We start from the raw sequence: 72089 nt of genomic DNA, 5'->3' as shown, positions 1-72089 counted from the left end.
TAGGAGGTTCCATGTGAACCTGAGCAAGAACTATTTCACTGTGAGGGTGACAGAGCACTGGAACCAGTTGCCCAGTGAGGTTGTGGAGTCTCCCTCTCCGGAGATAGTCAAGAACTGTCTGGATGCATTCCAGTGTGATCTGCTCTGAGTGATCCTGCTCTGGCAAAGGGGCTGGACTAGTGATCTTTCAAGGTTCCTTCCAGCCCCTGACATTCTATGATTCTATGATTCTAGATCAGGTCAGTCAGAGCCCCATTGAGCCTCACCTTGAATATCAGCGGGGATAGGGCCTTGTGGTGAAGAGTCCCAAAGGGCACAAAATGGGCTTGAACATCTCCTATCTTGTCCAGACATATTTACCTGTCTGCCTGCATTGCAGCCAGAGGCAGGAAAACAGGACAAAGAAACCCAGACAGCCCAGTCTGGTTTAGTTGCCTGAGAGGGGCTCCATAAGGCCCATGCCCCTGTTGCGTGCAAGGCGAATGCGCCCCCATTTTTGGAAGACAACAGCCTGTGAGTTCTGCCATTTCTGGGTCTACTTGGCTGATTGCCAGAGGTGATTGGGTGATTGTGTGGCCAATGAGACCATCAGCCTCGGCCATTGTCCTATAAAGGGGGTGAACAGGTGAATAAGCTGCTTGCCTGCTCCTTTGTTCCTCACTCACCTGCCACTCGCCTACCACTTCAGCCACCTCAAGCTGCCTCAAGCCACCTCAGCCAGCAGCTGATTGCACTTTGCAGCCCACGTGGAATTTACCACAGGACTTCTGTTGAATATTTTCCTGCCTATGTTTTGGGCCACAGACATTAGCACTAGTGAGTATTCTTAACTCTTTATCCAAGTTGCCAAAGGAATTTGGTTAACCTCACAAGCGGTGACTGAAGCCGCCAGACTCTCCAGCAAAGACATTTCTAAACCCTTTCAAAGTTCCATTGTGTACAGACATTCTGTAGAATAGTTCTGCTAACCACATCCAAGAACTTGTGTGCATAGCTGTAAATAAGTTTGGGGGAATTATCTTTGTATATTAATACATTATTTAATAACTTTTGGATCGGCCTCATTGCATTTCACCCCAAACTCAGATTTCAACTAGTCCCCTTCATAACAGGCCTCAATCACCTCTCTGGGCAACCTGTTCCAGTGCACAATTACCCTCACTGCCAAGAACTTTTTCCTACCATCCAATCCAAACCTACTGTTCTCAAATTTCAAACTATTGCTCCTCATCCTGTTGCTGCTGGCCTTCATAAACAGTCCCTCTCCAGCCTTCTTGCAGGCCCCCCTTCAGGTACTGGAAAGAGGCAATTAGATCTCCTTGAAGCCTTCTCTTCTCCAGGCTGAACGACCTGGTTATTTGGATAATAACCATAAATATGTTCCAAATATTATCAGCCTTCCCCTCTCAGTCTTTTTATGTTTACACAGGTTCTAAAATATTTAATTAGTGCATAATAGGCTGACTTATTTTACAATTAAAAAAACAAAACTATAAACAAACAATAATGCCAAAGCCCTTTAAGCTTCTCTTCACTATTTTCACAGTATCACACAGTATCATCAGGGTTGGAAGAGACCTCACAGATCATCAAGTCCAACCCTTTACCACAGAGCTCAAGGCTAGATCATGGCACCAAGTGCCAATTCCAATCCTGCCTTGAACAGCTCCAGGGACGGCGACTCCACCACCTCCCCGGGCAGCCCATTCCAGTGTCCAATGACTCTCTCAGTGAAGAACTTTCTCCTCACCTCCAGCCTAAATCTCCCCTGGCACAGCCTGAGGCTATGTCCTCTTGTAGCCTGGGTAGGGTTTTTGAGAGCAAAATAGGTCTGGGTGATTGCATTAATGTTTTTAAATACATAAAGGGTGAATGCCAGGAGGGTGGGGCCAGGCCCCTCTCAATGATGTTCAATGACAGGACAAGAGGCAATGGATGGACGTTGAGGCATAGGAAGTTCCATGGAAACATGAGGGGGAAATTTTTCACTGTGAGGGTGACAGAACACTGGAATAGGCTGCCCAGGGCAGTGGTGGAGTCTCCCTCTCTGGAGATATTTAAGACTCACCTGGATGCAATCCAGTGTGATCTGCTATAGGTGATCCTGCTCTGGCAGGGAGGCTGGACCAGATGAACTTTCAAGGTCTCTTCCAGCCCCTAACGTTCTGTGATTCTATATACACTGGTTCTATACTGCCTTAGTGGCAGGCAAAAAAAAAAACAACCAAACAAAAACTGGCCATGAACTTGCTTGCAAAATAGAAGAGATGCTGGACAGGCAAAATTAGAACATGGGAAGTTTTGTCAGCAACTGAACAGAAGCAGTAGAAGAAAAAGCTTCCAGAGCCTTTTATCCTGTGTGCTAGTTTGAAGCAAGCTGGAATGTTTTGGTAACACAACTAGATAACGGGCAGTGAAATGAAAACAATTGATGTCAACTTCTCTCACAGTCTCGCTGAGAACTCTGGGAAGAAGAAAGACTTTTTCTCCATTTTGTTTCTCACTCTTGCTTTTGCCTTAGACCTGGTAACATCTCATTAACCCTGCTCCTACTAACCTTGCTCCCTAACCTCTTGGCTGCACCTCTCTTCTTCCTGAGAACTGGGGTAAGGTTGAGAGGGCCGGGGGGAGGTGTTGGGGTGGTTTGAGAGCCCCTCCTGGGGACTCAGGTTTCTGGGAGGGGAGTTGTGCTTTTGTGTTGTTTATCCTTTGTATATTTCTGTATATAATTGTATATAACTGTATATATTGTAAATAGCTGCTTGTAAATTCTGCTAGCTGTAAATAAATTGCTTCATCTATATTCCCAGGGTCCGTCTGAGTTAGCTGGGGCAAATACAAAAGTGTAGGAGGGGCGGGGTAACCCCCAAACCATCACATTTTTAATTGGCTTTCCCAACGTGGGGCTAGATATTTCAGTGAGTGGAAATTAGCTCTGGGAATTAAGATGAAGCTAATCAAGCAGCTATTGTATTTGGTTGGTGCATTGCTCTGGTCTGGTTTTGTTTTCTTGGCATTTAGTTGGTTAAAAGGTCAAATTGTTGCTTATTTCATTGATCTGGCTTATAATAAGGCTAAAGCTAAGGTTTCAGATATGTTCTGGAGCTGGGGTGATTTGATTCTTGGTTATGCTGGTTTTAATATCTCTGAGAATATTACCAAGGACATTACAGGAGCTCTGGTCAATAATGTGACAATCAATGGAAATTCTGCTTTAAATATGGCTCTAATGAGAGTTATTCAGCCTAAGACAGGAATCCCAACTGTTTGTATAGGCACATGCTCGTGTAAAACTGTTTTTCTTCTCACAGTTTTTAATATTTGCCTCATGATTTTAATATTCATATTAATTTTGGCATTATTGGTGAAAAATTCAAAACCAGCTTCTGTAAGAGCTAGGAAAAATTCTGTGTCTCAGAAGCAGTCTCTTTCACAGCAAAACAAGGGAACACAGTTATCGGCTTCCCCCTTGCCAGCCTCTGCCCCTCCTTCTCCAAGTGCTGGGAACACAGCCAGTGTTCCCGCCACTAACGTAAACAATGATAAGGATAACCAAAACAAGCCGCAGAGTTTAGCAGGAGCCTCAGGAGCACAGGCAAGTACCCAAAATCAGAATGTTCCTAGCAACAATCAAAACACCTCAGGGTTGGCAGGCATCCCAGGAGGACAGGCAAACAATCCCACTAATAATAATACTACTAGTGCTGGTAACGCTAGCCCAGTCAGTCCAAATCCTAATGACACCAGCTCAGCCAATTCGAACCCCCAGCCAGCAGACCAGAACCAAAATCCTCCTGTTAAAAGTAAGGCAGATTTGAACTCACAAGCTCCAAGTCAGACCCCTAAGGATACAAATGCTCCAAGTCAGACCTCCAATAATTCAAATGCTCCAGGTCAGACCTCCAATAATTCAAATGCTCCAGGTCAGACTCCTAAGGATTCAAACCCTTCAGGTCAGACTCCTAAAGATTCAAATCCTCCAGCAGACACATCCAAGTCTGTTGCTGCTCAGGCCCTTCTGGCACCTGCTAAGGCAAAAGCTAAGACAAAGAATGGTTGGCAGAGGAAAGGAAAGCCTATTTGGTGTGCTGATCTATGGCAGGACATTGATGCACGGCTGGAGAGAACTCCAGTGAAGGTGCGGCACGTAGATGCACACATGCCTAAGAGTAGATCAGCTGAGGAACATCAACATAACCAGAAGGCAGATCAAGCTGCTAAGATTGCTCAAGTTGACACCAACTCTGATCTTGACATCGACCTTGATTGGAAACACCGAGGTGAGCTGTTCTTAGCTCGGTGGGCCCATGACTCATCTGGACATCAAGGCAGAGATGGAACATACCGATGGGCTCGCGATAGGTCAATTGACTTGTCCATGGACGCTATCACCCAAGTCATCTATGACTGTGACATTTGTGCTGCTATTAAGCAGGCTAAGCGAATCAAGCCCTTATGGTATGGTGAAAGATGGTCAAAGTACAAGTATGATGAAGCCTGGCAGATTGACTACATCACTTTACCTCGATCTCGTTCTGGCAAGCAGTATGTGCTGACGATGGTAGAAGCCAGCACCGGATGGTTGGAAACCTATCCAGTTCCACATGCTACTGCACGTAACACCATTGTTGGTTTGGAGAGACAAATCTTGTGGAGACATGGAACTCCAGAAAGAATCGAGTCAGACAATGGTACTCATTTCAAGAACAATCTTGTGAAAAACTGGGCCAAAGAGCATGGTATTGAATGGATCTATCACATACCCTACTATGCACCAGCTTCAGGGAAGATTGAATGCTACAACAGTTTGCTGAAAACCACCCTAAAAGCCATGGGGGGTGGAACTCTGAAAAACTGGGACAAACATTTAGCAAAAGCTACCTGGTTGGTAAATAGTAGAGGTTCAGTAAACAGAGCAGGACCTGCACAATCAGATTTGGTCCAAACAGTAGACGGTGATAAAGTTCCTGTTGTACGTGAGAAGAATCTGTTAGGGAAAACTGTTTGGGTATTTTCTCCTTCGGGCGAAGGGAAACCTGTCCGAGGGGTGGTTTCTGCTGAAGGTCCTGGTCATACATACTGGGTAATGCAGGAGAATGGTGAAATCCAGTGTATTCCACAGAGAAATTTAACCTTAGCTGAGAGAGTTTAAATTCAAACTGTTAGGAGTTTTCTGTTCTAGGTAACATCGGCGCCCAACACTGAGAGAATCTATGATAGAATCTACAGTACGTGAGCACGAACCCAACATCACCTGGGAGTCCCTGTTCTGAGCTTTTGAATCACCTACATCTGATTGAAGTGTGAACTGAACTTGTATATATTGTTTTAGTGTAAATATTGGTTTAGATTAGATTGGGTAATTCTCAGCGGTACTCTGAGCGAAGTAGACAAGGGGTGGATTGTGCTAGTTTGAAGCAAGCTGGAATGTTTTGGTAACACAACTAGATAACGGGCAGTGAAATGAAAACAATTGATGTCAACTTCTCTCACAGTCTCGCTGAGAACTCTGGGAAGAAGAAAGACTTTTTCTCCATTTTGTTTCTCACTCTTGCTTTTGCCTTAGACCTGGTAACATCTCATTAACCCTGCTCCTACTAACCTTGCTCCCTAACCTCTTGGCTGCACCTCTCTTCTTCCTGAGAACTGGGGTAAGGTTGAGAGGGCCGGGGGGAGGTGTTGGGGTGGTTTGAGAGCCCCTCCTGGGGACTCAGGTTTCTGGGAGGGGAGTTGTGCTTTTGTATTGTTTATCCTTTGTATATTTCTGTATATAATTGTATATAACTGTATATATTGTAAATAGCTGCTTGTAAATTCTGCTAGCTGTAAATAAATTGCTTCATCTATATTCCCAGGGTCCGTCTGAGTTAGCTGGGGCAAATACAAAAGTGTGGGAGGGGCGGGGTAACCCCCAAACCATCACATCCTGGAACTCAAAAATAATCTCTCTTTCTAATTATCAATCACCTTTGGACTGAAAAGATCACATGAGAATTGTTTATCAAAAATTCCAAGTACAATACACTCCAAATGACTTGCTTTCTTTTTCTAAAGGACACTCTTTAAAAGTTAAAAAACATATCCTATTTCATCTCTATCCTTATTGCAACTTTTACAAAGCATACAAGAGACACATTAAATGAAACTGTCCGCTGAGCGCATGGAAATTTGCTACCACTTGTGTGTGTTTTGGTCTGTGTTTGGAGTAACTGAATTCTATACTAGACTTTCAAACTTGTGTCAATAATGTTTCAGTTCAGCAGCTTAAGTTGAAAGAACGTAGAGTATTTACAAAGAGCGCAGGTGTAGGAAAGAGAAGGGTAACTGTTAGGGGTGAGAAAGGAGGACTGAAAGGAAACAGGGTAAAGCAGTCTTTTTGATGAGCTGTGAAATTGCTTGAGTACAAAAAATATATTGTGCTTTTTGCTCTAGAGACAGAGCTTTGATAGATCATGGCCAGGCTCCACAGTAAGAGATCTGACTGCACTTAAAACCAAATACCTCTTGCAATGTAGTATGAAAATATTCCTAATGTGTGCACCACTTTTTGTCTGTTGTACAGCACATGCTGTTCAGCAGCTGTGCTTCTCAACAAGAGGCTCTGCTTAGCAGCAGCAGATTTGACCCACCTCTATTCTCTAAACATCACTGTGAAAACATTTCTCTTCCATGGGAATAAAAAAAAGAAAACAACCCACCTGTATTTACATCAGAAATTTCCCCAGGAAAGGAAAGTTCTTACTTGTCAGGAGTGAAGGTGCTATCATTTAACAATTGTTCAGTGAGCTCTATAAAATGAGCTGGCGTTAAGAACAAAGAAATTAGGAACAGGGTGGAGGGCAGCAACCTCAAAGGACCTCAAACACAGGAAGGCAAACAATAGCTCCTCTCTATCTCAAAGTATCACAGTATCACCAAGGTTGGAAGAGACCTCACAGGTCATCAACTCAGTCGTGTTTCTCTTGAAAACTGTGAGGATGATACTTTTTCAGTACTCTGCCAGGCCTCAGACACCCTGTGGGCAGAGATTTTGCTTTGGTTATTGCATGTAAAAGAAGATAAGATCAACAAATCCATGATCAAACCTGTCAGGCCTAGATTTGAACTGGAAATGCAATTAAGAAAAGTCCTCTGACCCATTAGCATTATCTTCCTAGTATGTGACACTCCAATGAAACGTAATTGATTTTTCTGGAGGAAAAAAGTCTGATTATTAATTAATAAACAGTTTGGAACACAGCCATAGCATTTTATTTCATTTCACTGTATTCAAACAAAAACAATTAAGGCTTTACTTTCTACTCCCAGAAGTATTGTTTGAATATACAAGACAAACAACCCTGAACACAACGAGCAGTGCATGTTCTTGCCAGAGTACTTATGGCATGTTAGAGAGGTTCATTACCGTGAACACTAAATGCTAATTTTGAATTTCATTTTCCTTAAAGTGATGTTTACATATGCAAAGGCTTTGTTTAAATATTGAGAAAAGAGATTGAAGCACCAAAATCCATAACTTAGTGCAGAACAGTTAATTTAAAATACAAATACCACAGCTGGTGAGCACCTGAGCCCACCCTTCCAGATTTTAGGGGTCTGAGTGCTCATTTCATATTTCAATCACATTTCAATAATTTGAAAGGGATCTCATTTTATGCATGAATAATTCAAGCTGAACTACATTAAAATGGAAGAACAGAATACAATTAGTTGATAACTTTGGCCTCATTTAATCTACCTTTTTTGAGCCTCTGTGTGTGCTTGTGTATGTATATCATGCAGTACTTCATCTATTTCCCTTCCTTTTAACTGCATCCCTGAACACCAAAGTCAACTGCTGAATTATACATTGCAAAAGTTTCTTCTGAGAAAAAAAATGTTTCCTTAAAAAACATAGCAGTGCTTTTTTCAAACACATTTACCACTCTGAAGACCTCAATTTGCAATTGGACATCAATTAAAATTAACTGATTAACATTTTTATATGTATTTTATCAGTACACAAAACCACAAAACCATAAACTAAAACTATGTATATAGGGTTCAAAAACATGACAGAAGTCTTCCTACCTCTTGCAGTTGTGATGGTTTGGGTGTTCCCCACACCCCCACACTTTGGAAATCACCCAGACTAGATTCAGCCAGCTCTGGAAATTGAATGAAGCTTATTATTTACAGCTTAGCAGAGTATACAAGCAGATATTTACAGTATATGCAGTTATATACAGAAATATACAAGGTAAAAGGTAATATAGAAACACAACAGCCCTCCCAGAAACCTGAGTCCCCAGGAGGGGCTCCCGACTGCCCCTTCACCTTCTCTCCCCTTCTCAACCTTACCCTAGACCCAAGGAAGAATGGAGGTTTGGCCAGGGGATTAGGAAGCAAAGTGGATTAGTCAGAGACAGAGGGTGAGGTTAGAGAGATGCAGCTCGGAGCTCCCCAGCAGGAGTAGTGACTTATCTATGTTTTGATTCTTGTTCTTATGCATCTCAGCAAGCCTATGAGAGAAGTAGAAGACATCACCATTGTTTTCCTTTCATAGCCTGTAATATAGACCTTCTCACCAAAACATTCTAGCTATCTTCAAACTAGCATAGCAGTATAAGCCTTTTTATTATAAAGCAGACCTTAAAACCCAGAAGAATTGCATTTGGAAATAGACTTTTGTAGAATTTAGTTGTTTTATTCTCTCTCATAGACACACACAAAAGACTCTTTAAGCACAATTACTATTATTCGAGCGCAACAAACTTTGCATCAATAACTTTGTAACTACAGTATCCATGCAACTCTACAAGTCTTGGGCAGAGCATTCTAAGGATACTTAGTGACACTTTTTCCCTTTAAAAGAGCACAAACTCAGTTCAAGTGAAACACTGCAAAGAGCTTGAGGACTGCAGTACTGGAGGCAAAATCCCATTTGGTGGCATTCCACTTGGCACATTTCAGAAGGTGTACTGTAAGCACTGCACATGTTAGTGAAGGAACAAACTCAAGTACATCCTTCTCATCCTTGACCCCTCTGAAATTCCCAAATTATTTCCAAGACCAATTGAAGGTCTTGACATTTGAATTAAAAGGAAAACAAATCATTATTCCAGAGTTAATGAAACTACTCTATAATAGTCTTAAAGGCCAAACAACTACAGAAACACCATTCAACTACAGAAATAATTATATGAGTGTGTAAAACATATCTGCCATCAGAATTAGGATAGAACACAACTTATTTTTCAACGTTCTTTATTTTCAGTCTTAAAATCATACAATCAACCAGGTTGGAAGAGACCTCCAGGATCATCCAGTCCAACCTACCGCCCAGCCCTGTTCAATCAACTAGACCATGGCACTAAGTGCCTCATCCAGTCTTTTCTTGAAGACCTCCAGGGACGGTGCCTCCACCACCTCCCTGGGCAGCCCATTCCAATGCCAATCACTCTCTCTGCCAACAACTTCCTCCTAACATCCAGCCTATACCTACCCCGGCACAACTTGAGACTGTGTCCCCTTGTTCTACTGCTGGTTGCCTGGGAGAAGAGGCCACCCCCCACCTGGCTACAACCTCCCTTCAGGTAGTTGTAGACAGCAATGAGGTCCTCCTGAGCCTCCTCTTCTCCAGGCTAAATAACTCCAGCTCCCTCAGCCTCTCCTCATAGGGTTTGTGTTCCAGGCCTTGTCTTGGGGGCTTGTTAGTTTATTATCCTTAGCAGAGTCCAGTGACTCAAAATAAGCAGTGTTCTTTAGCACAGAGAAACCCTTTGGATGCTCTGCAAGGTATTTTTATCAAGTAGCAAAGGTTTCAAATACCTATTTCTAGAAACACATGACTTTAGCATCTCTTGATTCAGCAAAGTTAAAACAGTGGATGAAAAATTAAATCCCTGTTGTCTTTCATATTTTTTCCTGCAGATGCATAAATATCTTTTCTATAGAGCTTGATTTGTAACTGACATTGTTAAACATATTCTTATTTTCTCCATGTTGGTCTGAGGTATTCTTTTAGGCAAAAACCTAAAACTAAAAGCATCATCACACATCACCTTTCATATACAGCATATTCTCACCCATCACATATTCTCACCCATCATCTATTACATACAGACTATCATACAAAACCAAAACAAATTAAAAAGAAAAAAAAAAGCGTGGATTAAGTGTAAAAAGAAGGTTGGGTTTTTTTTTTCTTTTAGCATTTTCAAGTCTACACTAGCAGTTTCCAAAAACAGTAAGATACTGCAATTCTTTCATATTCCATTCCATCAAAACCAACTAAAGAATGCTTTTTTATCTTGCATCCAGTTAATCTTGGATCATATTCTTAACATTGGAGTCACAGAACATTAACTCCCTAAGTTGAAGCAGAGAGGTATCATATTCTAAACACATATTCTTTGCTGCTCAATATTCTCTATCTCCACGATAACGCCAACTCCCACTGTGTATCTGATGGCAGTTCCACTGGACGAGAGGCTGCACATGCTGCAGTTGTTCTGGAGCTACAGGCATGCTTGCCAGTTCACAAATACATGTTTTCTGTCTGGAATATCTTCCCAGTGCTTTCCCATCTGCAAGCACTAATGTGAATCTTTTCCACAGCTACCAGGTCTAAAAGAAACAGTAAAAACTAATTCTATATTGCTGTTCTTTAATAGAAAGTTAAGAGTGGCCTGCTACTGTAGAGCAAGGCAGAAAACTTCTTCCCTTAAGTAGATTTTCTCCCTGGGGAAAATCAGTTCACCTTTCCCGAGGAGACACTGCACCTAAATTATTCCACAGAAAAAGTTGTCCCACTCCACTGACACAAACTCCCCAAACAATCTGCTCCAGCACTTTCCTGTTTTACTATCATCAACTGTTTAATATGTAATAGGAATCATTCTTATCAGACTACTACTTCTTGTTCTAACAGATTGTGGTGTTTTGTTTGAGGGTGGTTTTTCATTTGTATTTGGGTTTGGTTTTTTTGTTTGTTTGTTTTCTCTTTTTAAACAGAATTCTGTGAGATTTAGGGATGTAACCTGTCACACTTCTTTTCTGTAGACTACACAGAATCTCACTTTTCACCTTCTCTTTGACACATTTTGTAGACTTCCAATCACTCTTAACTGCTCTGTTATAGATGCTCCACTATCCTGCTGAAGAGATAGGATCAAACTGAACCCAGTATTGCAGCCAAAGCTACATTCCAACAGAACAAAGCAGGAAGAACATCCCACATTCTCCACACAGTATTTCTGTTTTACTCTGCAGCATGGTGTTGAATTCCCTGCAGTACTTTTTGCCGTCCTTTTTGACTCCTGCTAATCTTGTTTCATACAACAATTCCTAGATCTGATTCCAAGTTAAAGCTATTTGATCAACATTTTTTTTTCACCTCCCTGTTTTCTATTTGTAGAGAATGTAGAAATAGGCAGGACTTTGTACCTTTTCTTATATTGTATGTTATTTCTTTAAATCAATTTTCCAATAGGTCAGGTTTTGAATTGCGCTCCTGTCCTCACTTGTACTTGATGTGCCACCCCCACCAATCCCAGTGTACTTGGTCTGCCAGTTTAGTCAGCATAGTTTCTCTTCCATTTCCAGATGGTTAATGAAAACATATCCCAGCAAAAGTCTATTCAATATACATGCATGTTTCCAACCTGTTTTCCATTAACCTAGGAAAGGTTCCATCAGGCCAGATTTCCATGGCTGCTAATAGGAAATATCTGTAAAACAGTATCCAAATCCTTATTAAAAACATAAAAACTCTTACATCTTATGATAAAGTTACAACATTTACTGCTTCTCTCCCATCCATGAGACCTCTTACACTATTACAGATGCAATTTAAGCTGGACTGAAACACCTTCCTCACAAATCTATTTCCATAGTTACTTTTCCTGGTTTCTTCCAGATGGTCAGTAAAATTTCATTTATTCATCACAAGTTTCTTTGGGATTTTAAGTTATACTGTCTACTCTATAGTTTCTTAACTTTTACATTTTCATCTCTTTTGAAATACATTGTATTTTCTCTTCCCTTCCCTAGACTGCAGTTTTATATCTGTGTAACTGGTGTTAATTTTCTTAGCTATCTGCCTGACATTTTATTATTCCAGTGAAAGACTGCAGAAATAAGTATTTCCAGTATTATCTGTCAGTCATCTTCTCTCTACCAAATATCAAATCAGTGCTTTCTTAGTAACCTTACTACAAGCACAAAATGATTGCTTCTTTCCTTACAACCCTTCTTAACTATTTTGGGACCTCAGCTTTCCAATTCTGTCCCAGTACACATGTGCTAATTTATATTGAAGCTCAATAATCTGATGAAGTACTCATATGATTTTAGCTTCTCTTGTTTGAAAGCACAGAAAAGTGTTCTAAATTTTGTACAATTTCTTCCAAAGAACTGAGGAGAAATTTGGGGTTTATCAATGTACATAAATGTGATGTTTTGACCTAAAGTCTTATTAATTACAAAAACTGTGCCTGTTTGATCATTGGATTTTACTTCATCACTGACCATAATTCCAATATCTGTTCCACAGAAACAAATAATGCCTCAACTCCAGAAATATCCAATGCACCTTTTGGAAAAGTTTTACAGCAAGTGAAACTTCAGAAAATGGCATTGCATTGTAATACAATAGATGTGGAAGCTTACTGAACATGGAAGCTGCAATTACCCTGCTAGTAACTAATGTAAGGAATCAAGCATAGAATGTTCTCCATGAGGGACCTGAGAGGCTGAAAATACATAAATTGGAAAAGTATATTTCAACAGGATAATGAAAATCACATTATCAAAGGTTCCCTACAACGTTAATGACCTGTGAGTGCACTTTAATTAATTTAAATGTTTAAGGCCATTCTCTAGGCACATTCTCAATCTAAGAATATTTATGGTATTGATACTGGCTTATTAAGGGCTAAGATATGTAAGCAGTTTAGCCTAATAGCCTGCTACTGTATAATTCAACTGAGTCTTGTAACAAAGGCATTAAATTCAGGAGAACATGTTCTCTCTCAGAAGAATTCCAGTTGCTTTTTGACTGTTTCAGTGATAAACTCCATACCAAAGCGACCTTAGGTTTTAAATGACGTGTCAGCTTTTACAGGATATTACAATAACACAATATATGTCTGTCCTTGAAGTAAATGTTCTAGCTCAGCTATGAGTCATATTTGCATCTACTTAAAAGCACAGGCATTTGTTAGATCACTATGTAGCTACAAGAAACAGAGAAGATTATAAATCATTTTCATCACCATAGTTTACTCCTGTGCAGCAGCATAGTTAATAAAAACATTTATTATTTTGTCTCAAGGATACAATTTCATGACAATATATTTGCTTTTTACTGAACACGATATAATCCAAATGCTTATATTTTAAAATTGGATTAACTGTTCACTCTGAACTTTTGTGAGCTTTCAGCATTTGCTTACGCTTACAGAAGAGTGCTAAATAACACTTGACAGTGATTTTTACCTAATTTTTCCATTCTTCCCTAATTTAGACTTCTCCTTCTGTCACAAATGTGCTGTTTGAGTACAGAAGTTTTAATTGCATTTAGTTCCTCTAAATATTTCTCATGTGAACTTCATGAAACCAAGTAGTTAATGTTCTAACCTCACAAACTCACAGAATTTCTTAGATTGGAAAAGACCTTCAAGACCATCGAGTCCAATCATTAGTTTCACACTGACAAGTCCCTGATCAAATCCCTCAGCACAACATCTCATCACTATGAATTGTTATGTGGAAAGGACCACCAGGATCATCCAGTCCAACCTTCATCCCAACATCCTTCATCACTAGACCAGAGCCTCAAGCACCACACCCACTCTCCTTTTAAACACGTCCAGGGATGGCAACTCCACCACCTCCCTGGGCAGCTTTTTCCAGTGCCTGACCACCTGCTCAGTAAAGAACTCCCTCCCAACATCCAACCCAAACCTCCCTTGACACAACTCGAGGCCATCTCCTCTTGTCCATTTCCTTAATGGGGAGAAGAGACCAGCTCCAGCCTCACTACAACCTTACTTTGTAGTATAAAGCGAATTTAAATGAAGTGTAATCTTGATGTGAACACCTAAAAGTCAATTTTACCCCATTCAAAACATGTAAAGTGTATTTTCATTATTGCAAATGAGAACAAGACTATTATTTCTGGTATGTTCCTCAACAGAGACACTGTAATGTTGAATCATTGAAAGCAACTAAGTTACGTAAGACATGCCATCATTAAAAGGATATTTTGATACAGGTCCAAGGATCACACAAAATGATCTAAGGAAGGCAAGCCTCCATCTTAGGGATGACTTTAAAAAGCCATCTGGATATGATCCTGGGCAGTCAGCTCTAGGTAGCCCTGCTTGAGGATGCAAGTGGGACTAGATGACCTCTGGAAGTCCCTTCCAACCTCAACCTTGTTTTGTGAAGTGATTCATTTACACCTAATCTTTTTGACTAAATTGTTGAGTAAGAATGCACTACTTTCTTAAAGTAGCTTACATTGGAATTGTAGTTCAACAAATACATTGAAGACAGAGTTCTGCAAGCATGATTTAAACAATTTAACCTCACCTCTTCACCTTCTACAAATTTATCATCCTCTCTGTCGTTTATTTCTGACAGCCTAAGAAAAAGTCCCATTCATAAGCAGTATCTAAGGCAGCATCCTGAGAAAAAACAGATTCAGGAAATGTGAAAGAAAGGTATTGTGCCATTGCTGGAAAAGATTGCCTAGTGGTGGTAAGATCTAGTGTATTCAAACATGCCCATATTTTCTGATGTCTTGTTTCTGGATCTACTCCAGTTTTCTAATTCATTGATTAAATAAAGACATCAGGGTCTCTGCTAGGACTCATTTGGGAAACATAAGATCTGCAGAAATGCAGATCGTTGCCAGAACCCTTCAGCTAGCGGTGCTCATGAATTTGAAAGAACAAGAGAGGGCCAGACAAGCACACTACCTGTGTGGAGTTCATATATTATGGGGTGAAAAATAACTCCACTCGAGTTTACTGTAAAAAAATCTCGATGACTTCAGTAGGAACCGGAACAACAAGTATGATTTCATGAGCCAAGAAATACTCATCTGTTCACAAGTCAGAATGAAAAGACAAGATATATGCCAGAGTCTGAGATGGAAGTTTCTAAACACTGAAAGAAAAACAGGAAAAGTGGAGAAGGACTGGTGGGTGCCTCAGAAATAATCAGACACTAGAGGCAGAGAGACATTGTGGAGAGTTATTTCCAGTATGTGGTGAGAAATGTTCCAGAAGGCAATGGAATATATAATTATTATTTTTTTTAATTTGGAGCCTTGGAAGAAGGAAAAGAGATAAAAACAGAAATAACATGTTTTGTTTGTCAGAGGAGAGGTGCATTGCCAGAGTCAGACAGAAAAAATGCCTTTGCAAGACCAAAACCAGTAAGTCTTGTGGATACAGGGAAAGGGAAGATTGAAGCTATTTCTGAAAACATTAACTTAAACTACTTTTTTTTTTCTTCTCCAAAAAACAGTTTAACTGTGTTTCTCAAGACAAAAATAAACCAGTTTTAAAACATAAAGAAATGTTAGATATGAGGATGTTTTGCACTGACTTGGAAAAATAGAAAGCACTGTTATATAGTCCCAAAATGCAACTCCAGTAAATAAAATAAAGAAAAACTCATCTCCATGGTTAAAAAAAGTAATTAGGGATTAATTTTTATTTCCACAACTCCAGAACTGAAACAGCCACATCCATTTGGCATTCTCAGGTTTATAAATTTCCATTGACTATCAAGAAATGACTCATTTTTTGTTCTTAGTCTCCCAGATGTTATACCTTTTAAATCCAGCTGCAACAGACACACTGAAATACTTGGAAAGGTTTTGTACACAGCATGGAATAGGTCAGGACTTGTCCGGTTACAAAAGAAAGCGAATGGAGTAACAAGTTGTCGCTCTTCCTCTGCAGGTTGATTACATCAGACTCTTGCAAAGTACTTTGCTAGCTTAAATTCATCAGTTTCCAATTATTCCCTGCAAAATTGCAACAGAAGCTCATATTAAAAATAAAAACCTTGTTCTTTACACCACAGCTTGGAAGCTGAAAGTGTACTTTAAGCAACTGGAAAGAGAACTGCATACCTTTGGGTATCTCTTGCCTATCCTCTTCCTTTCATCTTTGACTGGTGAAGAGTTTTCAGCACCAAGGATTTTATTTTTTTGCCTGGCTTCCCGAAGAGCTTTCTGGGTGGGACCCTCCAGCCCTTCCTTCATTTGACATTTGTGGCCCACTATAAAACAAACCCAACAGTATTATAACCAGAATGCATTTTTTACTCACTCTTCTGAAAGATCTTTCTTTACTTATTATTAGCTAGACTCGGAATTCTATGAGAAACACTACTTTATAAAAGAATACTCAGCTTACTGTGCCATTCATAGAAAGTATTCCAAGACCATACACAGTTCTGCACCACAAATTATTTCAGTATTACCAGTTTCAGCTTACCTAATGGTACCCTAGAATTTGCCCCAAAAATGTATCATTGATTTTGAATCTTGCAGTACAGGCGGGAGTCACAGCAAAATGGATGTACTTCTTCACTCGGAGCCAGGAGAAGCACCACCTCTCTGCACCATACCAAAGGCATTATTCCAATTTACAGCCTGGATTTTTCTTCCCTGCACTTTCTCCCACCTTTCAACCCACAGGAATTACTTTTGTATAGGTAGATCATCAAAGAAATCCTAAGTAGGTAGTACAATTGCAAACGAATAGAAAAGGCTAAAAGGAGCAGTACAGCTTGTGTGGCTATTGCACAGTGAATCTGCAATGATCTGGCAGAAAAGACACTACTCTCTGACACTGTCTTTATATTAGCAGCTCACACATCTTAAGACAAATCCCTGTAATCTCTATATTCTGTTGCAGTATGCGATTGTGTCTACAGAGAAAAAAAGAATGGAATACTGGATTCCAATATGTTTGGGGCACTCTAGTTCATTGAAAGAACATACATTATTGTGCTAGTTTGAAGCTAGCTAGAATGTTTTGGTGAGAAGGATTAGATCACAGGCTGTGAAAGAGAAACAATGGTGGTATCTACTTCACTCATAGGCTTGCTGAGATGCATAAGAACAAGAATCCAAACATAGATAAGGGGGTCGCTCGCAGTCCAGGCTGCGGGCTGCATTTCTCTCTAACCTCACCTTTCATCTCTCTGATTAATCCATTTGCTTCCTAACCCCCCTGGCCAACCCTCCATTCTTCCTTGGGGCACAAGGCAACATCTGGGGTAAGGTAGAGGGGTGGGAGAAGGTGGAAAGGCAGTTGGGAGCCCCTCCTGGGGACTCAGGTTTCTGGGAGGGCTGTTGTTTGTGTTTCTGTATTACCTTTTACCTTGTATATTTCTGTATCTAAATTTATATATTGTAAATACCTGCTTGTGTATTGTGCTAAGCTGTAAATATAAGCTTCATTCAATTTCCAGAGCTGGCTGAGTCTAGTCTGGGTAATTTCCAAATGGGGGGGGGGGGGGGGGGGGGGGGATGACAGGGAACACCCAAACCACCACAATTATACAGATAAAATCCAAACTGAAACGAATGCACTTCATACTAAGCATTTCCAAATCCTTGCACTTGTAAAATAGTTAAATCAAGATCTTGAGACCAAAGTACAAATTTTCTGGCTTAAAGCAGAAAAACGCTTCTATCCTCTCCATTCCAGAGACAAAAAAAGGCAGACCAAGTAAACACAAAACCTTCTGAACCTGATAAAAAGAACTGTCTCTGGTCTAACAAAATGTCTGTATTATCTGTGCTTTAGTAGTTAAAGCTACTGCACAGATGTCCTGAATAATAACTGTCTCCAAGGAACTGTACCCTTTGAAATTGGTTTCTATGTAAAACGCTTGCTACACACTCAGTAACTGCTACCCACTATTACCACACTCACAGAGTGTTTGGTTTCTTGGTGGTTTTGAAATACAAATACTTATAAACCAATGGTTTATGACAGTTGAAGGGCTTAAGAAGTCAGTAACCATTAAAAAAAAATGAAAGGACACATTCCAAAGAACTGTTTTGATTGCACTACGATGTCACCAGCTTGTGTTTACAGACTTGCTATTCCAAATGCACTGTAGCTGAAATGAGGACATGGATTTTTAACTGGTGCATTTTAAGATTATTTTTGTGTGACCTTCTAACAGCAATTACATTAGATCAGGAAAGGAAAAGCACAGTTTACAGGCTTAGCAATGAGTTAATTCAACCACAAGTAAAGAAACTCACCGAGTTCAACTTTTTAATATAATTGGGTAATAAATAAACAGCTGCTGGTTTTGGAAAAGACAAGAAATGTACTAAGTAACTGTCTTAGAACATTTTTAGAACCAGCTGTTACAGCAGCATTCACTTAGGTTTGCAAGCAAGCCACAATCAACAGTACTTAATTCCTCCAGGCAAAAGTGGCCTCCCTTCAGAACACTACTTAACACTGTGTCTTCAACTGCAACAACCAATAACTTCAATTAAAATCAAATAAACAGTTATTTGTCTTTGATAATTGGACCCCTCTATCTCACCAGATTTAAAACAAAAACAAAATCAGTTTTTAACACACACACACACACACCCCTTCTTACACAAAACATCCAAGCCTTGTGCCAGAGGCTGTAGCCAGGTGGGGGTTGCTCTCTTCTAACAGGCAACCAGCAATAGAACAAGGGGACACAGTCTCAAGCTGTGCCAGGGCAAGTATAGGCTGGATGTTAGGAGGAAGTTCTTGCCAGAGAGAGTGATTGGCATTGGAATGGGCTGCCCAGGGAGGTGGTGGAGGCACCATCCCTGGAGGCGTTCAAGAAAAGACTGGATGAGGCACTTGGTGTCGTGGTCTAGTTGACTGGCTAGGGCTGGGTGCTACGTTGGACTGGATGATTTTGGAGGTCTCTTCCAACCTGGTTGATTCTGTGGTTCTATGATTCTTTTTAAAAAGCAATCTGAACTCAAAAAATATTTCTCTTTCATAGCTGGCTACTGGATGAGCATAGCAGGGACAAAGAAACAGTCTAGATGATTGAGCCCTAGTCCTAACTGCTAACTAGTTCCTCTCCAACTATTAAATGTCCTTCATATAAACTTAAATCAAGCTAAGTAAATAGGAAACAAGATTTTAAACTCCTATTCATTTTTAGAACACCTACAGAAAGTTTTCCCTGGAAGGATTTATACAGGAAGCACTATTTCCAAAAATAAACAGCAGTCTGGCAGTGGGACTGCAAATAAACCCCAGCAAATAAATTACATGCTCTGTGTTGTGGTCACAGCTCACTTCAGTTGTTTGAAATGAATCAAGCTGAAAGCTGCCACATCAATAGTCTAAGTCCAGAATAATTGTCCTATAATTAACTACTGTTAAATTTTATTTCCAACTAGCCATTAGAAACAAATTCACACTGCAGAGCTCCCCTTTGTTCTCCATTATGTACTATAGGACTCAAAAAACCCCACACAATCCCAAACAAAAAATGAACCTACAATGATTGGATGTACAGGACCTCATTGCCACTAAACTTCAAACAATTTGGCAAGCACAAAACTAAGTAAAAGCCCCTCTCAGTGCTCTTCAGCATAGTCATTCTCAGTCCTTCATGCTCTGAACTGATTTTGCTGCAGACAGCTGCCAGAAAAGACATCTTACCTTGGCAAACGGTAACTTGTCAGTATGAATGTCTGTTTTCTTCTAACTAAAATGTACCAACATAGTAATACACAGAAGTCAGCCCTAAAAAGACAGCAACTGAAAAAAATGCACCTGTAGGTCTCCTTACAGCAGACATTTGCAAGTCCAACAGTACTGGTTCCTTCCCAGCTAAGAACTTAAACTTAGAGTAAACACTTCTCCAGTGTCTACACCCTGTTTGCTTCTCAAGGTTGCATTTATATTGCCTCAGGAATAAGAAATCAAGAGGCAACAGAACATGACTATCTTTCACGAAGCATCAGAAAGCATTTCAGTAAGAGACATAAATCACCCATTGAAACATCACTATAGCTTACAGAGGGCAATAAAAAATATGTAGAATAGAGAGGACAAAGCTCTAGAGATAAATGGACAGTAATACTGCATAGTTTATTACATATTTGCTATGAAGCAAATTAAGGCAGTTGGACAGGAAGGGATGGAGAGGCAGCTCCCTGGCTTGGGTTTTAGCTTGCTTGCTTCTGCTTTGCTGCTGCTTTCTACTGTGCTTTTTCTGCAGAAAAAGGCTAAGGTAATTGTGTTTGTATTATGATGATCTGATTTTGCTCAGTAAACTCTTATCTCACTCTTTTTTTGTCTCAACCCCTTGTTCTGATTTAAAACCACAACAGGGACGAAAATGAGCACTGTGCCTTTTAGTAGGGTAGAGGCTGATGCTTTTAGATGTAACAAGCTTTAAAGACTACAGCGAGCACATGTAGTTAGTACAGCCACAGAAAGATATTTTGAGGGCCTCAAACATGCCTTGCTGAGGAGACACATACTACAAACAAAACACCAAAAAAAATCACAATCCAAACCCAGAAGGATACTGTGAATGCTGAAAAGAGTAACTGCCAGTACTTCATTATTCTACCTGAATTCTGTATTTACAAAAGTTATTAGTTTAGTAGCTATTTGCTTGTATACGAAGTAAAATCATAGCTTAGGTTATACTGGGTAAGGTAAGACTACAGAACCTTTCCAAGTTCTCCCAGAACTGAAAGCATTAATTTAGAAAAGGAGTAGGGTGTGCACCAAAACTCCTCAGCAAGGTAAGCCTCCCACTGCTGCAGGGAAAGACCTGAGGTAGGAATCATCCTTCAGATGATTAGATCTCAGTCCAGTGCTTGTAGCAACTGATGACCATTTAGGAGAACAACCTACATCAAACAGAGAGGAAAAAAACTGAACTGAATGTGCTACACTAATAATAGGCAGACACCAGCAAAATCTGGACACTAGTTAAAGAGTCTGCATTAATAGTAAATAAGCCATCTTAACAGCTGTGTTAGTTTCAGGCTAGCTGAAATATTTTAGTGAGAGAAATTAGATTATAGGCTGTGAAAATGAAACAATGGTTATGTCTACTTCACTCATAGGCTTGCTGAAATGTATAAAAACAAGAACACAAAACATACATAACACAGTGGCTCTCTGTTGCAGCTGGTGTCTGTACTCTTCTCCCTAATCTGCTCTCTGCTTTGTAACCTCCCTGGCTGATTCTTCAAACTCACCTTGCACATAAGGCAAACTCTGGGATAGGGTGGAGGGGTGGAAAGGAGGTGGAACGGTGGCTGGGGGCCCCTCGTGGGGACTCTGATTTCTGGGAGGGATGTTGTGTTTCTGTATCACTTTTACCTTGTAGATTTCTGTATATAGCTGTATATATTGTAAATATCTGCTTGTATATTGTGCTAAGCTGTAAATATAAAGCTTCATTCCTTAATTTCCAGCCAGCTGAGTCTAGTCTGGGTGATTTCATAAGAGTGGGGGGGGTGGGTAACACCCAAACCATCACAACAGCCAAATAAATGCTTGCTTTTCATTCAATTATAAATAAAAGAAACAAAAAAACTTTGTGAATACTTTTCTTCTCAGTCCTTTCTTTCCTACAGGAATTCTACAGAATGGAACGAACTCCATAAACAGGGGAACAAATGAAGCTTGGTTGTCAAAGGCTGAGGCAACTGAGTGGCTTTTTATCTGAAGTATATTACCAGTGACAAAGGAACTTAAGACCTTTAACACACTGAGGTGGGGGAGAGAGTGAAAAAAACAAAGCAGGTATTAAAAAATGCCTTATATGTAACAAATGCTCCCCCTAGAAGTTGTATGTTTGACACCTACTCACCTATGTGGCTAAGAAATGTGAGGTTCTCTAACATCAAACTGCACTCTCTGATCGGAATTCTGTTAATGACTAAGGCAGGTGCAACATTCCCTGTTGCCAGAGTGAGAGCTCACTGATTCCCTTTTTCAGTATCTCATCTATTTTCAGGAATCTTTTCAAAACCTGATTTCCTTGAGATTTACCTGTCTCATGTAGATGCAATTGGGAAATAGGTTCAAAATTACTAATGGGAGCTATGTTCACAAAGAGTATGATAGCATTAGCTTCATTTAATTAGGAAACCAGAGGTGCTAGGGCTTTTTCCTGATGGAGCTAGAAAAATAATTTGATAATTATATGTCTTTACAGAACATCAGGGGAGCAGAGTAGTACCATATAGATAAATATATTATTCCAGCAGGTTTTGTATGACCCTAGCAACCTCCTGTAAAAATGAGACATGCAAAAATAAGAGTCTGGATTTCATAAGATGAGTATTTTCAAAATGCTTCCAGACTACCAGATGTGTCCTCTTAAGAGTGAGGTAAAAAGGAATAGTCACTTGAAAAACAAAACAAAACAAAACAAACAACAAACACCTAAAGAATATTAGTGGATAAATGTCCTGGAGTCCTGTATACCCCTAAATATCTCTCCCTCTGTGTTCTGAATAGGAGAGGAAAAGGCTCGAAAAGACTTGTTTCCCCCCCTGCCCTGCAGGTGCGAAGCTGGGGGGGAGCAAGGGGCCCTTCCAGCATGAGGGGTGCCCATGAAGTGCCCACGCTGGAACTGCGCTGTGATTGGCTGTGGTCTTCACGCCTAGGAAATGGTAACTCTGCTCTTTGTCTAGGGAGGGTATAAATATTGGGGGACTTCCTTGCCTTGGGGTTCCCGCCTGAGAGTTCGCTCCCGCCTTAGAGTTCATGCCTGCCTTAGAGTTCTCCCCTGCCTGGATAGATTTTGTAGAAGGAGCCCCTGGCACTCTGCTCCCCACCATTAGCACCCTTTATGCAGGCTCAATAGGCCTTAATGACCCTCGGACAGCCTCTGAAAGAGAGTGAGGGGACAAGCACCTGTACTGCCCTTCTTTTCAGCCAGCCTGACTCACCTGTGAGTAACTTTGCCTCAGCCTTAATAATAGTGGGGGATGCTATTATTTAATAGCTCAGCCTTTTCCAACTTCTGACTTCCAAAATAGTCAAATTACCTATGGTATCCTTGTAGATCTTCTCAACCTAACTGAATCTGCTAATTAAAACTAAATTAATTTCTGTATATAGTTTTGGGGCAGGTTTTGGGGAAGATAAAATAACTATTTTTATATAAATTCCTGACTCGGCCACAGTAATTCCCTGCCTCCACAACAACAAAATAAGAAAGCCAGCCACAAAACATATTTCTAGGACAAAGTCTTTCTGCAGTTAACTTGCGTACTCCATTGTTCCATATTGCCATCAGAAATCTCCCTGCCCTCAGTGGACACATTTTAGAATAAATATTCAAATGATAAAACAGCTCCTCTCTCACCAAGACAGCTGATAAAATGTTTATAGCTCAAATATTTTTGATGTACTGTTATAAATGATTTTGAAACGCCTAACAGAAAACCCCACACCAAGCAGAGTTTGGTGGTGAGGATATTTTACCTTTTGTCACAGGAATCTGAAGAGCATGTATGGACTCAAAATTTTGCAATTTGGCTTGCAAACCTGTAAGCTAATTTTAAAAAGAGGGGAGAAAAAAGAAGAGGTAATATGAAAACATCACTTTTGAGCTATCTGTTTACACATGCATTTATACCTGCACATTTAAGTAATAAATTGCCTTTCTACGTTTTCACTTTGCTGATTATTTTGGAAAGGCCCTGTGAAACAATGGGATAAAGTATGAGCCGCACAGAATCTTTTACAGCTCTATTAAACCAATGAAGACAGGGAATAGTAGGGCTCTTACTGCACCATCGACTTCTAGCCACTGCTATCACTGCACTGATCTTTAACTTAATGGCACAATAGGACACACAGCTTTGTCATGAGAAAATGCCTGAAAACATGGTGCTATGCGTTGCCAAAAAAAGGTCATTGCTCCAGAATGCACACAGATCAAAATCAGATAGGTCTTGCATATATTTCTGTCATGTTATAGTTGGGACTGTTCTAATGTTTTGAACTCCTAACCCAGCCTAACAGTATAAGAACAGCAACTTTGCTTTTTTTTCAGAGTAGATTTTCTTATATTTATTGAAATTTCAAACATATAATCCTGAGTCTTTTAAAAGTAAAGTCAGGTGACCTAAGAAAAATTGGAGGCAAAGAGGAGGAGAAAATCAGAGATGAGGACTGTTAGAAGAGAGTGCAAGCCTGATAAATTCCTTTCATGTTACTGCACATAACTGAAGCTACTGTTGAAATGCCAGGCATTTTGAGAGCTTCTTTTTCTTTCTTTTCCCCCCCCTTTTTTGTTTTAACACACAACCTATTGGTTAAACACATGCAAGACAAGTTTGCTGCTGTTTATCCGTCCTATCTGTGCTCATACTACTTCCTGCTAAAGATCTTGTATACCAATATATACATCAGATAAGATTCTACAGTAAAATACTCATCTTCGCCATCACAAGACAAAAGAAAACTTGTCTCTGGTATCTTAAAGTTTTGAGTTTTTTTTTTCCTATACTAGTAGATCATTCCTACATATATTTAAGGAACAAAACAAAACAAAACAAAACAACAACAAAAATAGTTTAAGAGATTTCTAAAGGCACAGAAAGAAGCATGTGAATCTGTGGAATTACTATGCCTTTTCTTAAGCTAACAGTAGCTTAAGAAGCTACTTAAGTAGCTCTCCTTAAGCTAGCTTAAGTAGAATAGGGTCTGCACATTGCTGACTCATACAGAACAGCACTGAGCAAGTACAAACTGAAAACTACTACTCTGTGGACACAAAGTTTTACATACTTTCAATACTAACATCTCACTGAGTATCATGAAACTCATGAAAACATCCTGCTTATTAAATTACTGCAGAAGTTGCTTGAACAGAAACATCCTATGTGTTTACCAAGGTAAACCTCAAAGCATTTCTTACAACTTGCAAGTGATGTTCAACATAGTTTTACCTGCTCAACTGCTCTGTCTCTCTCCAAACTAGTTAATGTTTTCTGTCTCAGTATCGTCTGGTATTTTTCAGTCAGCTGCTTCAGCAGTGGTTCATATGATGCACAGTGTGCCTTCAGCCTGAAAAGAAGAGGACAAATGACTTCACAAAAATGAGTTAAATCAGAGATCTGAGACTGTGTAATTTTTTCATTCCTCAAATACAAGTGCCCAAAGGTCAACAAAAAGGAGACAGAAAAGGTATTTAGTATCTAACCACACAACTTTGTTCTCATGAGACCTCACTTGGTATACCACATACAGTTTTGGTGCCCTCAGCATAAGAGGGATTTGGAATTGCTAAAGTCCAGAGGAGGACCCCAAGATAATCAGAGGGCTGGAGCACCTGCCCCATCAGGAGAGGCTGCAAGAGTGGAGACTGTTTGCTCTGAAGAAGGTCTCTGGGAGACCTTAGAGCAGCCTTCCAGTACCTGAAGTGGGGCAACAAGAAACCTGGGAAGAGACTTTTTACAAGGGCTTGTAGTGATAGGATGAGAGGGAATGGATTGAAGCTTGAGAAGGACAGATTTAGACTGGAGATCAGGAAGAAATTCTTGACAGTGAGGGGGGTGAAACTCTGGAACAGATTGCCCAAGAAGATTGTGAATATCCACTCCCTGGCGGTATTCATGGCCAGGTCAGACAGGGCCCTCAGCAAGCTGGTCTAGTCGAAGGTGTCCCTGCCCATGGCACTAGGGCTAGAAACAGATCATCTTTAAGGTCTCTTCCAACCTAAATGATTCTATGAATCTATGAAACAGAAATGACACAAGGGAAAAACAACAAAACACAGACAGATGCAAAAAAACCCCCCCAAACCTCACAACCCAACACCACAAAACCCTCACCAAAATAAGAACTCGGATCAATAAAAGGATTTGGTTTGTTTGGTCATATCTTTCAAATAACCCATCCAATTTTTATCTGTTCTCAATCCTTCATACACATACTGTACATTTCTGTGCATTTGTTTTCCTGCAGAGGGATGATATTTCATTGAAAGAAACAATCACAGCTACTACTTGACTACCAACTAAGATCCTAACCTACCCAAAATAGCCATAATATGATTATTATTTCATTCTTCACTGCACATCTACTTGGAATACTTAACTTTAATTCTTCAGACCAGCTAAAAGTTAAGATACATAATCTCTCAAGCAAAACATCTGACACTAACAGCTTCAAATACATTGCATTTTGCAAAAAGCTGACATATAGAAGCTAAGCCAGTGAATAGTGTTCTCTTGGATTACTCTATCTGGATTTCAAACTTCAAGATTCAGAACATGTAGCTGCTATTAAATGCATTGACTGCTAACAACAGCAACAAAAATCCATGAGGTGTTTGGAGCTGCAGTCTCAGGCCACTCCATATTATTTTAAAACAAGATCTGGCATAAACATGTGCACAGAAGAGATTCTCTTTCACCTGGTCCACTGATTTTCAGATGAACAATATCAAAGTTCTACTTACAGAGACAAATGACAGCATAACTTGGGCCACAACAATCTCAAGCAGCACTACAGGCTTGGGGAAGTGTGGCTGGAAAGCTGCCCAGCAGAAAGAGACCTGGGAGTTGCAATTGGCATGCAACTCGATGAGCAAGCAGTGTACCCAGGTGGCTGTCATGGAAGGCTAATAGGCCTATTGGATGTCCTGGCTTGTCCCACCCTTCTGATTGACTGGATGAGGCACTTAGTGCCATGGTCTAGTTGATTGGTTAGGGATGGGTGATAGGTTGGACTGGATGATCTTGGAGGTCTCTTCCAACCTGGTTGATTCTATGATTCTATGATGGGGAAAGTAAGGGCAAGAGGAAAACAAAGGCTTGGGCTATTATGTCCCCTCCTGAAGTGATAAACAGGTACCCACAGGTGTTTAGGTACTGGTTAGTGTCTTGTCCAAATAAGGTTCAACAGCCCTGGTTTCACCTAATAGGGTCAGTTTTGCAAATGCCCTTTTGATTGGTGAATCTCTGTGGCCAAAGGAGCCATTACACTCGGGCAAGTAATAGAAATGGAGCTAAATTGCAAGCAGTTGTGCTGCTTCTGCCTCAGTGTGTGCTGCTCTGCTCAGACAACGTGCTCTGCCTCATTGCTGTCAGCTTGGACAATGTGTTCTGCTCTGCCTTCTGCTTCAGACTAGCTTAGGCCTGATGTTTTGGGCTTGAACTACCTGTGAAAATTAACTGCTTCAAGTTTCCCAGGAGAAGACGTTAAACATCTCAGGACGTGGCAAGCAGTATCACTGACATCATGCTCTTTGCACATCTGCAAGAGATCCTTCCTGCATCTCTGCAAATCTCTGTGCCAAGAGGAACCAGGATTTGGTCAGAGATCGTCTGCCTCTTTCCCAGCACCTTGCTAAAGCCTAGGAAGATCTAGAAGCCTCTCAATGGCTGTCAAGACACTGACCAGTTCCAACACTGATGCAAAGGAGCTAGGGACTACCTCAACATTTCTGCTGCTCCACTGTGAGTAGAACAGACTTTCCTAGGGCTCCAGGCTACCGATTTTTTAAGAGGAATAAAGCCATTTTGTGGCTAAACTTTTCCAATTTTCTGATTCTCCTAAATGAACAAATTGCCCATAAGCAGCCTTGTGAAGATTTTCCTGACTGAATTAGAAGCTGAATTTAACTAGTTTGCATACAGTTTGTGCATGGAAATTTTTGGAAATAAAATAACTACATATTTTATAATTCCTGCCTTGTTAATTGCCCCAACTAAATCAGTGGCAAAGAAAGGCAATGTCATGCTGGCTTGGATTAGAAATGCTGTGTCCAGCAGGAGCAGGGAGGTGATTGTGCCCTTGTACTCAGCTCTAGCAAGACCACACCTCAAGTGTTGTGTTCAGTTTTGGGCACCTCATGACAAGAAGGATGTGGAGGTGCTGAAGTGAGTGCAGATGAGGGTAAGGAAGCTGGTGAAGGGCCTGGAGGATATATCTTATGAAGAGCAACAGAGGGACTTTGGGCTGGTGAGTTTGAGGAAGATGAGGCTGAGGGGAGACCTCATCACTGTCTACAACTACCTGAAAGGATGTTGTGGAGAGGTTGGTGCTGGTCTCTTCTCAAAGATAAAAAGTGATAGAACAAGAGGGAATGGCCTCAAGCTGTGACTGGGTAGATTTAGAATGGAAATTAGGATTTTTTTTTATTCCCCCTCCCCAGGAAGAGTGGTCAGGCATTGGAATAGGCTGCCCAAGGAGGTGATTGGGTCACCAACCCTGGATGTGCTTAAAAGTCGTTTGGATGTGGTGCTTAGGCATATGGTTTAGAGTAAACGTTACAGAGCAGGGATATCAGTTGGACTCAGTGACCTTGAGGGTCTTTTCCAAACAATGTTTCTGTGATTCTCTAATAGAGAACTTGCAGAATTACAAAATGACATTATTATAACTCAGTATCTCTGCTTTTCAGCCAAAGCAACACAGCAGGTCTCACAATCATGAATGCAGGGTTAACACCAATACCACTGAACTCAGTGTACAAAGGCTCTTCAGTCAGAAATCACTATATGTTTATGGGAAAAAATCTGGGTAAAAGAAAATTTCATTTTTATTTTCATGTATTAGAAATATTATGTATGTATTAATGTCATGGGAAAAATTTAAGCAATTTCTAATGATTTTTTTTTAATGAGACATGGCAGAATGGTCAGATGGAACTGCTCTTCACCAGGACACTAAACGCAGCTGGCTTTACTTCAGTGCTTTGTATTTCACAACATTATCTCATTACCAGCCAATAATTGAAGATATTATCTTTAATGTTTCATGCATATTAAAGTAATTTTTTACCTTTTAATGTCAGAAATAAGCTTGGCTTTCTCCTGGAGCACTCGCTTATGGTGCATTCGATGGAAGTCACGTTCCTTCTGAAATTTTAGGATAGCTTCTTTTGTTTTGCTATATGTCAACAGAAAAGCCAAGACAGAAGTTTTAGTCTCCTAATAATTGCTCATCAAGGTATACTGAATACATAAAGAACTTTCAGATCATAGAATCAACCAGGTTGGAAGAGAACTCCAAGATCACCCAGTCCAACCTAGCACCCAGCCCTAGCCAGTCAACTAGACCATGGCACCAAGTGCCCCATACAGTCTTTTCTTGAACACCTCCAGGGACAGTGCCTCCACCACCTCTCTGGGCAGCCCATTCCAATGCCAATCACTCTCTCTGGCAAGAATTTCCTCCTAACATCCAGTCTATACTTATTCTGGCACAATTTGAGACTCTGTCCCCTTCTTCTGTTGCTGGTTGCCTGGGAGAAGAGACCAACCCCCACCTGGCTACAATGTCCCTTTAGGTAGTTGTAGACAGCAATGAGGTTCCCCCTGAGCCTCCTCTTCTCCAGGTTAAACACCCCCAGCTCCCTTAGCCTCTTCTCACAGGGCTGTGTTCCAGGCCCCTCACCAGCTTTGTTGCCCTTCTCTGGACATGTTCCAGCACCTCAGCTTCTCTCTTGAATTGAGGGGCCCAGAACTGGACACAGGACTCAAGGTGTGGCCTGACCAGTGTTGAGTACAGGGGAAGAATAACCTCCCTTGTCCTACTGGCCACACTGTTCCTGATACAGGCCAGGATGCAAACTTTTCATAGTGTGCCCTGTAGTGATGAACATGCCTTTGAGGTCTTTTTGCTGCAATCTGATGTACAAAAGCACGAGTACTCCCAGTGATTTTAGCTAGAATCCATAAAGATTGAGCAAATTTGCAGATTAAACTGAGCTGAGTGGTGCAGTTGATAAGACTGAAGGGTGGGATGGCATCCAGAGGGACCTGGACAGGCTGGAGAGATGGGCTAAGAATCTCACAAGATTCAATGATGCAAAGTGCAAAGTGCTCCAACTAGATTGGGGCAAAGCTCACTATCAATCCAGACTAAGGGATGATGCAATTGAGAGCAGCCCTGCAGGAAAGGGCTGAAGGGAACATGGTGGATGAGAAGCTGGACATAAACCAACAATGGGCACTTGTAGCCCAGAAGGGAAATTGCACCCTGGACCTGTTTTGATGCCAGCAGGTCAAGAGAGGTGATTCTGCCATTCTAGAGACCTCACTTAGAGTACTGTGTCCAGTTCTGGAGCCCTCAACACAAGAGAGACAAGGATCTGCTGGAACAGGTCCAGAGAAAGGCCACAAGATGGATCAGAGGCAGTACCTCACCTATCAAGACAGGCTAAAAGAATTTGGGCTGCTCAGCTTGGGGAAGGCTCTGCAGAGACCTTATAGCTACATTTCCCTGATAAGTTATGGAGTCTCCTTCTCTGGGGACTTTCAAAGCCCATCTGGATGCATTCCTGTGCAGCCTGTCATAGGTGATCTTGCTTTGGCAGGACTTGATGATTTCTGGAGGTCACTTCCAATTCCTAATATTCTTTGATTCTGTGATTAAATACCTGAAGAGGACCTACAGAAGAACTGCTTAGAGGGGTTTGTAATAATAGAATGAATGAGGTGTAATGGTTTGAAACTGGAGCAGGGTAGATTTAGATAGGACATAAGGAAGTTCTTTATAATGACATTGGTGAAATATTGGAACAGGCTGTCCAGGAATGTGGTTGAGGCCCCATACCTGGAGATGTTCAAGATCAGACTCGATGCGGTCCTGAGAAGTTTAATATACTTAGAGATGTCCCTGCTCACTGCAGGGGGGGTGGACAAGATGACCTTTGCCAGTCCCTTCCAACTTGACGTAATCTGTGCATCTGTGATTCTGAGACTATAAATCTCAGCAGTTGAGATCAACCTTACTTGGAGCACACAGCGTCTTGTAGAGGTACATATTCCAGGAGATTAGAACATAGGGTCTTGTAGAGGTACATATTCCAGAAGATTAGAAGGAAATAGTCTTGTTAAGGGCTTAAAATGCTACATGAAAATGTACTGCAATACTGATTTTCTGCTTATGCACATCACATTTGAGCCCAACGTCATAATATGTGCTAGAAGGACACCCACAGAAGCATAACCACTGTAGCTTGTGGAAAAAAAATGCACTAGAAAATTTTAGGGACTAGAATCATGGAGTCTGTCCTATAGTGCCCCTGCATATGACAGCAGGAAGCAAGAGGAATGCACTTCAAAATTCATGTTTGCATGTCAGCAAACATACTGACAGGCTGCTATACTCTAAACACTTTCTACACACAACCATGGGACATTCTCAGGTACTCTGCCCCATAAACATCCAAGGAAATATTCTCTGTATATTCTGTACATTTCCCTCTTGCCTTTCCTGATATGAGTTTGGCAGGAAAGATTGTTTCATTGCAAAGGAAGCTTGAAATTACCTTTCACAGAAGTGAGATTGTTTATTTTTTGCAAAAATAAAGCTCATTTCCACTCCAACAGCAGTTAAAGAATCAGGAAAAAAACTTACTGTAACAGTAGAGCATGCCAAAATCAAAGGTCCAGGAAGAAACTCATAACTGTCAGTGCACTAAATTTAATTGCAGAAATATTTTATATTTATGATATATACATTTGTTATATTTATTACCTATAGAAGCTACCACATATATGTACATTTACAAATGAATTGTTGCTTGTAGCAGGAACAGTTAGAAAGACCTGAAGAGCATAGTAAATCAGTGTCCCTATATATCAGTCAAAGCTCAGAAAAAGCTGGCAGGGAAATGAAAACAGGCAGGGCTGTCCCCGCAGTAACACTGAAAAGCTCAAAGGAGCTGTGAACACACATAGAGCTCTCTGTATACATATGCACAAATACCAGCAGTCAAGAAACAGAGTAACTTAGGACATTGGTATTGGGATACAAACAACATATTAATGATTCTGCTCAAGCTCCTGTGAACAGCCAAACATTCAAGAGGTAAATGACTCAGTAGTCTCTGGATAGTTTTGTGAAACTCCATTATGACACCACTCACAAAATTTGACTTACCATAAGGTCTTGAATACAAAACCTGGCACTTCAGACCTTAGTAAATGGCTTGTTCTAAGAGCAAAATACATTGCTTATAGCCACAGCAAAGCTAATATCCATTCCTTTTAGTGAAGCCATATATATGAAAGACTGCAGGTCTCTCCATTTAAATTCTTCTCTAACAAGTAGTTTTGTAAAAGCAGCAGAAGAGGGCAGGGTCCAATAAATCCAAAGAGAAATGTTCAAAAGTGACTCAGATGCCCTGTTCCCACTGAATTTAGGTGGGACTTTATTTGCCAGGACACCACAAGTTGTAGCCCTAAAATTTTAATCAGCACATATACTCTTATGCTTTAACTCCTTCTGGTGTATATAACATTTAGTGGCAAGGATGCTAAACATATCACATAATTAAACAAATGCATTTAATCATGGTGCACAATACAAAAAGTGCACACTTAACTTTTTTATGGTGTAGGTTGGGAAGTCTGTGCAGGAATGACTAGATTTTGGCAAAGAAATAGGAGATGAGATGAGGATTTTACTGTTAACACTGCTAGCAGTAATAGTAAATGTGATTTCCAGGATTGCTTTATATTTTGACTGTTAGTATGGCTATAAACCAGAGGTATATTCGTGAGCTTACTCCAAAGAAGTAGGACAGAAAGATACTCACAAATATCTAAACTTTCTAACTGACATTTGTGAACCGAGCTACATACCTTAGACAACAGTTGCACACAATCATTCTATCTAATAAATTTGTAAATGTTTAAAGAACTCAAAATATCACAGCAATCTCTGTGATTAACACAATCTTAAATCCGATACACGATTATGCTGCCTACCTACATGTCTAAATACAAAAGCAATACAAAGGGTTTGACTGTAGGAAAACACCAAAATGTATGGGATTGAAGCTATTTAAATCATCAGATAGGCCGACTTTAATGTTGTTATGAAATTACAGTTATACAACTGCACTGGTTTAACACAGCCTTTTCCCTAGAACACCAAAGTGATGGAAAAGTAACACACAGAAAAATCTGGGTTGACATAAAGAGTTGAGATAAGATAGGAGTTTACTGAATGAATAACGATAACAATATGTGCAATTACCTGAGCCTATTCACAGAAAAAGCAGAGGAGAAAGCAGCAGCAAGATGAAGCAAGCAAACTAAAAGCCCGAGCCAGGAGCTTCCCCACCCCTCCCTCCTCGTCCTGCTGCTATCTCAGCGGAAGAGTCAACACTCAAGAAAAGCAGCAACTGTAGCAAGAAGTCTCTCATGTTACAAATTGAATTTCAAGCCCCCTAATACTTTGCCCCAGCCAGCACTTTCTTTTTGAAGCTGGCATGGGGCAGGATAGTTTTGAGTAACAGGAGCAAACCTTCAACTTCACCCATTATAAACACCCAGGCAAATATTACTACACTGCTAAACACTTGAATGACAAATGAAATAAAATAAACCAATCTCCTGTAAGAGTTAACAATTTTCAGAGATGTTATTTACAAGTTTTTTCTTGCATAATGGAAAAAATATTTAGGCTTCCATTACAGAAATATTGAAGTGCATAATATCCCTCACCAATCAATCAGGGTTCAACTGTAGCCTTCAAATCAAAGAAAGAGAAAGGGAGTACACCTAAAGTATACTTCAACTTCTGTCACATGGAAAACAAAGGCAAAAGTAGATTTGATTTCTATCACAACACATTGTTTTTAGAGATTATTTAAATACACACTAGTAGCATATCTAAACATAACAACTATCTTTAGCTTTGGGATAAAAACATTTATGTCGATACTTATTTCTTCTAATACACACATTCAGAGATTTTGTTACAGCTCAGGATGCCTTCAGAAACTGGATATTAAAAATACATACTCATACACAGGGAAGGAAAATAATTGTGATTTTCTCTCTAAATAATGAAATCTAACCAACAGCCTGCAGTCTAATACTTTGCTCATCTGCCTGCCATGCAGTCATGTAAATACTGTATTAAAATGCCCAAAATGCAATTATAGTTAGCTTCTCAACACTGAATCTCTTCCAACAATTGCTAAACAACATTAAAGCAGGAGGTAATTGGTTTGTAGTCATTTATTTATTTTGGGGGGGCCATGCTGCCTAAGTCCCAAATGACATCTCTTTTCTGCAAGATGGTTGCCAAGAGTACCAAGATCAGACATACTGCATGTAATTAAAAGCTGCCTTCAAATATACTCCACAGAACTGTATCTCACAGTGGAAGATTTCTGACTAACCCAGTCAGATCAGCATTTCTATAGTGCTCTTAGGCATTCTCTTTTCAGTGAAAGCTAGTGAGTTCTCTCTCAGTACTTGAAATCTCAAATTGACCTCCAGGTAATTTTGGCTCCTGCTGGAATATTTGCTTTATCATAGCAGGGGTATTGATGACTCCAGTTATTGAATGTACAAACAAGAAATAATGCTGTCAACAGTCACTACAGTAAATGGATTTGGTTGAGAGTATCATGACCAGGGTGTATCCAAAAGACACAAAGGAATATGCTAACTCATGTTTCAGACAGCAGAAATGTTCCATTTCATCCATTACTTGCGAAACAGAACTGCTTTCATTCACAAATTATTTAAAACAAAGGAAGTCAAATGAATTTCACAGAGGTGCTGAATATTACCAGCCACAAAAACTTTGAAAGTTATTTGAAATTAAAACTTTGAAATATTAAGTAGACACCATTAACACAAACCAAGTTTCACATCTACATAGACTGTTCTAATACTAGAAAGAAAATACAGCTCTCCCTACAAGCAAAGAAAGGAGAAAGGAAGACTAATTTTAAGAGCATTTTAACAAGGTACATGCAGAATAAGCAGCAATGCAATGAAGACAGGAAAACTTTAATTAAGTAATAATCCGCTCAGATTTTCTTGTTATAGCATGTTCTGCTCAAGGGGGGTGAAGGGGTGTTTGTGGATTAAAAAAAGGTGAAAAAAAGAAAAGCTTGTTAAAGAGAGAGTAACACATTTCAGAGGGGTCATAGTTTGTCTTTTCTTCTTTTATTATGCATTACGGCTTCTTACTCTCCCGCTCAAAATGAGGCCCAATTCCTAACTGTCCACTGGCCAAATAAGTTGCAGTGATAAGCAGGATGTTTTCTGTATAGCCCACCTCCCAGTGCAAAAGTGTATTCAGATTGCAAAACACCTGCCTCTTAAAAGCTGTTCCCTTAACTATTAGAGTACGGCAAATTAACTTAATTTCAAATGTGACAAATCATTACCATTGGAAGCTAAATTAGCATTATTATCAGCAACAATGACTATTTTAGATCTGAGTAGCTATTTTTTCATATAAAAAATTATCTAAATGAAAATCAAAGGCTTCAGCAATCTTGAGGAAAAGCAAAGAGATGGGTTAATGCTTCTTTTACAGCTCTGTATTTTCACAGTATCACAGTATCACCAAGGTTGGAAGAGACCTCATAGATCATCAAGTCCAACCCTTTACCACAGAGCTCAAGGCTAGACCATGGCACCAAGTGCCACGTCCAATCCTGCTTTGAACAGCTCCAGGGACGGCGACTCCACCACCTCCCTGGGCAGCCTATTCCAGTATCCAATGACTCTCTCAGTGAAGAACTTTCTCCTCACCTCAAGCCTAAATTTCCCCTGGAGTAGCTTGAGGCTGTGTCCTCTCATTCTGGTGCTGGCCACCTGAGAGAAGAGAGCAACCTCCTCCTGGCTACAACCACCCTTCAGGTAGTTGTAGACAGCAATAAGGTCTCCCCTGAGCCTCCTCTTCTCCAGGCTAAACAATCCCAGCTCCCTCAGCCTCTCCTCGTAGGGCTTGTGCTCAAGGCCTCTCACCAGCCTCGTCGCCCTTCTCTGGACACACTCAAGCATCTCAATGTCCCTCCTAAACTGGGGGGCCCAGAACTGAACACAGTACTCAAGGTGTGGTCTAACCAGTGCAGAGTACAGAGGCAGAATGACCTCCCTGCTCCTGCTGACCACACCATTCCTGATGCAGGCCAGGATGCCACTGTCTCTCTTGGCCACCTGGGCACACTGCCAAAACTGAAGTGACTGTATTACTAGGTTTCAGGTAAATTCTCAATGATTATGTACATGTGCAGACCTACCTGTCTTCAGAGAGAGCTTATGTTACATGTAGCTAATTACTGCATCTAACCATTATAAAAAACTTATTAACTGTCATATGACTTCTGAAATCAACTACTACAACATACAACTATAAGCAATGATGGTAATTTACTCTGACATTATTTAACAACAGGGCCAGAGTGATGTTTTGCAATTAAAAACATGATAAGTAAGTGTATAGTGGGGTTTTTTTTCCTTCTGTTGATAGTTTGTAGTAGCTGTAATTTAAAGTGCTGTATTTTAATGCAAAATGCACATAATCTTTGTTTTTAGTTCTATATGTTATAGTCCCATGATTATTTGTAGCAATTTGTTGTGACTGATGAATAATGACAAATTTTTCTACACAACAGGCTGTCCAAAGAGGTTTTGGACTTTCCTTCTCTGGAGACATTCAAAACCTGTCTCACACATTCCTATGGGGAGCTGGATTAGTTATCTTTCAAACTCCCTTCCAACCCCTAACATTCTGTGATTCCCTGAAATTAAGATTTAGGTTTCTAGAAGAGAAAAAATATGAACTTCAATTATAAATGTCACCTATAAGCAAAAATATGTGCAGCCAGCACAACAAGCTGGAACTTAGTCTTTCCAAAAAGCACTTGGGTTTACTTTACCTGGCCATTTGGTACTACATATCAAAGATTCTTTAAGAGCAAATAACATACTTTGCTGCAAGTTTATAGTTTTCCAAATCTTTCCTCAGTTGCATATTCTCATCCTCAAGTTGTTGGTTGCGGGTATACACAGATGGAACCAATCCAGCATCTTCAACTTTGACCACACCTCTCTCTACGAGTTCATACCTAGTAGGGAAAAAAAAAAAGAAAGATATTTCATACAATTTTTCTATTTTCTCACCTCACTGATATCTCCCTTTTCATTCTAGCATTTTCCTCATAGACTTTTATCATCTCGAGACATTTACCTTTTATGATTAGTAGCAATTAGCAACAATATTATCCCACCACACTGTGCTCTAATTTACTGCTTTGCATTCTAGAACGAAGTGTTGTTCATAATAGTAAAATGATGTCTTGCATAATACAACCATTCAATTTAAAAATTTTCTTCTTCTCTTTCCTTGAAGATACCTTAAATAAGACAGGAAACCAATACACTTGCTCAAATACAAAGGTCTGAGTATATACAAATGTTACCTCATATGCTCAAATACAAGATTTTTACTTATTTTGATTTTATACAAGACTTATTTATTAGGACTCAAATAAGATGACTAAGCTGCAGATAACAAGATGAATGATCCTATGAACTAACTTCAACATTGGAATACAGAGCTTAGCTAGCAAGCTTATGTTACTTATTTTGCCCTCTATTTGATTACATTTAGTAACTATTTTACTGGTCCCTAAGAAAACATGATTCTGTGATGTAGGTACTGAATGCTGTTTTAGCTAAGTACTTGTAGATATTAAGCTGCATTTTGAGAAAGAGAATCTAGAACAGCAGGTAGTGCAGTGTAGCAACCTAGGAAGCTCTATAGCCCCAGGCAATGAAGTCTACACAGTCTCCTATCTTCCAGGATCAGCCATCTTTTGATAGGATGCCAGTGAAAGCTAAGAATACTCTAACAGGCAGCAAAAACGATTTAGGCATTGGCACCATTCATTTTAGGCTTATTTTAAAGGCATTTAAGTACAGAGCAACCGAAATAATAATTCAGAAAAACAAGATTTGGTCCCAAAAAGGAGACTGTCACTACATACATGCTTCTGCAGAGTTATGCTTGTTCCAGGAATGATTAGAAGCTATTAGGATTTGCTAAAGTATTTCAAAAGACACCAAGGCCCAAATCTACAAGTGTAAGATGCTTCTGTGTAAGCAGGCAATGCAGAAGTGACTCCAGAATCTGTGTGTGAAACATCTATTTCTTCATCTGCTTCTGTCTAGAAACATAGGAGAGCAAGACCTTCAGTTGGCATAAACTTCTACACACCCACTGGCAACAAAACCATTGTGTACTACTGTAGCCATTTCAGTTCAACATAGGTTCAGTGGAGCTAGGCTGTACTTGATATAATTGATATATATCATCCTACAACTTTCTTCCTCACTGAACTTCACAAAATCAATGTTTTTTGGGTAAAACCAAACCAAACCAAAAAAAAAAAACAAACCAGCAAAAACAAAAATACCCCACACAACTGTTTGTTTGTAAGGGATTTCCATTTGGTTGGGGTTTTTTGATTGGTTTGATTGGTGTTTTGGGTTGGAGTGGAGGGGCTTTGTTTGTTTCGGGGTTTATTTTGCCCCCAGGAAAATATTTTTAACAATCTTGACAGCAGCTTTAAAATGTTCTGTGTGGGAACTCAGGAAGAGTAATATGAACATTAATTACCTTTTCAGGTGGAAAATATATTGAATCCATGCTTTTTTAAAAATCAAGTATTATAGAAGTATGAGAAGAACAGCAGCAATTAGATGTTAAAAACTATACTAAATGCTATTTGTTGCAGTTGGACACAAGCAGCAGATTTGTAACTTGAAGACAGGAAGCACAGCATTCCTAGATCAGCAAAACACTTTGCAGAAACAGTGTCTGTAGAGTTAAGGGATTCTTACTTGACAACTAACTTTTACTAAACATCCTCCAAAAAAAATTTAGGAGAAAGTTAGAAACTTTGTCCAAATCACTTCCTAGAGTCAGCTGTTTATCTGCATTCTGTGATTAATTGTAGGAATGTTCATCCTTATTGGTTATGCCACTCACGTTCAACATGTATTTTGAAACGTTATACTGAGCATGTCCAAAGCAAGATTTATTCCATCATCGCTTTGTTTTCTTAAGCAACAGGCTTCCTTACTGAAAGAAAAGGCTTAGTCTTGTTTTCCCCTACTCTCAAATAAGCAGGTACTTCTCAGGTACTTCTCAGTGCAAACGACAACAACTCTGGGTATTTCTTTGTCAGAAAAAAAATCTCCACTGAATGCTCTAACTGCACCTCTTGAAAACCAAAGAAATTCTGCACATGGATAAAAAATCAACACAGCCTCCAGCTGAGCTAAGAACTCTCAAAGACAATTTTAATAGAATACAATTAATACCAATACATTCACTATGCCCTTGTCTAAGAACAGTACTAAAACTCAAAGCTTTCATGCATGCAGTGGAAACGGTGCAGAAAACCACGCAACAAAATTGCACTGTAAAAATTAATTCTCTTTCATCAGCCTAGACCAGTAAAACTTGCAGAACTCTTACATACCTGGCCAACTCCCAAATAGCTATATTGTTCTCACCTCTTTCCATTATGGAAGGGAACTGTGATGCAAATTAAATTAGTTACTTCCAAGCACGCACAGGTAAGCATTTCAGAACAACTGAGTTATTATTCTCGAACCATTATTTAAAATTAATGAAGAGTCTGGAAACCTAAGTAACAGATGGTCAGCTGTGATTTTATGATCAAAGCCTACTGCAAGCTGACTAAAAATAATACATTACATACATTACATTGAATACAAGTTTCTAAGAGTTCTAAGGGAATCAAGTTGCACAGAGGCCCTGAAATAATTTAAATGTTATGTAGCTCAAGATAATCCTTTACCAACAGATAACTCTCCTAGAGATGCATTCAGGGATAAAGATTTCGAGTTTTAGCTTTTACAGGAATTCTTTCTGAAAATTATCATTCTGACTGATAACTTCTGAAATAGTTTCAATAGAAAGAAATGAGCCCAGAAAGAGATAGCATTTTTTTGCCTGAGTGTACTCCTCTGATCTGTTATAGCATGTAAGTGGAAAATTTTTATTATCATGTTACACTTGTGTGGTGGAGGGGCAGCAGCCCCAAAACAGAGGCCTCTCTATGCCTCTACATGCCCGGACATGTTCTTCTGCCAGGACCCACGAGGCAGCAAAGCAATTGTGTATCACACATGCCCGGTCCGTGTACCCCGGGGTCCAGGCAGGGAATCCCCTATTGGGAGGGTCCAGGCATGTATCTACTGCCTATTGGGGTAAGGTTTGGCTTACTGCCAGCCTGATTGGTCACTTTAGATGTCCATCAAGCCACGAATCTCCGCCCAGAGTCTATAAAGAGGGGTGCAAAGCAGCACCACGTGGTCAGACTGTTCAGACCATTCAAACCGTTCAGAAGCTTAGAGCATTCAGACTCAGCTCTGATCCACAGCAGCACCCTGATGCCCTGACCTGCTTGCATGGCCTAGACACAGGATCAGGCCTTACTCACTTGCAAGCATTACAGAGGCTCAGACCTCATGCATTGATCTCAAGGCGCAGTCAAGCTATCTGCGAGCCCTTTGAGAAGCAGAGCACATTCATGCCTGCACCATACATATATGAGGAGCCGAGACCCCCTGCCTAAGCCTAGAGCTATCTTGATTCATCTACAGAACTCGTCTCCCTGCAGCATGGCATAGACCCTGCTTATCAGCTAAGTCTGGAAAGATCCAAAGTCAGCAGACCCTCAGACAGTCTGCAAACCTGCAAACGCAGCCTGCTAGCTGTGAGACCATGTCAGAAGCTACATGGACAAATCCTTCTCCTGCACCGGGGAATCCTGCCAGCTGATCAACCCTGGACACAGCATGCAGAAGAAGCAACAGCTCCAAGGCAGAGACTACTTCATCCCAGGAGACAAGGTCAGAAAATCCTGTTTAACCCAGAGACTGGGAACACTTTATCATTCCCTGCAAGCCGGGACAGATCTCCAGCTCCATCAAGTCCCCAAATACTGGGCACACACTGAGACTGAATCCCAGGAGGGTGATTAATGATTAATATTCAAGAGCAACACATCTAAGCAAGCCTTAAATCCTTTGTAACATAAGTTACCTCTACCTGAGGAGCACACACAGTTTCAGTCCTTGCTGGGCAGACACTAGAGTTGTTAAGAGGCATTAAGCCCAAGGGAATTTCTCTCTGTCTATAATTGTTAATAATTTGATACTTCCCTTTAATAATCAATCCCTGTAAATATATCCCAAAGCTATTTTCATAACTTTTCAATACGAACCTGATTTCATAGTGGTTGGGGGTGGTACAAATTTGTAAATATTAATTTTAATAAATAATTTTATAAAAAATCAAAACTGCCTCAAATTAATTTCTCACCTCCCCCTAACAGGAGAGGAATAGAGAAATCCCCTCCACGACAACTTGTTATGTAGGCAAGAAAGTAGGTATATTCAAGTGGCTTTTTGCAAACCAAACTGCAGGTTACTTATGCTCTCACTTCTCATCCAAAACTGGCATCTGTTTCAGTCTGATGCTGTCCTGAAACTGGTAATCATTGCCTTCTTTCAGGATTTATGAACTCTAAGTACAATGTACATTAATGTGACCATACAATTTCCGAGCCAAAGAGAACACAGAGCAGAGGAAACTGAAACCTGCCTAAAGTAAGCAGACTGGACTGTCCTTGGCAAGTTGTAATACTGAGGATCACAACCTACATCTGATTTCTTCATTCTGCAAAAAGGAGGGGGTTTTGTAATGAGCCTACCTTTATTCTCAAAGCAGACATGAGGAGAAACTTCTTTACAGTGAGGGTGACAGAGCACTGGAGCAGGCTGCCCAGAAAGGTTGTGGAGTCTCCTTCTCTAGAGACTTTCAAAACCTGCCTGGATTAATTCCTGTGCAGACTACCCTAGATCATCCTGCTTTGGCAGGGTGGTTGGACTGGATGACCTCTGGAGGTCCCTTTCAACCTTTAATATTCTGTGATTCTGTGACATAGTAGAGCTGTTACATGTGCTCCAAGACACACAACCCAGGCAATCTTTGCAAGGCATGTACAAAACAGATAGCTTTTAATCTAGTTTGGCTACAAACTTAAGCACATTTTAAGCACATCAAACAAAAGAATTTTCAAACTATGTTTCCTTAATTAGTCTGCAGATCTCCTTTTTACTCACAAGCTGAAACACAGCCAAGTCTCTAGGAATACTTAGTCAAGGATTACCAGTTCCAGGAATGTATGAAACAATGACAGCAATAGCCTGGTGTATGCGTGTGAATAGCAAATGATTCATTTGCTCATCAGACTGGCAACAAGCTGCCAGGATCAGTGAGCTCTCTGGTATCGGGACGTATAGGCTGTCAGATATGTGAATTTACAGTCAATCAGCTTTGCACTTTATACTTTAAAGCTGTCAATCTAATATCTTCAATATGCAACAAAAACACTATGAAGTCTTCTATAGCAAAATAATAGAAAATTTAATGGTAAAGTAGACACTCTTAAAATAATGTAAGTGAAATTTTAAGTTCCTTAAAGCATAACTGGAATAACTGGAAGGGAAAAAGTGCATGTGCAAAAAAAACCTCCAACACACCCCCCCCCCCCCCCCCCAAAAAAAAAAAAAAAACCAACAACCCTACAGTACAAAAATCAACTCAAGTGTGATAAAATTCTTCATTACAACATAGAAAAAGAGTGAGTTGGGCAAAAACCAAGGCATAACCAAATGACAACATCTCACACAGCTAGGTAGAATAACAGATTGTTTTCTCAAAGTCTGAAATAAATACAGATAATTTGGTCCAATTTAAGTGACCTTTAGATCTGAGACAGACAACTTCAGAGCAAGCACGTTGATAAATTTTCCCTACGTTAATTCATTTCTCATTTTAAATTCCATTAGTACTTGATCACCACAGCATGAGAGAGTGTCATCCCAATACATAATGAGGAACCTGAGTACACTAATCTGCCCTCACTTTCATTAATATTGTAAATTATCTGTTTCAAACCAACATGAAACATTTTGAAATAATGTATTAATGCAGAAAGAATCTCAATACAGTAAGATTAGATCCTGACGTGCTGAGCTCATTTGCAATGCTACTGAAATTAAAAATATTACTTACAGAGAAAAAAAAATACATGTACAGCTAAGGATTTACAAGATAGAGCCTGCACTTCCTCTGTTAAAAAGTAATTTGAATTTTCCCATTGATATAAATCCACACTCTAAGTGCTTCAAAGAATGCTGTAGCTTCATAAAAAGGTCACTATTTATATCTGTCCAGCATTAATTATCTTTTAGCATAAAAACTATTACACTTCAAATTTAATGTTATTCATATCAGCTCTTTTGTGGAAAAAGAATGCAGAATTACAGTGCTCCTTCCCTAAGGAATCATTTAAGTTGCATTGTTATGCTATCAAAAAAGCAGATCATTATTATTTCCAAAGGCAATGCTTGACTGGTGAGCTTTGCGTTAACAAAACCAGATGCCAATGACAGCAATGATTCCCTTTTAGAGACTATTTCTTAGACAATGTAAAAGCTTTTGTAGGAAAAAATGTTTCTACCTGTTCAAATTTACTATTTTTCCAATTGAACAATTTCAAAAGACCTTATTAAAAGAACTTGGAACCGCTCATGTTTAATGACTGACTACAAGATAATTCAAGGAGAGGTGTTTCTTCGTCTCAGAATCCTTCCAATGTAACTTCCAGATTCAAAGTGAGCTTGTAACTGAAAACATTTCAATAAAACCATATGATATGTCATATTCTGCTCCAAATTTGTCAATCTGTCCTCTCAAGCTTTGTACCATTCCTGGTACTTCATACTTAATCAATATAAATAAATATATCCTGTGGCATTCCATGTGTGAAGGTGCTGAAGGAAGTGAGTATTTAGACAAAGTTCTGCACAAAGTATGGACAAAATCCTTGCAATCTATAAAAACTGGAGTGAACAATAAAAAAGATAGAAACAGCACAAAATTTTACTCTCCTGATTGCTATAGGAATTATTTTTTAAAAGAAAAAACAAACCTACCATATCATTTTGATTGATGTACCCAAAATTATGAAGTATCATAAATACTAAATATTCTACTTATAGCACAAAGTATCTGTGATGAATATCCAAGCCCACCCACAGCAATTAAGGTGCAAATACCACAGCATGCTACAAAATATGCAATTTTTTAGGTTGGCATCTATGTTCTGGAAACCAATAAAAATACATGATTTCTCAGCTCAGCTGAAGGGAAATGCTGGTCATTTTGCATTGGATTAATTTGATCCAATGATGATTCCTGTACTGTAGCTGGTTTTAGTTTTCCTTTACTTTCCCTGGAAAGTATAAAATACACAAACCATACAACTGAATTCATTTTGGTTTAAAATGCTGGCTTAAACTCAAATAAGTTGTGTCCTGAAAATGAGTATTTCTCTTCACTGAGCGCAAGAGGTCTCAGGTGGCCACTTCAGGCTTGTAAATGTCTAGAGTTGGGTAAAATGCACCCAGTCCTTCAAAGGCACCTGTTTTGAATCTTCCCATAGTCAGCTTTCTTGAAAGCCTGCCATTAAAACAACAGCTTGCATTCTTACTCTTGATATTACTATATTTGGCAAAATGCTACATATTTAAGAATTACTTGTCCTCAGAAGAGTTTTCTGCAAATATATTCTGAAAATCTGGAAACATTTGAATCTTGAGTATCTACTTCCTATTTCTCAAATTACCACAAACACTGAAGAGTATTTACCATTCTGTTTGGAAACAGTCAAGGGTTCTGGACATTCCCATTCTGACCAGGAAATTGCAGAAGAAGTCGTCAGTTGTTCCAGGTATTTCAGACACTGATTTGTCAGAAGTCAGAACTGATTGCAAAGCCTGAAATGAAAAAATCGATAATAATTATTAAACCTACATGAGAAATGTAATCATCACACCTTTTATTTTTCAAATCATCTGAAGTCACAGGTCTACTGAAGTACACCTGAATGCTTGCCCTGATCAAATCTGTGATCACTGATCCTTCTAATGTTGAGGTCTGACTCTTCTAACGTTGAGGTCTGCAGAAACTTACAGAGGAGTAACTGGAAAACCACCTGATTTAAGTAAGTATTCTGAACCATACATAATTTGATACAGACTTGAAATTATTTAAACTGATGGATGATCTTCTGTCACTGATCAGAGTTCTCATAATCCTGCACCCTTCAGCAACCTTCAAGCCTACTGATGAGAAAAACCAGTACTTCATCTAACACAAAAGTCCAAGGTGATAGTAAAACAGCTTCCATTCTTTTTCTAATGATGCATGCAATGGAGAGCCTGAAAGAACTGCATCTCTATCATTAGACCTCAGAGGAAGTCTCACTCAAGATCAATTCTCCCTTCTCAACATCCATATGCAGACACTGAGTCAAGCTGCCAGACAACACTGCTACAAGTGTTAGATGAATGCAGATGGTGTCCCTAGAATTCATACACAGCTCCTCCAGTGCCATCGAGATAGACAGCTACTCAGATAAGAGCAGCTCATGAGTCAAGCACAGTAACAAAAAAAGCAGAGTGAAAACACTACGGAGGGAAAAAAAAAAAAAAATTCCCTTTCACAGCTTTCTGTTGCAATGCAAATTTCTTTCACCCAGCCCAATTCAGCTAACTCACTGCAAAGCTTGATATTAAGCGCGCCTAGAAAGATTTTGATATGCAAGGAGGTACAAGAAAAAGTAAAATATTACCGATTCTGAGGCTACCCCTCTGCAAAATGCATTTGAAGATCACCAGGTGATATAGACTGCCAAACCTGGCAGCCGCAGGTGGTTTTAATTCATTCAGACTCCAAATCTATTACAGCAACTTGACACACCTAAACATGATCTCAGCATTTGGGAACTTCACATTGGCACAATGCTGCAATGGGCTTGATTAAAGATGCAGGGTACTATCCATGACAAGATACTGCACTGCACATACCTGTACCCTCAGCTTGCAGCTATCACTTTGTACACTCTTGAAAGAAACTCCAATTCTGTGATGTGTGCTACATATTATTCAAATAAAAGATACTACTGCAGAGAAGAGAAACTGTAACAGCTTCCACACATGCATACGTTCTTTTCTTTATTTCAATATGAACAAAACTGGAAAAAAAGTCCAGTGAGATTTCATCAAGATATGATAAGGGCTGTGACTGTGAGTTATTTCTTCCATCTATTTAAAAAAGCCTCTGTGGGCCAGGGTTTTTTGATAACTCCATTCATTTATGGCATATTCATGTCCTTAGTGGGAGCTCTATCAACACAACCATATAAATTACCTGGAGATAAAAGCATTTCTCTTGATAAAATAAAAACACTGCAAAAATCTCATACCCATTTTGTATAATAAAGAAAGCATTTTATTACAGGAGAAGAGAAAGCTGAATGGGGATCTGATCAATGTTTACAATTGCCTGAAGGGTAGCTGACAAAAAGATTAGGTCAGTCTCTCTTCATTGGTGCCCTGTGATAGGATGAGGGGCAATGAACATGAACTGGAACAGGGGAAACTTCACCTCAATATCAGGAAAAACTTCTTTACCATGAGGGTGCTGGAGTTCTAGAGCAGACTGCCCAGAGAGGTTGTCTCCCTTTCTAGACACTTTCAAACCCTGCCTGGATGTATTCCTGTGTGACCTGCTCTGGCAGAGGGGTTGAACTAGATGATCTCCAGAGGTCCCTTCCAGTCCCCTACCATTCTGTGACTGTTTATTTCAAGCAGCCTACCTACTATAAACATCAAGAATTGTACACATACAATGAAGGCCAAGTAACACTGTAGTATTAATAATACAGTATGTCAAGTGCAATGCAATATTTAGCATATTTCTATTACCAGATACAGAATATCAAACAGGTCTATCTTCTAACTGAGGTAGCACAAACAAAGAGAGTACATCTCCAGACATACAGCTGTATCCCTTTCTTGTTTCTTTTCTTTCCTTAAGTGAAGCAAATATCTGACATTGTTGTTTGTAGTTTCACAAACATATCTATAAATCCATTCTTCAGAAGTAACGACACAGCTTGATTCCCTTAATAAATGGAAATATGATAGGAATTCACTTCATCTTGGCAGAAAAGAATTTATTAACTATATCCTAGCACTGAGAATGATTTCAGGAACAATACAGAGAAAAATGAAAACAGGCATAGCAGTGAAACAGGGCTCTGAGAAACCAGAACTGGTTTTGTGACCAATACTGATGCTAGGCTAATAAGTTTCTTTAATCTTAACCTTTTATGAGTACATATAGAATGACATCATTGTTGTTTTGGTAAGTGTACATTCATCCATTTCAAAATGAGGAAAATTCAATCTATTAAAGTGGTACCAAAAGACATTCTCTAGAAGCTATATATTAAAAAAAAATCTTGTTGATGTTTATTTGGATTTAATGGTCAGAATCCAAACTAATTATTTGCTTTGGTAAATATTTTTAAACATTTCTTGTTTGATTGGTTTTGTTTGGTTGGTTTTTGGTTTTTTGTTTTTTTTTTTTTTTTTAATAATTAATCAGACTCATAGAATACTTTAGGTTAGAAGGCACCCTTAAAGGTCTGCTAGTCCAATTCCCCTGCAGTGAGCAGGGTCATCTTAGAATCATAGAATCAACCATGTTGGAAGAGATCTCCAAGATCATCCAGTCCAACCTATCTAACCAAGATCATCCAGTCCAGCCCTATCCAATCAACCAGACCATGGCACTAAGTGCCTCATCCAGTCCTTTCTTGAACACCTCAAGAGATGGCAACTCTCAACTTGATCAGGTTGCCCAGCCAGCCTGACCTAGAATAATTTTCAGGGATGGGGCATCTACAAAGAATGCATTGCCCAGCACAGGTGTATTTTGAATCAGCTGCCATTTCAATACCTTACTAATGGAAAATGATAATTAGAAAATGAAAATTAAAGCTTCACCACTGATTTCCTTGTTGGGAGCAAAACAAACACATGAAACATAACTGTTGAGGGAACCTCACCAAACTTTAAAGATGAGTAGTTTTACTGCATGCATGCTGAGATGCAGAAGAAAATTGAATATACCTCAATATCTCCTGCAGAAACAACTTAACTCCTACACACCCATTTTTCATTTTTTAAAAAGGTAAACAGCACCATCTCTCATTTGCTTAACCTTGTTCTTCATTTAGCAATTAGTGCTGATGACTTTGGAAGCAAGTTTGAAAATAGGCATTTTTCTTTGATATTCCTGGTTATACTTGACCTTTTACACAGAGTGTAAAAAATCCTGTACTCAGTTTAGAAAATAGATATTTATAGTACCTGGCTTTGGCAAACCACTTCAATATATTTGGGTATTCAGTTGACATGTGTCCTCTCTAAGCAGGTTCTCTTTTTTACTTTTTCAGCAAAACAAATTGCATCTAGTATTGAAATGTCATTTTTAATATGGGATTAGGTATTTAAGTTACAGCAAATACATACAATCACCTAAAACTGTTTCTCACAGGGTAGCTATTCTAGGACATGGTTATTACTTAATCTAACCTTTTTTTAGCCAATATTAGAAGCTAGTAATTGAAAAAGTGTATCCATTATTTGTCATGTGAAGAAGACAGCCTTCGACAGTGCTTCCTAGTTCAGAGTCTGGATATTGATTCAATATTAATTCACAGGGAATGATGCTTCTAACTTGGGACACCAAAAGCATTTGCTGAAGCTCTTGTTTTTTTCCAGTGAATTAGCATCAAACAATCTAGTCACTGAGCCTCATAAAATATACAGAAAATTGTTATAAAAGCTGTCAAAGAACTAGGAAGTATATAAAAACATTTTACTACTCATGTCTTGGTCTCAAGTTCAACAATATTTTGTAATTTCAAAATTATGGAAACAAACAAAAAAAAGAGTCCTCAGTATATCTTGGAAGTTTGTGGTGGAAGCAACCTTAAAGACCATCTAATTCCACCCCATCTTGCCAGGGGTAGGAACACCTTCTACTAGATGAAGGTGCCCAAAGCCCCATCCAAGGATGAGATAGTGGTGACATTAGAAACAGGGTAGGGAAAAGCACTTTTCCATTATATAGTAATAAGTAAACTCAGGTAATGCAATGTAACAACCCCATTGTGGAACTCATGGCTGCTTTGAAATAAAATTGTCATTGCAATAAGTGTCAAAATCCAATGCTGTGAAATGACTGATAATTTTGTTAATATGTTGATATAACTTAATCTAACAGCCCATCCTGTATTTTCAATATATGAATATTTTTAGCAAGACACAAGCTTTTGTGGGTCTTAAGCACATGCAGTTTGTTTCTGGGTTGGGAATCACACTCTTGTCCAATCTCCTCAAATAGAGAAACAAAGCCTAGAAGCTGATACATTGTAACAGCAATATCTTTTCAGTTTGCTGTATTTGTCACATGCATTTGTAAAACCATCTTGTTTAGAATGTAAAGAACTGAAATGTAGATGAAAATCAGGATTCATAAGTAGCCCTTCCCATATGGCATATGTTTACTTCCAGAAACATCTGAAAAATAACAGACAAACTTTCCCATACAAACTGAAGTAAATTGTGATGTGTAAATTTAAAGCCATTTATGCCAACCAGATTAGACAGAGTCTTAGAATGATTAGGAAGTTCTTACTAAAATCCGTGCATCTTCAGCTTGCTCTTGAATAGTCTGCAGAGCCTTTGACAGATCCTCATCATCCTCCTCCTCAAGACTAAATTCATCATCTGTTGGAACCTAAATGAAATTACTTATGGTTAGGTATGAGCATATCTCATACATATTTCTTTCAGAATACAACTGTTTCTACTCCCTGTACAGTTACTGAAGATAATCATAAGTGTGCACTTGCAGCCTGGAGGACCAACCAGAGCCTGGGTTACATCATGAGAAGTGTGGCCACTAGGTCGAGGGAGGTGATTCTCTCCCTCTACTCTGCTCTGGTCAGACCCCGCCTGGAATAGCACACCCACTTCTGGAGCCCCTATCACAAGAGGGATGTGGACATGCTGAACCGTGTCCAGAGAAGGGCCACTGGGATGATCAGAGGGCTGGAGCAGCAATCCTACAAGGACAGACTGAATGAGTTGAGGCTCTTCAGTCTGGAGAAGAGGAGGCTCTGCAGTGACTTTATTATGGCCTTCCAGTATCTGAAAGGGGCCTACAAAAATGCTGGGGAGGGACTTTTTAGCATATCAGGGAGTGACAGGACGGGGGGGAATGGAGCAAAGCTGGAGGTGGATAAGTTCAGACTGGACATGAGGAGGAAGCTGTTCAGCATGAAAGTGGTGAGAGCCTGGAATGGGTTGCCCAGGTTGGTGGTTGAGGCCCCATCTCTGAAGGTGTTAAAGGCCAGGCTGGATGAGGCTGTGGGCAGCTTGCTCTAGGGTAGGGTGTCCCTGGCCATGGCAGGGGGGTTGGAACTAGATGATCCTTGTGGTCCCTTCCAACCCTGACTGATTCTATGATTCTATAATCTCATTCTTGTTAAAATAATATTTTGCCATATTTAAACAGAATTTTATAGAATACAGAAAATAGAATATTGAACTTTTCACTACAAATAAGCTGAAACATATAAATATCTGTGTCTTTAAATAAAAGTATTTAATGTTCAAAAAAAAAGTAAAACAGAACAAAACAACTGACAGCAAAATCTCCTCTCGAAAAATAAAGATGTGCCTAGCATCATTGCTCTTTATAGGTGATTTGGTGTTGTTTTTCCTAGGACATTTTTGTGACTGATGCAAAGTAAAACAAGAGAATGACACGTGAATATTCTACCACATATGTCAGAAGACTGTGAATTTAATAGATTACCTCTTCATATTGATAATCATCTGTAGAGTCATCTGTTATGGTCAGTTCTGGAGATCTTGTTAAGTCTGAAACAGCTGATGCATGTGATGAGTTCTAACTTTAACAAAACAAAACCATAAACCAATCATCCATAAATCTGTTATCACCACCTTCATTCTTTCTTTCTTTTTTTTTTTTTTTTTACACAAAGCTTTATACTTCCAAGGCTTCTTTCAGCCTTTAGTTGAAGAAACCCAGCTTCAGCAAAAACTATATGCACAGAGATAGGATTTATAGTTTTTATAGCAGGTTTAAACACTATTAAAATTTGCCTCATCAGATCTATCAAAATGAGAAGCTAAGCACTGTTTGGAATTAAAGAGTAGCTAAATCTTTCTCTGACATAATCCATAATCATAATTTTTCATCAAGATCTTACTGCACTGAGGTTTCCATAAACTTTATGCTTCTAGGCATAACTAGCATCATGCTCTCCTAAGGTCTTCAAGAAGGATGTAGATGTGGTACTTCAGAAAATAGTTTAGTGGTCATGGTGGTTGGGTTATGGTTGGACTTGATCTTAAAAGTCTTTTCCCACCTTGATTCTATGATTCCTTGCTCTCAGAACAGCATCTTTTATCAAATTCAAATGTTCAAATGAAAACATGCACATCTGATATCAAAGATTGAACACTGAAGCTGATACAAACACCTTAATTATTAGAATATATTACAAAAAATAGATTAGGAACTTTCAAAATAATTTAAAAAAATCTGAAAATTATCTACAGTTCCTCCAAATGTTTGAGTCAAACTTTTCACTAAAAATAATTGCAAATGGTGTAATATGCAACCCAAACAGACATTTTTCTCATCATGCCCATATGAGTACAACACAAATGGTTCTCAGAAAGATGGTCTGTTGACAGTTGCCCTAAGAAATCTGTTACCCTACACGTGACCCTCGAAAATAAACCCCAAATCAACTTGTGAAAAACTGGCAATTCAGTACTCTATACACACAGAGGAGGAGGAGGAGAAAAAAAAGATGATTTTTCCACCTTTGCATAAAGTTTCCAAAACCTCATTTTCCTAAAAAGCAGATCTCTTACTACACTTCACAGTATAACATATATGTAATAATATCATTTACATTCAAGACCCCAGCATCACAGGACCAACAAAACCATCGGTTAAACTGTAACTAACAACTGAAGATCACATCATGAAATAAAGGTCAACTACCATTTGTTTTTCAGCTACCTTTATAGAGGTTTGACATAAAAGATGGGGAGATGTCATTTTATCTTGTCAAGAAAACAAACCACAACAAAAGACCAAACTAACAAATTGACAGCAACAACAACAAAAAAAGAAGAAAACAAACCAACAAACACAGAAATTACTGAGCAAATAGAGGCATAATATTTAAGTAACTAAGTCAAAGCACACCTGTGTTACTTCAACTGCAGAGTAACATTATATGCTTACTATAAAAATTGTATACCTATATAGGAAACTGGCATGAACACTTCTTAAGAATTTCCTATCTAGGCTTAATATTGAAAGCAAATGTCTGTTACTATGTGCCCCCCAAATTTACTTCCCAGGTTACTGTGTCACAGACTGCTGATGCGGACCATGGGACTTTAATTTGGGTCACCACCTCTCTGCATCTCAAATTTCATTCTCTGGCAAGGGTTCGTTTCATGACCTGATTGGTTCTTAAATCCTTAATTCTAAAAGTCTAAATTTTGCAGAAATTCATTTGTTGGGAACTGGCTGGAAAATGGGGTGCACAAGCCCCTAGAAGCATTTACAATCAAGCCTTGGATGTGAGGCCTGAGCATTGAAACCAGTAAGCCGCAGTGCTGTGTGTGAAGAAGCTCAGAGGAATTTGTCCTTGAGCCTTCTGATAAACAGCGTCTGTGGGGCTGTGCCCAAAGCAGGAGGGAATTGGGAGGAAAATGCAAATTTCAATACTTAGGTGCACTAAAAATGCTTTTGTAGTAACCGCAAGTAGGGAATCACAGAATCATAGAATCAGCCAGGTTGGAAGAGACCTCCAAGATCATCCAGGCCATCCTAGCACCCAGCTCTATCCAATCAACTAGACCATGGCACCAAGTGCCTCATCCAGCCTTTTCTTGAACACCTCCAGGGACGGTGACTCCACCACCTCCCTGGACAGCCCATTCCAATGGGAAATCACTCTCTCTGGCAACAACTTCCTCCTAACATCCAGCCTATACTTTCCCTGGCACAACTTGAGACTGTGTCCCCTTGTTCTATTGCTGGTTGCCTGGCAGAAGAGACCAACCCCTACCTGACTACAACCTCCCTTCAGGTAGTTGTAGACAGCAATGAGGCCACCCCTGAGCCTCCTCTTCTCCAGGCTAAACAACCCCAGCTCCCTCAGCCTCTCCTCATAGGGTTTGTGTTCCAGGCCTTTCACCAACTTCATTGCCCTTCTCTGGACATGTTCCAGCACCTCAACATCTCTCTTGAATTGAGGGGCCCAGAACTGGACAGAGGACTCAAGGTGTGGCTTGACCAGTGCTGAGTACAGGGGAAGAATAACCTCCCTTGTCCTACTGGCCACACTGTTCTTGATCCAGGCCAGGATGCCATTGGCTCTCTTGGCCACCTGGGCACACTGCTGGCTCGTCTTCAGCCTACTATCCACCAGCACCCCCAGGTCTCTTTCCTCTTGGCTGCTCTCCAGCCACTCAGTCCCCAGCCTGTAACTCTGCTTGGGGTTGTTGTGGCCAAAGTGCAGAACCCTTCACTTGGCCTTGTTAAATGTCATCCCGTTGGCCTCTGCCCACCTATCCAGCTTGTCAAGGTCCCTCTGCAGGGCTCTCCTACCCTCCAACACATCCACACCTGCTCCTAGCTTGGTGTCATCTGCCAACTTACTGATGCTGGACTCAATCCCCTCGTCCAGATCATCAATAAAGATATTGAACAGGACTGGGCCCAGCACTGATCCTTGGGGAACATCACTAGTGACTGGCTGCCAACTGGATGTGGCACCATTCACCACCACTCTCTGAGCTCTGCCATCCAGCCAGTTCTTGATCCAGCACAGAGTGAATCTGTCCAAACCATGAGCTGCCAGCTTGGCTAGGAGCTTATTTACAGCGACATAAAGTCCCTAAGACAGATACAGATTTACCTTTTAAATCATGGATTTAATTTTATGGATTCAGTTTTTGAAGGTGTAGGCTTCATTCAGCAGGACAAGGGAGGTTATTTTATGTGAATATTACATATTCAAATATTTAGATGCGCCAAATGCTAGTGAAATGTACTACATTGCATGCTGTTTATGTTCACACTTCTCACCCTAATTGAAAAGTATGTGCTTTGTAACTTGGAGTCTGATGCTCTCAATAAAGAATTGGAGCTTGGAATGCTTAGCTCATATTGGGCTGTCGCCGGTTCCTGTTCCCTTCCGCATTCATCTCCAAAAAAGAGTTTACCTGCTTTCTTTCACAAGGAGATAAAAGAAAGGAATCCCCAAACAATTAGATTCAACTGGCCTAAGCCCATTCTCTATCCCAGCAGAAGAAATGTAGATTAACTCTTCTGAATTTTAACAGGATAACAAAGAAACTGTGTGATTCAGTAAATGAACCTTTTCTTATTATAACACTCCAGGACCATAGGTGGGTCCATCAAGATAATCAAGAGAAAAGAGATAAAAACTTCTTGTATTAAGACATGACTTTCAAAAGCTGACCCAATAGACTCAAAATCATGGAATGTTAGAATTATTTCTATTGGAAAAGACCTCCAAGATCATCTAAGGTGATGATCAGGGACTTGGACATCAAGGCTAGCTTTCAGTTATCTGCCTGCTCCACAGTGCAATGGGAATGTTTTGGTCCTCCCATCACTGTCTTGCCTAGTCAACCAGCTCCTAATTCCTGGACTTTGTTCATTCAATGCAAAGGGAGGAAAGTTCATCTGAACTGCTGATTACATAAGAAAAATGGAACAGCAGCAAAGTGAGACCGCAGAACAAGTAGGTTTTGTTTACTATTTGAAACAGCAAGATGCTTGCAGCAGTCAAGATAAAAGACAGCGATGCTGACTGACTAGTTAGGGTAATCTAATTTTACCAAGGGGCTTTTAGAATAAGACATCCTAGCACCATCTAGCAGACTACACATTCTCTCTTCAAAGAATTAGACTTTGAAAAGCGTGGTTGTGTTAGTATGGCGTGAATAGTTGGGTACAACATTTTTTGTATGAAGAAGGGGACATTTTCCATATAAACACATATTAATTCCATGTAAAAAACAGGTATCTGCATACTTCTGTGGAAACTCAGAGTCTCTTCATTACTTTATAGCACAGTATCTATCAAATTGAAATTAAATAAAATATACCTAAACAAAATACTGAACTCAATGAATTTTCACACCATATTTTACCAGAACACATTCTTTTTAACTATCTGCTGTATGATCCTCCCTCACTTCAACACTTTCAAACATTGTCTTTTTTCTTAATTGCCTACTGACCTGACTGTCCTTGCAGTCTACTATGGTCAAAACTAACGCATCTTTGCAAACACTATGCATGGGCTAAAATACTACTTTCAAAAATTGTATTACTGTTTCCCTCCTGTTTTTTTTCTTTTGTTTTTCAAAAAATCATAGCCAGGAGCACAATAAAACGCAGGAGTTGGGGGGGGGGGGGGGGGGGTGTGTGTGGTGTGTTAAACTACTGTATTTTCCCAAACACTGTGAACTACTTTTTAAGCATGTCCTGATGCAATGCTTTTTAAAGCAACTAGCCCAGTGTGAAAACAGCTGTCAGTTTGAAGAACACAGAAACAGAGGTAAAAACTTGCAGAGGGCAATCGTCCATCTTTTGCCTTTTGGGTTTTTAAAATGCTTTTATATTGGTTTACATCTTAATTCTAGCAAGGCAGGGAAAACTGAGGTATTGGTAGAACATTGGTAGAACTTAAGCTCTGTTCAGTCTCTGAAACAAAGCTTGAAAGACCTTGATTTGGCAGCTCACAGCTGTAAGAAAAAAGATAGACTTAGTCTAATCTAATGACAAGAAACAGAATTTGGGTCATCTGGCCGAAAATTACACATTCAAGAGTCATAAAGTCCTAATGTAATTTGCTAAACTCAATTCTGAGAATATTTTATACTGTTGTGAGGTTGGGTTTTGTTTTCCTCTAAAAGTCACAGCAAATTAAATTATGTCTAGGTTATGGCATCTTAATCTTTATGTTTGGTCATACACAGCTCTAAACCAAACCCTGGATATCTATCCACACGGCAGGCACTGGAAAAGGAACAAAGCAGCACACTGGGACAGGGGACACTAAAAACAACTCATTTCTCTACAGATATTCTGCATTTATTGGCAAACAACTAACAGAAGAGAGGCAAAAAGTGTCTTTCATGTCAGGATTTTAACTCTTGCTCAGATTACTTCATCATCGGGGGAGGACAAAGTTATCCCGCTTTTCCTAGGGGTCACTCAAGGACTCCTGCCATCAGAACCGCAAACAAATGCCACCTTAAAGTTAGCAAGACCCTACAGTCTCTACAGGGAAGAAAAGCCCAAGCCCCCATCCTGTCCCCTCCTTGCCTTCAAGGGCAATAATCCACAAAAAGAAGCAACAGCGAGGTGGGCTTTGGGGTTTCTTTCGCTCTCTCTTCACGAATCATGTTGGCATCCCGGAGGTCTCCTGCAAAGACGCTCCGGCCCTGACGCGCCCCTGCCAGGCTGAAGCAGCCCTGAGCCGGCTGCGGAAGGCTTGGGCAGAAGGGCGGCAGCGCTGACAAGAGCCCGCTCGCGCCCCTCGCCGCCGGAGGGGCCCCGGGGCGGCTGCACCTACCGCCCCCCACCGACGGAAGGATACTCTGGAGGCAGAAAGCCTCCTCGGAGCCGCCAGCCGCCGCCGGCTCCATGGCTGCTGCCTGCCTGCCGTAGCGTCCTGCCGTTGCCAGGAGCGGCTTCTCGCGAGAAGTGACGCCTGGCCGCTGCGGGGAGCCGCCCGGGCCAGGGCACCGGCACCTGTGGTGGCGGGAGGGCATGGCTTCAGGCTTGGGGAGGGTAGATTTAGACTAGGTATTAGCAAGAACTTCTTTGCATTGAGGGTGGTGAGATACTGGAAGAGATTGCAGAGAGAGATCGTGGATACCCCCTGTGCAGAGGTGTTCAAGGCCAGGCCACACCTTGACTACTGTGTCCAGTTCTGGGCCCCTCAATTCAAGAGGGAGGCTGAGGTGCTGGAGCGTGTCCAGAGAAGGGCAATAAGGCTGGTGAGGGGCCTGGAACACAAACCCTATGAGGAGAGGCTGAGGGAGCTGGGGTTGTTTAGCCTGGAGAAGAGGAGGCTCAGGGGGGACCTCACTGCTGCCTACAACTATCTGAAGGGACATTGTAGCCAGGTGGGGGGTGGCCTCTTCTCCCAGGCAACCAGCAATAGAACAAGGGGACACAGTCTCAAGTTGTGCCAGGGGAAGTATAGGCTGGATGTTAGGAGGAAGTTGTTGCCAGAGAGAGTGATTTGCCATTGGAATGGGCTGCCCAGGGAGTCACCATCCCTGGAAGTGTTCAAGAAAAGGCTGGATGAGACACTTAGTGCCATGGTCTAGTTGACTGGCTAGGGCTGGGTGCTAGGTTGGACTGGATGATCTTGGAGGTCTCTTCCAACCTGGTTGATTCTATGCCCCATGAGGCGTTGAGCAGCTTGGTCTGGTGGAAGGTGTTACTACCCGTGGCAGGGGTATTGAAACGAGATGATCTTTAAGGTCCCTTCCAATCTGAAGCATTGCATGAATATTAACTTTGTGAATATTCAGTTCATGCAGTTCAGTTCAGCATTATGCACACTTTCTTGCCACCAGGGGTGCCAGCAGATGGTAGAAGTTGAGACAAAGCTTCTTGGATTTTACTAGCAGAGAAGCTGCTCCAGTGCCAGAGGGGCTGTGAGGAGGTTTCTGGAAGTTCCCAGGGTGGTCAGTGGCAAATCCAGAGCAGGTGGCCCTGTGCTCTCAGGATTCTCCTTGCTGCTTCTGCGGCCATTCTGACGAGAAGATGGTGTTCTTTAGTAGAAGCAAAAGAACAGAAGGGAAGGGGAGACTGCTTCAATCTCATTAAAAGGGAGTAATTTCTTCTTCAGAGGGAACACTTTTGAAAGGGAGTAATTTCTTCTTTAGAGGGAACACTTTTGTAGCTGAAACAGGTGTTTGCTGGTTCACCTGAGCTCAGACCTGCTGGAGTGATTGCTTAATTTAAGTTTCTGCAGCATGTTTAATGCTGCAGTTTAATGAGCAAGAGTTTTCCCAGTCAACAATTTGGGAAGGAATCATGGAGCAGCTTTATTTGGAAGAGATCTGTAAAATCAAGTCACCTGTTAACCCAGCACTGCCAAATCCTCCACTAAACCATGTTCCTCAGCACCACATCACTTCTTTTAAATACCTCTAGGTATGGTGACTCCACCACTGCCCTGGACAGTCTACTCCAGAGCTTTACAACCATTTAGAGGAAGAAAAGATTCTTGGTGTATAACCTAAACCTCCCCTGGTGCAACTCAAGGCTATTTCCTATTGCTATCCTAAGCATACCATACCCTATACATTTGTGAAGAATACATGTTGTGACTCTTAAGCACCTGAGATGAAGTTACAGAAGTCAGAAGATTTTTCTTTTCCTTCTTGCATTTTAAAATAAACCGAGAGATTTCAGTCCTGAGGTTTCATTGAGTTAATGGGCTTTGCATGCAGCAGGGATTCAGAATCAGTGCTTGAATTAAAGTAACTGAAAATAAATGTCCAAATTATCTGGAAGAAAAAACAAAACCAAACAACCTGCAACATAAGTTTGATATCAGGGCTTAAGCTCACCTGGGTTCAAGAGACAGAGGGCAAATGCTGGCATTTCTTTCTTTTTTGTCTTGTAGAGTTCTTTTTTTCCTTTCAGAGGAAAGTGATGTGACAAGAACAAAGCTTTTTCATCCATTTCCAACCCAAAAGAGCAGCTGTGAACTGCAGCAAAGCATCTCAAAAACAGTAGCAAAATAATACACAGAAGTGGCATCATAAAGCACAACATCCATAACTCAGTCCTTCCAAAAGTGTGGGATTAAGAAGTCATAGAACAAGAAGAGCTTATTCACCACAAATCACAAAGTGTAGGTGCACTTATGTCACATTACTCCAAGTTAATACTAGTTGCTTCTCTCATCAACAGGCTTGCTGTTAGCTTTTACACAAAGAGCTGAACAACAAAATACTAAGCAGTATCCTTCACTTCTGAGTTTTCTCTCCCTACAAATCCTTCACAAGACTCCTCTGTCTCACTAAAATAAGGAAATGTATAGTATCCACAACTGAAGAAGGCTGAAGAAAGCTTAAGAAGGGCCCACAGAAGTGCTTCAGGGAAGATTAAGATTGGAAAACAATTAATAGTGAAGGACAAAAGAATCTATCTTGGTTTATTAAAAGAGCAGTTAAACAGATGAAAGTGCAAGGGTAATAGATTTGATAAGAAAGGCTATGCAAAGATAAAATCATATCAAGAATTAAATCAAAATAAATTACAACTGAAAATGAAGAGCAGATTTTAAACAAATATCTACTGGACATATAAGGGAGACAAATATCTTTCACATATAAGGGAGACTATTCCTGGGCTATTTTAGACACAACAGGGTTTTTCATGTAAGTTATTTTCTACACTCAGACAGCAGACAGTTTAGGGCATCCTAGGGCTTCCATTTCAAAAAGTCAGATACAGTTGTGCATTCTAGGGAAGAAAGAAATGGGAAGATTACAAGGTCTACTGTATGTGGAGATTTGCCAGTATCCTAAAGGACCCATAGAGGTTTGGGTTTTTTTTGCCTTTAAGGAAGAATTGGCTGGTTATTGATTGCTAGCAGTTGTTTTCTAAAGTCTTAAAGCTTTGTTGGGTAGCAGTGTTTGTTTGGCAACCTTTAAGCTATTTATGTCATCCCATCATGAGTATATGAATGACCTGGTAGTACAATATTTTTTTCTTCAAAAGACATAACAAACCAATTGTCTCTCTCTACCTTGTGGAGAGCCACCTACCATAAATACATTATATTTGGTTATTGCTAAGCTGAATTCCAAACACCCGATTCACCCTGCTTTATAGCCTCATAACAGTCTGAGTTATAAATGATTATCTTCTCCCAAATGGCAATAACCAATGTTGTTACTGAATCCCATAACTTCTCTTGAGAAAGACACAGAAGCAGCATCTGCTGCAGTTGGAGCATTTCATTAGATAGGCTGTTTGCTTTTCTCACACAGCACAAACGAAGCCATTCGCCTTCGCCAGATATATCAGCCAGACACGTTATAGTGTTTGAGAAAGATCATTCATGAAAACTGGGTAAACTGGAATGCCCCAAAAGTGTTGCACATGCTCCCAGGCTCTAAGGGCTGATAATCTTCCAGCTTTGTACCACCAATTGAGGGCCTGCAAGACTGTCCTCTCATTTAGTAGAAGGGGATATTTTGCTCTGAATTCAGCAAGTGAACTGAATATATTTCAGACAAGTTCTGTTAAAAAACAGAATATCTATGTAGCAAATTTCAGAGACTTTCCCCACCCTAGACATCCCAAACATGCAGTTTATGCACTTCATCACAACAGACAAGCTGCCAGAGAAGAATTACCTGCCCCACTGACTTTTACACACCCATTTCTGATTGTTCTTCAGTGCAGCTTTTGGGGAGAGGAGACAAGGGAATGTCATTTATTTAGCTTTAGGAATGGGCACATAGCCTGGCCAGGAACACTCTAAAGGCAGTATTATATTGACAGTCAAGAGGCCATAGTTTGCATGGACGTGGTGGAGCACAGGACCACAGCTGGAGGCCAGAATGTGTTGGCAAACATCCTGTTCCAACTTCTGCTGTGCCATCTGGCTTCCAGTTAGGTGACTGACGTTAAATGCATTTTCTCCGTATTACCATCTGGCAGCTGCTTGTACAACAACAGAGTAACATGCAAAATTTGGCTAACAGTTAGCCTAAAAAACACATCAAGGATACTTGCAACACAGATTAAAATGGAAAACTTCTTTAGCTGAGGGTGTTACATGTATGGAATACTGCAGGTGGGGAACAGGGAGTGGGAAGTTACATATCCTTATGTTTTGTGTGCATTTATTTTACAAAATTCCTGAATTTTTTTCTAAAGCAGTGGCCATGCAATTTTCCAGAGGATATGAGCATTGTATCCAGTGAAATGTTCATTCCTGAAAAGCATCACCACTGCTGCCATGGAAATATATTTACTACTTCCAAAATTAGAGGACCAGGACTAATCTGGGTTATTTGGGTGGTTTCTGTTTGTTTGCTTTTTTCTTTTTTCTTTTTTTTTTTTCTGTAATGATGTATGCTAAAGATAGTTTGAATACAGGAAGTAAATTAATGGAGTTGATTGAAACAGTCTCAAAAAGATGGTACTTCAACAACAACAAAAATCACCTAAAAACTTGAGGACTGCCAAATACAATATACCCACAGGATGAAATACAGTTTAATAGCTGTAATGCCTGGCATTCGTATTTATAAAGGTCACATTTGCAAAGCTTAGGGGCCATGGTAACCTTGCTGGGCTTTAAATGTAAAAGAAAGGAGTGCTTTAAAAAACTGAGCAGGTTTTGCAATAAATAATGATTCCATGACAGTTTAAATCAACACATTTTCTACTTTACCTCCTGCTGCACATTGTTGCTGTTTTACTTCCTTCCAGTTCTGGCACTCATATAATTCTCAAATAATTGAAATCTGAAAAAAAAAAAACAGACACGGGAAGGAAGGAAGAGAGGGAGGAAGAGAGGGAGGAAGAGAGGGAGGAAGAGAGGGAGGAAGAGAGGGAGGGAAGTTATTTGGGAATTGTGTTCAGGTTTGGGTGTATGTGTGTGTATTTTTGTAGGTTTTGTTTTTTCTTTGGTTGTTTGGTTTGGTTCATGAGGGGGATATGTTTTGGGTTGAGGTTGTTTGGGTTTTTTGTTTAGCTTTTGGGGGCTTAGGGTTTTTTTTGCTTTTTTGGTTGGGTTTTTTTTTTTTTTTGCATTGAGTGTTTGTTTTTTTAAATGCTAGGAAAAAGCAATATTAAAGTGCTAGAAGTTTGTCATTCTGAGTTAAACTGAACTGATTTAATGTAGTACTATTTTGTCTCCACACTGTAGAAGAATAATCAATATATAAGCTTCTGCTAAGTTACCAGATATTCTATAGCTTAGATATAGGATATACTAAATCTCTGAAAACGAGGGTTTGAGTTAAGCTTTGTATGGAGACAAGAATGTCAGTTTCCCAATGCATCAGCGTTTCTGCTGATGTTCATTCCCCTAGGCAGTTTATGAAGAACATAACTAGCATTAGCTGGAATACTAGTTACACTATTCAAGCACGTAATCCTTCCCAGAAATGTCAAAAAGTTTATACTGGCTTCAGTTTTCTACAGCTGTTTCACAAGAAAGAGAGGCAATGCTCTGCTCAGCACTCAGTGAATGCTGATGGAGCTATGAAGAGATTTGACTCCATTTAACTGAAAAATTTGGGGGCAAACAAGCATGTTGTCAGTAACACAATCACATCAGTGATCACACAGCACGGGTTTTATAGCGCACAGGGCTGTGACATGCAGATTTCCTGCTGCAAGCACTGGAGCTTTAAGGTGTATAGCCTGGTCTGTACGCCAACATATAATAGTTATTCTGTTCACACTGCAGCTGCTATTTCCAAGAACTACAACCTCCAATCTTCTGCTGTTGTTGCCTTTGAGGTCTCATGAGCATTGGACAGATGGTACACTTTGGCTCTTTGTGTACTAAATTTGGGACTATTTCTGCATCACAGACAAGAATAAATTCTGCTAAGAGTGAAAAGAAAGATGACATACAGTGATTTTTTATTTTCAAAGTGTTAAGTGACCCATGCTCTCTCTGAGGTCCAGCTTCATGAACACAAAGTTATCTATGCAGCTCATAGAAACTAATGATCATCTGTTCCTAATAATTAGAGGCTTTTGATTTCATATCTTCCTATCCTCTTCAAAGTTAAGTTTACATTAAGTTTAGTTAATATGCTTTTCAAATGTAGGGGGTTGGTCTCTTCTCCCAGGCAACCAGCAACAGAACAAGGGGACACAGTCTCAAGTTGTGCCAGGGGAAGTATAGGCTGGATGTTAGGAGGAAGTTCTTCCCAGAGAGAGTGATTTGCCATTGGAGTGGGCTGCCCAGGGTGGTGTGGTGGGGTCACCGTCCCTGGAGGTGTTCAAGAAAAGACTGGATGAGGCACTCAGTTCCATGATCTAGTTGACTGGGTAGGGCTGGACTGGATGATCTTGGAGGTCTCTTCCAACCTGGTTGATTCTATGATTTACCATAAGACAGATAATACAGTCCTGCTACAGGCTGGGGAAGAAAAATATATAGCTATTTGTGACAGCTGCAAAAAGAAGAGCCATCATCTTTAACATAGAGAACATAAAGTGCTTGATGGTCCTAATCTGTCTTTAGGAATAGAGACAAGAATTGAGGTGCCATCATACCAGAAAACACACAAACTTAAGGACAAGCAACAGAAAAACTAGCAGACATAATTACTTCTGTTCCTTTTATCATGCTTCCAAGTAATCCACTACCTGCTACCCAGGTAACGCATCTTCCCTTTGGAAGTTTGAGTCTCATAGTAATTAGCATGTGCCAGAATCATTTAAATGGTTTTCCTGCTTGGTTTTTGTTTTGAGAGAGTCTATATAAGAAGACATCTAAACTTCATGTAACCAAAATTTCCCTGTCAAAATCAGATTAAAAATATGAAGGAATATATCTGGCAAAGTGATACATTATTCAAAACTACTGGATGCTTCTGAAAAACTCAGTTTTCTTCCTGCACCAAGTCCTTTCTCTGTTATCTATATCTTAATTGGATACAGAGCTTCTTTTCTTCCTTGTTACCCCCAAATACATTTGCCTGCTCATTGTAGCTTTCCTTATGTGGGCCTGTTGCTTCCTTCTGGCTCAGATTTTCCCTGTTCTGACCAGTGTCCTTTGAAACCTGGCCATTTCCATTTACGTTTTTAGTAAGTCCAGCAGTCCTTGAATATCTCTTCAACACATACCTTTGCACAGATATGCATAGAAGATATTCCATATTCCACTTCCAGGGAAAAAAAACAAACAAACAAACAAACAAAACCAAAACAAACAGGAAACTGTAATAAAAAAAAAAAAAACTTCATCTGAGAGGTCACAGCATTTGAAGCAAAATGGGCAAGAACAAGCAGGGGATTTGTGTGGGAATGCAGAATGCAGAAGAGTTGTGGGGTGCAGGTGCAGGACTGCTGTGGGAACAGAGCGAAGAGAAGAGACAACAGGCAGATCCTTGTAATAACAGCCCCTGGTTCTCACATGCAGCTGGCCACCTTATCTCAGAAGGGGTAGATAACAGACCTCGCTAACGAGGATAACAAGGCGTGGACTTATGCAGATGTGGTGGGTCATCCCTGATTGATTATGCTAATGTGTAGGTGTGTGCTCTGCTGGCTGAGTGTACAAATTCGGGCTGTCATGATCAATAAATGGCTTCTGCATAATCCAAATTGAATCATTCTGAAGACTCAAGTGGCTGGCCCAAACCATACTGGTTTATGGGATTGTTTACCGTTGTCCTGCCGGCAAGCGGAAATAGCAGGCAACACAGCCTGCAACAGATTTGTAGCCAAAACCATTGTTTGCTACCACATTATCTGGCCCAGCATTTCACTAGCTGCTTAAAACCATTTGTACTGATCGAGATCAAGCATGGAATTTTAAAGTCCTCTTTATTATTTTGTTTTGTTCTTGCTGCAGTGTCATTTTCTCATATATAGAATGTGGTAATATGAACAATTAGAAAATAAGGCATCCACCTCTAATCTGTCTTAACTCATCTGAAGGTGGCAATATATGTTGGTTTCTGTGTATTAACAAAGGAAACAGCACAGTCTTTGTGTGCTTTCTTATTATTAACAGAAATAAAATAGTTTGGCCAATAATTCTGTAAAAATCCAACATTTTGGAGAAAATGCATATTTCTAAGAGTCTTCTCTCCAAATCCTGATTACTGTTTGATGCGAATGAAGCATTTCATGATTTTCATTTTCATGTATCTCTGATGAAAGCAGTAGTACAATATTGACACCCTATACTTAAATGTCAAAGCTTTGCTTTGTGTCTTTTGTAATATTTTGTTTAAATATTGAAGTACCACAAAATTGAAGTCTGAAAATGCTATGTTTAAGTTCTTTCCTTTTACCTTCATAATGCTTATAGCATAGCCGTAACTTTTGCTATCAAGCCATTTGCTCATTTTGAAATAAAACAGAATGAGCAAATACTGGTTATTCAGGTTCTCTTAAATGATACTTAAATCTTGGGCACCCTGTGTTGCACTCGAGGATTCCCAAAATGGTTTAAAATGTGCTAGCTCACACACTACCCACTTAATGTAAAATCTTACTGTGATTCATGCCACTTTATACTTAAGATATATGCCCAATAATTTAGGCCCAAATTCCTAAAATAAGGTGAAAATCTAGAGAGAGCTGAAAGGATCCAGATACCTGAAAGCAAAAGGAAAACCCGGTGGGTCTTTATGGACTGCAAATCCTTAACATTTCTGCCAGCTTTGTCTGAAAAGAGCAGTTGCAGTGCAAGTGTCTGTCGTGAAACTGCGTTCCACGACAGTGTCCAAGAGACACTTGCTGTGTGCAGACCCCAGTGCTCCTCCAGTCCACACCCTGAGGTCAGAGATGAGGTACCCAAACCCTTGAGAAGGTTGTCATTTCAGATACAACTCGTTCCAGTTCTGTGTTCTGAACAGATGAGACAGCTCCCTGCTCTGTGTGTTGACTATACTACCCTCCTGAGGCAGCTAGCTGTCTAAACATGTATTTACAGCACAGCCTGAGGGTTGCTGACTCCTCTCCACTGGTCAGGAGTAGAGAGAAATGTAGCCTTACTTTTAACAGTACTTTATTCCAGTGGCCAGCACGTCGAGAGAGGTGATTGTGCTCCTATGCTCTGGTGAGACCTCACCTGGAGTACTGTGCCCAACTTTGAAGTCCTCAGCAGAGGAAGGACATGGATCTGCTAGAGCAGGTTCAGAGAAGGGCCACAAAGATGATCAGAGGACTAGATCACCTCCTCCTGTGAAAACAGGCTGAAGGAGTTGTGGGTCTTCAACCTGGAGAAGAGAAGGCTCAGGGGAAACATTATAGCAGTATTTCAATATCCGAAGGGGGAGGGACTGTTTACAAGAGCATGTAGTGGTAGGATGAAAGGTAATGGCTTTAAAATAGAGCAGGGTAGATTTAGGTTGGACATTAGGAGGAAGTTCTTTACTGTGAAGGAAGTGAAATACTGGAACAGATGGCCCAGACATCTGGTGGAAGCCCCTGTTGCTGGAGACATTTAAGGTCAAACTTGATGGGGCTTTGATTAACCTGATCTAGGTAAAGACATCCATGCTTATTGCAGGGGACTCGGACAAGATGACTTTGGAAGGTCCCTTCCAGCCAGATGCATTCTGTGATTCTATGGTAGAGCTATTTAAGGAATACAAAATATACCTGTTTTGCCAGATTTTAAAACAAATAACTTCCCTGTAAAGATGTTTCTGACCCTTGAGAATATACTGTTGGTTCAGAAGAGAAGAGTCAGAACTCCCTAACTTCAGAGCATGTATTTGTACCCTTACAGGGGCACAACACAAGTGTCTTCATAGGCCATCTGTCATACCATGATCCACAACTCACCTTGCTGTGCTTTGTAGAGTTGCTCACTCTGGAAACAGTTCTGTTCAGAAATGACTACTTGATACCAGCTGGACAATGTGCAGTTCCATGTCTACTGCCCTTTCCCAGGGCCAGAATCAATTCAAACCCCACATCAAAGCATAGCTCCCTGTTGTCCATTCCATATCGTAGTGGGAAATTCAAAACAAAGGATGGAAAGAAAGTGGAAGTAGGCTGAGTAGGCCACACCTATCCATTTTGACATTTCCATCATGGATGTGCAATGTGCACTCTCTATACTTCATTAAAAGGTTGGGTTTTTTTTAAAGCAGAAGGAAACCTCACAGTTCTCATTAGCCAGGGACTACAAATGAGTACTTGTGAACATATGACAAGTGATTGCAGTTGTAATTCCCACTCTTGCAGAAGGCATAGCACTCACTTTAAAAATAAAAAAAAAAAACAAAAACACACACAAAAAACCCAAAACAAACCCACAAAAACAACAACAACAAAAAAAACCCAAACAACATACAAAGCAAGAAACAAAGCCACTGATGAGACAAAGAAACACCTAACAGACAAAACCATCTTCACATGCGAAGTGGAATTCTGAGTGAGCTGGAGTTGTTGCAGGATTACATACCTGTCCAACCCTGTCTCCCCTTTCATAGGGGAGCATTCCCATATAGCACAATGCAGAGCATGTCTGTCTTCCGTTCTCTGGTGGACGACATGTGATGTCAAACCCCTGGTGTCCCAGCCCCTAGAACACTTCAAAACTTGACAAGTCTTTCTTTTGCATCTTGCCGAGCCTTCACCCTCCTTATCCCATGTTTGGTGACTTTGCAGTGAGCCAGCAATTATGCAGACTGACTTGTGGTGAGGTCATATGTCAAAGATATGCATCTCATTTAAAAGCAGAAGACTGCAAATAAATAATTCAGAAAGCAATAATCACCTTCACAGCCAATTTTTCCAACACAAGACTGTCTCTAACAAGCACCCACTGAACCAAGTGAAACATGTTGACTACAGAATGAACAGCTCGAAAATCATTGTTTATAGCATGCATGCAGCTGTTGCATGGTCATTTTACTTACTGCCAAAGACAAAAAGCAAACTGTTTGCCCAATGCTTAATGAAAACAGATGAAGTTTTCCTATCGACTTAAGACAGATCTGATGAACTGAACTTGTAATGTCCATCATTCACAGGCTGTCATCACAAGATGGCTTTTTGGAAACTACTTTGTATTTTCAACAGCTACAGGGCACATTGATTTGCACCAAATCTTATAAAAACAGCAGTAGCTGCCATATGATATTGCCAAGCAAATCTAAGCCCAAGGAATGAAAAGTTTATGTCAGCAGTGTTTTCTCTGTCCCTTCTTTTTAAAAATGAGATTTGCCACACTTCATAAATACATAACTAAGTCTGTTGTCTCCTAATTTGTGCATGCACCTCTATTATAAATATATTAAGATAGTGCAGAGAGCCTCATTTTTACATCTGTATAATATCCTGTGGGTTACCTTGCTTTGTACAAATGAAACAGATGAAATTTCAGCAATTAGATTACACAGGAAGAAGATAATTTGTGTTAAATAACATCTATGGGGGGAAAGTATAAAAACATAACTTCTTTTCCCTCTAGACTTTTTCGTATTGAGAAGGAACAGGACAATCAACATAATTGCAATGTCTAGCCCAAACTCTCTTATATCTGATGGAGGACAAGCAGGACCAAATGCAAGTCCACTTCTTCCTAACTACATCTAGTCTAATTTAAAAATATTAGCATTCCCCTCAAACAGTGCCTAAACCCCAGCAAATCAAAACACAGGAGGAACACAGGAATAACATCTCAACTTTGCAAACTAAGTTATCTAACAGTCAGATGTGACCATCAAGGTTCTAGGTGACCATCATCACTTAGAACACTCGGTTAGCACTATCATTAGTGTAAATTAACGTTAACTGCTAAGAGTGAAAAAAAACCCTTGATGGATATTGGTCCTTGCGTCTGGGTACAACAGCAGTACCAGTGTACCCAGACCAAAAGCTTTATTCTGCAGATCCAGTGTGAACTGGCACTGAAAGCTGGAAACCAGTTCTGGGTCCAGGTTTCACAGATGGACTCTGTAAAGTCAGACAAAGACACCACACCTAAGCATTTACTCCTCCACTTGTAAGTCAAAGTCTCAGCTTTTCAGCTTAGTCCACCCTGGATTTATCAAGCAGGAATTAGCAAGCACGATGACATTTCATTGCAAATGAAGTTTTATAGAGCTACTGGTTGTTAGGACACAGCTTTGTTCACCACAGTTAACCATACCATCTCAATTCATCATGTATCCACTGTATCATAAATCTGCTAATTAAGGAGAGACTCATCTTCTACTACAGTGTTTTATAACAGCCTTCCTCCTAGGCATGCAGTCAGTTATGCTTCTTTCACTGTACTGTGTCAGCTTTATGTTTCCACTGGTCACAGCTAATTAGGACTGAGTGAACTATGGTATTGTAGATCTAAAACGTTGATGTTATAAGCAGTCCAACCATCTCCTGCCTATGCCTTCAACATGGGAGGGTGAAAGGAACCTCCTGAAGAAGGAGGACTCCCAATAGCAGGCTCCAGGTTTCCCTGGCCATAGCTGCTGCGTTCTGCATCCTCTTTAGAGCTGTCCAGGAGAACAGACTGAGCTGAACTTGGACCATACTTAGCTAGTTTTGACACAAAAGCTTGTGCCTCGGTGCTCTGAAGAGCAGCTCATGTCCAGTTGATCAGAGAGATATGAAAAACTGGTAGAACAGAGGGTCTCCGTATCTGAACACAGAAAGAACCATTTGACTTGGTCACAATTAAACCACATGTCATTACCAATGCTGAAAGCCTCTATGAAGACTGTCACCTTTGCTCATAAAAGTTGCCTGCTTTTTCTGCAATTGCATCAGTGGAAATGAGGGCCCTTAATGGAGATATTTATGATCTTTCTGTAACCCATCTTTTTACTCCTTAGCCATTACCTCATAGACATCTTTACTTTTGTGTGAGGAATTTATATTCCCACTGTGTCAGTTCCTCAAATAATATATTGGCTGTTCCTCTGTTAGAGGAAAGATCTGTTAAAACAAAGGAAAACATCCCATGAGAGCCTTTGGGTTAGGTCCCCATGAAATCTTCTTTCCTCCTGACAAAGCAGAGTAAGCTTCCAGAGATCAGGCATTATTGAGGCAACACATTAATAATGAAAAACCGAACCAAAAATTTTTAAAACCCAAACATTTGCAGTTTTCCTTCTCTTTTCATCTCCTCAAGTGTTGTCACATCAACTTGGTCTCCTGTGGAAGTGATAAACCATGGCCACAGAGGACACGTGCATGTTGTCCACAGCCAAAGAAGAGACAGCAAACCTCTAACAAAACAGTTCTTTCCTCCAAAGCAGATAAGTAGTGAACATAGTGAAGATATAAATGGTAGTTAAATTACAGCTCAAGGGTCTTGAAATGCTTTCCCTAAACAGCCCACAGATCCTCATCCCCTGGTTACCTTCTCCAAGCATAAACAGACCTAAATCCACCTCTTCCTTACGTGGTTTATAAGTAAGACCCTTCCAAAACTTCTCTGTGCTTCAGATTGTCCTCTTATTTCACAAGAGAGTTACTTTTTCGATGTTTAGGAACAGCAAAGCACTTTCAAATTATCAGATATTTGACTCTTAACTGTGAGGCCATCTTGTAGCTCATGCCTTGAATTCATTGTGGTATTTCCCCAAGGATGTTGTCCTACCTAGTTTCTCTCCCAACTAGCAACTTTACAAATTGACAAACTCTAAGAAGGGCTCCTGCTACAGAATGAAGAATCAATATCTGTCTACTTGGATAGCCTCAAAAAGTGCTTAACATTTAATTGAATGCTGGAAAAGAAATTGCAAAGCACAAGAGCTCAAAACAGCATGAAGCCTGCATAATTATCTTTCTCCTTGCAGTTCCTTATGCAGACTAGAGATTAATTAAACACGTGTGCAAGCTTGAAAATGATTTGCAAAGATATATCTTTTGTCACTTTGCAAGGACACCTAACCAGAAGGAAAGCACTAGCAGAGAATGGGAGCCACTGCCAGCTGTCTTGTGCTGTCATTTTGACTAGTACCTTGGCTTTTAATTTCACTCATCTAGAGCAAGGACAAATTAGATTTTGCATCTGCTTTGCAATGAGATAAACAAAAGTTCAGGACAACAGTGAATTCAGGCCTCGGGAGTAGTATGAGCAGATATGCAGGGGGTTTGGTGCTAGCTTCATGGACTAAACAAATACATACAAAGTTACCTATCCTAACATGATACAGTTACAACATAGAAGTAAATAAAAATAACCATTCTTCCAAAACCCAGGGCAAAACCAAGTAAAGTCTTCCATCTTGAAATTCATTCTTTAATATTTATCAAGCTAACAAAAATGATTGAAACGTCTACTAAAACAAACAAACCCAAACCAAACCCCCGCAACATTTACCACAGTCTTTCTTCAACATAAAGCTATCACTCACTTCTTTTTCCACCTTCCTAAGGAGTAGAGGGAACCAACAACAATAAAACAAAGAAACACCCCCTCACCAGGGCCTTAAATCATGTCTATTTTCACATCCAAAGTGAAGGCACCTGCTCAAGCTGGCTCTTAGCTGGCAGGATTGAATTAGAGCCCAGCAACCATTGCCCTAATGAGAGGCAATATTATTAACTTTAATTCATTCACATCAGCATTGATCAGAAGCAGTTACCGTGTATCAGGAAGACATTGGGACGTTAGTACATGGTGCTCAAGGCCAGTATAATTACCACAGAAAGGAAGCATGCTGTGATCAATCAAACAATCCTGTGTATTATAATGAAAAATTCGGATACTCTGTGGTTTTCATCCCACATTTACTGTCTGAAGACTCGTTGTTCAAAGAGTTGTGGTTTCTGTGAGTCTAGGTCTGGAGTCCAAAACGGGGGGGGGGGGGGGGGGAGGGGGGCGGGAATTATCAGCTAGCTGGTCTAAAAGCTGTAGTTGGGGAGTACATTTTTAAGGTGATAATGACAATCTTTAAATTATATTTTCTATCAGTGAACCACTCTAGGGCAAGAAGGGACTACACTGCCCAAGTGTAGTGTGTACAACTGTGCTGCTCCAGGCTCGCAACCCCCTGCACACATTAAAATGAAATTCTAAGCATGTTGTGGTGCTCTGCAACTCTGGTAGTATAGTTCAGTGCCACTTTAGGATCTAAAGAGAGCTGGTGGGAACAAGACTGCAAGACTTTGGGTGCATCACTGTCTCTAATAAGAAAAATAATGTTATATATCCAAAAGCCTGGGTTCCCACAAGCAAAAGCATGCCTTCCTGAAAACACATTTGCTGTGAGAGGGGCTGTAGCAGAAGCTGGAAGGAGAGGAATCTTCTGAGATGGATGATTCTCAGCTTTACTGGTAACTGCACTCTGTCATCTTTTTGAAACCTCCCATGTAAATAAATCACAGAAGCACAGAATCACAAAATGGTTAGAGGAAGAAGAGACCTTTCAAGGTCTTCTAGTGCAACATACCCACAGTGAGCAGACATATCTTCAACTAAATGCACTGTTGTATCCTGTCTCCAGTTCTTGACTATTTCCCTGA

General features: G+C 40.1%; 1 protein-coding gene across 2 annotated transcripts; it reads right to left on the bottom strand.

The window, feature by feature from the left end:
• Nucleotides 1-15680: 15680 nt before the first annotated feature.
• On the bottom strand, nt 15681-56588 carry SPAG16 (sperm associated antigen 16). 2 transcript variants are annotated; one of them, XM_064158973.1, is made up of 10 exons: nt 56515-56588; nt 50640-50686; nt 49455-49556; nt 44550-44677; nt 36724-36861; nt 28809-28916; nt 24968-25085; nt 23496-23565; nt 16133-16281; nt 15681-16024 (listed from the first exon to the last, which is right to left on the bottom strand). In XM_064158973.1, exons 1-10 carry the CDS (start codon nt 56561-56563, stop codon nt 16007-16009), a joined length of 927 nt encoding a protein of 308 aa, XP_064015043.1. In that variant the 5' UTR covers nt 56564-56588; the 3' UTR covers nt 15681-16006. The 2 variants fall into 2 exon arrangements, with proteins under 2 accessions (XP_064015043.1, XP_064015047.1); XM_064158977.1 differs by lacking the exon at nt 28809-28916.
• Nucleotides 56589-72089: the final 15501 nt, after the last annotated feature.

This window comes from Pogoniulus pusillus, chromosome 2 (genome assembly GCF_015220805.1).
Source record: "Pogoniulus pusillus isolate bPogPus1 chromosome 2, bPogPus1.pri, whole genome shotgun sequence".
NCBI classification, from domain to species: Eukaryota; Metazoa; Chordata; class Aves; order Piciformes; family Lybiidae; genus Pogoniulus; species Pogoniulus pusillus.
This window is presented reverse-complemented; position numbering and strand designations above follow the sequence as displayed.

What these genes read in the sequence shown, in the direction of transcription:
- SPAG16 (XM_064158973.1), bottom strand. Translation starts at nt 56,563, where the DNA reads ATGGAGCCGGCGGCGGCTGGCGGCTCCGAGGAGGCTTTCTGCCTCCAG. An exon ending in GGAGGCTTTCTGCCTCCAGA is followed by an intron (nt 50,687 to 56,514) that starts GTATCCTTCCGT and finishes CAAGATCTCCAG; the next exon opens with AACTGACCATAACAGATGAC. An exon ending in GAGACAGAGCAGTTGAGCAG is followed by an intron (nt 23,566 to 24,967) that starts GTAAAACTATGT and finishes TTTTAAAATTAG; the next exon opens with CTTACAGGTTTGCAAGCCAA.